We start from the raw sequence: 72,089 nt of genomic DNA, 5'->3' as shown, positions 1-72,089 counted from the left end.
AGCGTTGGGTCCTGGATTTGCAAGTCTGTTTTTGCAAAGCCATCAGTTCACTGACTCATCTCTTTTCAGAGGTGCCTGGTGACTTCCTGAGAGCCATGGACTATTTTTTTCTCAAAGGCTGTCAGATTTCTAACAGGTGCCCCCTGAAAGCGTCTGGCACAACTCTTCACACCTCATGGGCGCTCAGAGCCACGCTGGTGATGCTTACTCTCTGTCTCCTTGGTGACAGCAGACCACAGGGCAGCCTGCCTTTTCCTGCCTCTCTGGACTCTATAGGTGAAGTAAGGAGGAACTTCCCCTCACTCAATGGCCTTCGATCACCACCACTCGGCTTCCTGAAACTGCATCCTTGATGCCCTTACGGCTCTCCCAGCCTCCCTTCCTGTGGAGTCCCATTCTTGCTTCTCTCAAAAGTGAAAGTGAAGTTGCTCAGTCAAGTCCGACTCTTTGCGATCCCATGGACTGTAGCCTACCAGGTTCTTCCATCCATGGGATTTTCCAGGCAAGAATACTGAGTGGGTTGCCACTTTTTTCTCCAGAAGATCTTCCCGACTCAGGGATTGAACTCGGGTCTCCCACATCTTAGGCAGACACTTTACCATCTGAGCCACCATGGAAGTGGCTCTCAAAAGGCAGGTCTTCTCTTAAACCTGTAAATAGCAGCCTTGAGGTTGCCTAGGAACCATTATGGCTCCTTTACTAGGAAGGGAAGGCCTATTGTTAAGTTTGAATTCTATCTATCTATATATTGTATCTTTAAAAATATACTTATATAATACATATTCTATGTATATATTTATAAAATCAATTTTTTTTTGTTTATAATTAATTGCTTTGGGGAGAGAAAGGCAGATGGGTCAAACTGCACCTCTTGGAAAGTGTGAAAGAAATACAGTCTTGCATGTTGAGATACAGCTTCTTGGTTGGATTGAGTGTCCACTTACTTGCTTCTTTGTGTGTGCAAATTATTGAATCTGGAGGTCTTTCCACATATTGCCATATATAGTCACCCATAGTTTTTCTTTAGTGAATTATTTGGTCTCATTTTCCTTACATATCTTCCTTTAAGAGCACTTATAAAAACCCTTGTATGAGTTTTTTTTTTTAATGGTAACACTTAAACCCTATTTTATTGTGTATGTGACAACGTATATTCCAGCTTGCTAGTTCATTTTAAATTTTATTCATGGGTTCTAGTTTGTTTTATGAGAAAGTGATTTTTCAGGGTTATCAAAGTCAATGCCTCTTAGGGATTGGGTGTATCCAGCATGGGCACAGTGGTGTCCATGCCCTAAATAACAGCTGTTTTGACTAATGTCATTCAGCTTCTAGAAAACTTCCTCACCTCTTACCGACATCCTCACAAAAAAAGGGAACAGTGTCTCCCCCTAGGATGGCGTGTGTATCGTGTGAGGCTAAAGCTGGGAAGAGCTGCTGTTCCTGAGTGGGGAGAACTGGGTGACTCAAGGGCTTTGGGCAGAAAAAGGACAGATTGGTCAGACCATGCCTCTTAGAGAGTGTGAGATACATACAGTCTTGCATATTACAATACTCTTGGTTGGATTGAGCGTCCATTTTCTTGTCTCTTTGCAAGTGCAAATTCTTGAATCTGGAGGTCTTTCCATTCACAGTTGCACATGGTAGAGAAAGAACTACTGAGTAGTTCATAGCATCTCTGTCTCTCTATACATGTACACACATCGCACTCTCTCTGTAAAGATTAATAGCGTACACACACACACATATATATTTGTAAACACAATGGGTGTGAAGCCTGATTCTGTTTCTTTCTATTGGCAACAACGACAGTGAATGTTGGACTTGCAAATGTTTGTTTCTTATTAAAATATTAAGTAAGATGTAATAAAAATAAATTTGAAGATAACTGTGATTAAAAATTTCAAAGCCATGAATTAAAATTTAGTCTTTTAATTTTAATTAAAAGCTTGAATATTTTATTTTTCTCATACTGCATGTAATGCAGGATCTTAGTTCCTGGACCAGAGATTGAACCTGTGCTTCGCAGTTGAAAGGCAGGGTCTTAACCACTGGACCACCAGGGACATACCAAAGTCTTGAATATTTTAGAAGAAAGATATTCTTTGAAAACTCATGGAAATAATTATAGAGGTTTTTATCTTCATTCAATGTCTATTTTTGAAGAAAATAATTCAAATTTTGCATATTTGAAATGCAATTAAATTTAACTCTTTAATCCTTTAAATAATTAGTGTCAATGGAGTGCAAATTATGAGGAAAAAATAATATAGTGATTTTTGCTGAAGTGAAAACAAGAAAATAATTTTATTGAATAAATATAACATGCTAATTATGCACACATTTGTTATATGACTTCCCCAATATTGCTGGCCTAGTGACAGAACATCCAGACACAACATAATAATGGTTGACTTTGGTTTTTGATATCTTGCCAACTTCCATTCATATAAATATCATGGCTTTATGAAAAATTGTTTTGCTTTTGTTGTTTGTTGTGATAGCATATTTGTCAAGTTAGAAGGATGCATCAGGTTTACTTTAACAATACGCTAACCTGATTTGTAACTTGTGGATATTTATGCATGTGAGACGTGGGCCAACAAATGTACCCTGTGTTTCAGATCTCATAATTGTCTGGCAGTCCTGGTGGAAGCCATCCAAGACTTGTCTGTCTTGGGTGTTGAGTTTCTAAGTCTCCATTTCACTTTCATGTAATATAAATCTTTCGCCAGTATTTTTCTCTTATTTTTATGGCTTCGGATGAATTTTGGATAAATTTTTAAGGATATAAATCCTTCATCTGAGGATTTATTTTGGTTTAAGATGAAAAGTAAAGGCTTAATCATATCTCCCAAATTTGTAACCAATTGTACAAATGTGATTTTGATCAAAAAATCCTTCATTTCATTACCAATTTGCAATTTTATCTTTGTCCTATTCTACACTTCTTTACAGCATGTATTTTTGTTCTTCTGTGTTGTTTAATTGTTCCTGGGCCACCATCGTACTGTTTTAATTTTCTGTTGTACTTGCTTTGCCTTAAATATTCTTTAGGGTATGTCTTACCTCACCACCCTTATTTTTAAAAAATGTGTTAGATAGTCTTAAGAATTTATTTCCCAGATGAGCTTTACAATATCTGGCACGTGAACTATACTTTTCTTCTCTGTTAAAACAAGAACAAACTATTTATGAAATTTTGGGTATGAAAGAGAAAGAAAATTAGTTCGGTGGCTCTTACAGTGTTGCTTAAAAAAATATTTTCTCTCAGACTTTGGGGACGATGCAAACACATTTTGCACATTGACAAGTTGTGCTTTGCTTTGCTTTTTGCACTTCCTGGGCACGCTGGGAATCTGTGACGGGGTCAAGACCCTTGTCCAGAGAGGGATGCCCCACTGAGTTGGTGAGGCTGGCTTTGCTCAGCGCTGAGAAATCCAGGGAAAAGGTAGCAGGGGGTTTGCTGACAGCTCTAGCAGATGAACAAGAGATTCTGTGCAGAATCCACTTAGAGAAAGGACCTGTGTCTCTAGGTTTCTAGCTGTGTTTCGAGGTGTCTTTAGGTCTGGAAAGAACAGGAGAGAGGGGGTGATCTCACCAGAGGGTCAAGAGGGGCCTTGATTCTGGGAGGGACTTCGGGCAGGAAGTAAGTCAAGATGGATCACAGGCTGTGGCTGAGACTGAGATTTGTCTGCGGGCAGAAGTGAAGGAAGAGGTACTGTGATGAAGGGTGTGCAGGGGACGTGGGTGCTGGGCGGCTGGGGGCCTGAAGTTTACCAAATCTGCAGACCCAGGGGATCTTTAAGAGCTGGAATATCATCCAACAGCCCATCAACATACTATAGAATTCTTTTTTTGTTCAGTCTTCTTTTTTTCAGGCACTGGAGTTTGTAAAAACATATTTTTGCATACTGATGCATTCCAGTCTTACTGGAAACATACCACTTTCAAGACAGGCTGCCTAGGAATGCTTTAAAGAGCCTGATCACAGAGCCTCTCCTGGGCTTCCTTTCATGGAAACCAAGTGGGAAATTCAGCCATATCCCGCTGAAGTCTCAGAGGGATGGTCCTTTCCTGGTGGACCTGCTGTCACAGGGCACAAAGGTGTGCAATTTTCTCAGCATCCAGTGATCAAAGACATACATGATGGTATGGATTTTAGAAAAGGCGCCTTGCCAAACAAAACTAGCTACATAATATGCAGAGCCTAGTGCAGACACGAAGAAGCTCAAGCACATTAAACCCAGCTCAGGCCCCCGGAGCACAGGGCCCATGAAGTGGCTCCTTCCCCAAAAGGACCTTGATGGTGTATGATGTCCCAAAACAACACATTCTAATCACCAAGGGTTTACCCTGTGCAAGGAGAATCATAGTTGTCCTCAGAGAAGATTTTGACTGTACTACAATAGGCAAATATAAGACTTTTAAAATCAGGATATTATACAGGAGATTTTTTCCTTTTTTACTTACTTTTAAAATTAATTTTTACTGAAGTACAGTCACTTTATAATGTTGTGTTAGTTTCTACTATACAGCAGAGAGCATCAGCCTTACGTATACATATACCCCCTCTGTTTTGAATTTCCTTCTCGTTTAGGTCACCACAGAGCACTGAGCGGAGGTCCCTGAGCTATACAGTAGGTTCTCATTAGGTATCAATTTGACCAGTTCAGTTCATTTCAGCTGCTCAGTCGTGTCCGACTTTGCAACTCCATGGACTGCCGCACGCCAGGCTTTCCTGTCCGTCACCAACTCAAACTCGTGTCCATTGAGTCGGTTATGCCACACACACAGTATCAGTAGAGTATGTGTGTAATCCCAACCTCTCTTCACCCCTCTCCCCTCTCGTTCCCCCATGCATTTGTTCTGTACATCTGTGTCTCTATTTCCAACAGAAACCTTGTCTTGGTTTGTTCTTAACCACTAGCACCACTTGCGAAGCTCTCAAACAGAAATCTTTTATGTGAGCAAAGCAAGAAATGAAAGTTAAACGTTTCTGGAAAACAAAACCAGAACAAGACAAACCAATAAAATAATGGGCACCTCTTAGTCCCTAAAGCAGTTTCTTCTGGCTGAGAACCTTGCAGGTGTCCCCAGGACAGCGAGTGCAGAAGTGGTAGCTGACCCAAGGCAAAACACAGAATATCTTCACATCAGGGTCCATCCTCCGAATCCCACCATTCTGAGCAGGAAAAATGGGAGAATTCTTGCTACACCTACCACTTTCTTTTTTCTGACTTGACTAGCGTGTGTGTGTGTGCACGTGTGTACGTGTGTGTCTGTGTGTGTTTGTTCACAGCCTAGAGCAGAGAGAAAGAAGTGTTTTGAAAGAAAAAGTGTGTCTATTGGGAAGACACTTTACAAGTTCTGGTGGAATAGCAAGGATAAGAGAAGGTCAGGAGTTATGGTGGCCAAGTTGCAGAGAAGACGTTTCGAGGGGGTCTTTTGGAGGATACTGACATTTGGGGAAGCCGCTGTCAGCTGTGGAGCAAGAGGAGAATGACAGAGAAAAGGCAAGGACATTAAGGAAAGCCGGATTCTCTGTGTTGTCTGTTTCCCTGGGGCATTTTGGAGAACCCGATGTAAAGATCTGAATTCCTTTCTCCTCTTTGCTTCCTTGGATGTGACTCCATGGATCAAGCATGGTGCTGCATTCATCTTGATTGGAGTTTGCTGGGCGTCATGTATTGAGCACCTACCAAGAGAAGGGGGTGGACAGAATAGTAAGTGTCATGAGCGTGGCCCATTCTCTGGGAAGCTTTTCTCTGGAGAGCAGGCTGGACCACCAGTGCTTCGTGGAGAAAAGCTGAGTCTGCATTCCAGCTTTTCCTAATGCTGCCTAGATGTGACAGACCTCATTCTCATTTTTCATATGGGGACAGTGAACAATGTTATCACGTTATTATAGTGTCACGCATTGAAATATTTAATAAGCATCAGTTCTCTAGTGCCATCCCTGGTGGCTCAAGGGTAAAGAATATGCCTGTAATGCAGGAAATCCAGGTTCAATCCCTGGGTTGGGAAGATCCCCTGGAGAAGGGAATGGCAACTCGCCCCAGTATCCTTACCTGGAGAATTGCATGGACAGAGGAGTCTGGCGGGCTACAGCCCATGGGGTCGCAGAGTCAAACATGACTGACACTTAACACTCACACACTTTGGGGAGCTTTTTGTCAACACTGCAGATGGTCAAGACGAAACAGTAGGTGTCATTACCTGGGGAAGATAAAAGTAAGACATGAGGGAGACAGGTTATTTACAGTAGCTCTGCACTGGAGCATTGAGACCCCTTAGCCACCCCAAGTTTGTCTGGAGTGAATATCAGCTCAATTCTTCCCAGGGCTGCCTTCTCCTATAGCCACTCTCATGGGTTCCACCTGAGTCGTTCCAGCTATAGGGAAACTCCAAGCATTTAGTCTGGGTTAATGAGTGTTTGAGATCTCTTGATCTCAAACTTTCAAATATTAGTGATGAGGCTCCCAGTGTGTTACAAGGACAAATATGGTGCAGGATATAGGATGGATGATCCCTGGGTCCCCAGGGTCTCTGGTGGCTCAAGACCCAGACCTCATGGTGACTTGGAAAGAAGACAGTGGTTTGTATTTATCTCCAAACTCAACAGCCACCCTTCCTTCCCACTGTCTCAATTCCAGGCTCTCCCTGGGTCCTTTCAGGAGGAGAAATAGGAAACACTCTAGGAAGCAGAATGAGTCAGCGCAGAGAGGGTAAGACATTCATTATCACACAAATGGACTAGAATATATTTGAATAAATAATGAGGAAAATACATCCATTTTTGTCCTATATGAATATTTGAAATTCAAGATAACCGATGCTTATACATATTTGCAGCATCTATCACTACACGTCTTTGTTGCCCATTCCGTTATGGAAGACATGTGCTATCTAACAAGAGACGAGCTCAGAGTGATTTGGAGTGGACCTGCCTCCCCTCCCCTCCCATGTCACACCCCCCTGCCCAGAGTGGGGAGTGGCCATCCCAGCCTTCTGATCCTTCTTGCCATGCCCATCTGCCCACAGGAAGCTGAACTCGTACTATTGGCCTGGGAAAGTCCTCAGGCAATTATAATTTGGCCTTGGAAAATCCACCAGGAGGAGAAGACACTCGCAAATGATGTCAGTTAAAGGAGGCCTAGGAATATATGCAACATAGATGTTGGATGGCATCACCGACTCAATGGACATGAGTTTGAGTAAACTCCAGGAGTTGGTGATGGACAGGGAGGCCTGGCGTGCTGTAGTCCATGCGGTCGCGAAGAGTCAGACACGACTGAGTGACTGAACTGAACTGAACTGAACTGAGGAACAAATCTGTTTAGCAATACAGATTATTCTTTCCAATTCCTACTTTTTTGCCCTTAAAGAACAAACTTGTTTCTGCTATGATGGTGCCAACATTTTTCTTTAATAGTTTCTTGTGGCAGCCACTGAAAGAAATTTTATTTCATCTGAGTATACTTGCCCTGGTTGGACAACATATGAAAAGTAAGGTAATTTTTTCCTTCAGTGAATTCATTCAATTTCCTGCAATACCCAGATGTTTTCAACTCGGAGGTGATTTCCAAAGATACTTGATGATTTCCATCTTACTGCACACTGGAGATAAGAAGAGGATATTCAGAAAATATATTTAACATAACATTTCCTCAGCAAATAACTTTAGAGGCTGTGTGCATGACTACCTCCACAGATCAGGGGCTTGTAATGGAGGAACACCATCTTCTCAGCTAAAATCCTGTATGTGTCTTTATTAATACAAGGCCTGATGTGGGTAGCACTAATTTCTGTCTAATTTTTATTGGTTTTTAAAAACAACTTCTCCAAGTAATTTGTCTCTTTGGGATATATTGGTTACATGCTTCTCTTTCCAAGTGGAATATGGAGGCAGTATCCTTGAATGATGGGCTTCCCCAGAGGCTCAGCAGGTAAAAATTCCACCTGCAATGCAGGAGCCACAGGAGACGTGGGTTCAATTCCTGGGTTGGGAAGATCCCCTGGAGGAAGAAATGGCAACCCGCTCCAGTATTCTTGCCTGGAGAATCCCATGGACAGAGGAGCCTGGCGGGCTACAGTCCATGTGGTCACAGAGAGTCAGACACAACTGACTGAACACACACAGCACATCATTGAACGGTAGTGATGCTTTTTATATGAAGTTGGCAAACCACCCACCTCCCACCAAGCTGGGCAATTCTCTCCTTGAAAGTGACTGGTCACTGGTTGATGGTGGACAAAGACACAGATCTCTGTGTTGAGTTCCTCGAAGCTCTATTCTCCCCATGTTCATGCCATGATGCCCAGGGAGACTTTCCTACTCCACTCGATATTTATTCTGGCACCACCAGGCGTGGACCGCTTTAGAGGCGCCTGGACCACGTCAATTAACTCGACCCAGTTCATTCTCTGGAACAGCGCTCTGAATGTTGCCAGGAGACAGAAATCAAAATGCCCTTCTGGTCATTGCTAGCTCTTTTCTGTGCCCCCTCCAGGCCCATGATCTCTCCTCTGCTTCTCTGTCTCGCTGTCAGGGCTGCCTGAGACGACTACACGTGTGTTTGCTGGCAGGCCACCTGGAGAATAACCAAGTGGGACTGCTCCCCACTGTCATATCAGTAACACCTTCAAGGCCTCCCAGAGTCACAGGGAGAAGGAGCAATTTGAAAACTTTGGCAGATCACATCCTTGACCCATGCACTGCTTAAGCACTTTTAGTTCTAAAAGAATTAAAAACATTTCTAAGCAAAAGAAATACAGTTTGAAATGACTTGAGAGAAGCAGCACTGTGTAGGGGTTAAAGTCAAGGGCTCTGGAGAGTCAGATGGGCCAAGGGCAAGGCCTGGCAGTCGAGGGATGTCCAGTGGGTCACGCTTCCAAGCCAAACCTGCTTTTCATCTTGGAAACAAAGATAGTGATGGTAGACATGTCGCATCTTGGCTGATGTGAGGGTGAATGAGATGGTATATCAGACACACAGTAACCACTTGTTCTTGTTTTGACTTTAAGGACATGAAAGTGTGTTTATTCCCTGGATGAGACACAGTCATCTGACCTTCTCCCCCGTCAGTCCACAGTCTGGTGGGGATGGATCTCAGGGAGGTTAAGTATACACACCCTGTAAGAAACATCCCTCCAAACTGGAATGTCACCAGCTCCTTATCATATGGACCTGTTGGCAGCTGGTCCTCCAAGTGCTCAGGGACAAAGCTAAGATGCTTTTATCGGCCAAGTTACGTCCCCGCCCCTCCCAAATTCAGTGTCCAGTATCTCAGAATGTGATTGTATTTAGAGATAAGGTCTTTATCAAGGTGATTAAGTGAAAATGAAGCCCTAATCTTATCTGACCGGTGACTTCATAAGAAGAGGAGGTTAGGACACAAACAGACACCAGGAATAAGTGTAAACAAAGGATAGATTGCATGAAAACATGAAGAGAAGGCTCCCCCAGATGCAAACAGAGAAGAGAATCTCACCAGAAACCCTCTCTGCCCAGACCTTGACCTTGACCTTCCAGCCTCCTGGACTGTGAGGAAGCAGACGCCTGCTGCGTCACATGCCCCATCTCTGGGATTTTGTCACAGTGGCCGAGCGTCCTAAGACAGGTGCCCTCTCACCTGACAAGCACCTCCTAGTGACCTGGCGCCTCCCCACACCTGAGGAGGGAGCCAGCCTCTCCAGGAGAATGGGCTGCAGGCACCGCAGACTCAGGCCAACTACCTTCCTCCAATCGCCTCTTCTTCCTCCTTGTCTGTCTCTGTTCACAACCCTCTCCAGCCACTGTGGCCCCAAACCCCGGTGGTTCTCAGCTCTGGCCATGTCAGGGAGTCACCCACGGAGCTCCTGCAGAAAGAGCAATGACCCTGCATCACTGTTTGATAAGAGATGCTCCTCAGTGACTGCCAAGGGTACCCGGCTGTGACCCTGTCCAGCGCCTGACTCCCTCCTCCCTCTTCCCGTCGGCAGCCAGAATTGGCCTCTGTCCCTCCTCTCCAAGCCCCCGGCCTCTGGTCTTGATCAGACCACTGCAGTGACAGCCAGGCTCACCTGCTCACCTCTGGTCCCTGTGTCTCTGAGCTGTCCTCCAGAGGTTCCTACTAGCATCCTGTTGGTTGTGTTCCCTTTGTCCTCCACGCAGTCATGTCCTTGCTCTGTTCCCATTTCAGTGGTATTTGCTGGCTCCTTCTCAAGTTTAGGATGAGTCTTAACACTCCTGACAGTCCAGATAGGGTCTCCCAGTTATTTCCACCCTTGCTGCTGGCGCCTCCCCTCCATAGACCCCTTTCTGTGATCACACTGTGCTTTTCCCCCATCTCGATCATGGGGAGCCTCCAGGCTTCCCATGTGGTCTCTCTGGGATGTTCTCCCTGGGCTGGACCAGGTTCTTCCTGACTACAAGGTCTCCCCACAAGGAGTCTTCCTCGCCTCCCCACCACACCTTCAGGTCTCCTTGAATCACCCTGTATGTCACGGACAAACACATACACATATATACAAAGCATGAGATGCAAGAGGTGAGGCTTCATTCTCTGGGTTGGGAAGATCCCCTGGAAGAGGGCATGGCAACCCACTCCAGTATTCTTGCCTGTAGAATCCCACGGACAGGGGAGCCTGGTAGGCTACGGTCCACAGGGTTGCAAAGAGTTGGCATGACTGAAGTGACTTAGCACACACGCACAGTCTACATTTATGTATGCAAATTATAAGTGCCATAGGGGTGGGAGTGTTTTGTTACCTTTATTTATTCCTTGTAAAATTTATCTACCTGCAATATATAACAAATATAATAAACTAGTTTTCAAAAGAAGTGTATAAAATATAAAATAAATATTTAAGATAAAAGCAATTTTGCACAACTATAGAAATAGGGTATACATAGATAAATCAATGTATAAGCATATTGACATATAGATACATTTTTATAAGTACATTTTTTTTTTCCAAGTGAAAACCTGAATTTGTCCCCAATCAGGAGGGGGAAGGATTTGAAATGTCATGTCTAAATTAAGCCAGATTTTCATATCAACATGTGCCGATTTCTGAATTCTCTATTTTGTTCTATTAATACATGTCCTTTTTTATGCCAATACCACACTATTTTAATTATAGCTTTGTAATGTGTTTCGATACTTGGTAAGATAATTTCCTTTTCATTCTTTTTCTTTTTAAAATGTCATTGCTATTCTTGCATATTTTCTTTTTTATATGAAGTTGAGAAGCAAGTTCCCATAAATCCTGCAGGAATGTCAATCGGGAGACATTGAATTTACAGATTAATTAGGGTGAAAATTGATGTCATTATGGTAACGAAAATTCCCATCCAGGAATATTCTATTTTTCTATTTGAGGCTTCAGGTTTTTTAGATAGGCATTATGGATTTTTTAAAAAATGTAGATACAGCACATCTCTTGGAAGGTTTAACTTAATGTGTTTGTTCTAAGTGGGATACTTAAAAAAAACTTTCATAGTGGAAAGTTTCAAAAGTGCTTGCAACTGGAGGGAATACAGAATGCTTCTGTACCCCAATCCAAATGGCAACAACGACTAACTCAGGACTTGGTCTCACGTCCGCTCTGCCCTTCCCAACCCCCTCCTCCCTCTACAGGTATTTTGAAGCAAATCCTGTGTTTCACGCCATTTCCGTCCTTGACTCTTTCAGGCTAATTTGTCACTAGTTTTAACAACATGGAGTTAATCTACTTTGCTGTTTTAGGTGGAGACTCTCTTCCTTTTTCTCCCTGCAGTCCTGAACATGAAATAGAACACGAGGTAGGGCTTTAATACTCGGTTCAAAAATAAGCTTGTTCCTAACTCAGGCCCATGATTGCACCTCTCACTTGCTGTGTGGCCCTTGCAGGTCATCTAAACCCTAGAGTCACGTGACACCGATGGGCAGTTCTTCCCAGCACCCTCTGGGCCTAAACTCCCTCTCAGGTTTAGGAGAGTGATGCCAGCCTCCTCTGCTGTTTCCCTTTCCGCCGACAATGCAGGAGAATCACCCTCTGGTTTGCACCAGGCTCTCCCCATCTCCTCCAAGTCCCCAGGTCTCCGTCCTCAGAGGTGAGTGCTTTGGGTTTGTTCTCCAAGAGCCGCAGCAGCAGAAGTGGGACAAGTTTCACCAGAGCACAGAACCCAGTGCAGCCTGGCTAATCTTTTTTGTAGAGTTTCTACTGCTCAGAACCGGAATCCATTATTCAGCCTCAAAGCAGGAATAAATGATGCAAATGCAGCCTGCAGAAGGGCATGCACAGGGGGTTTAGAGAGAGAGAGACTTCATTTCCTCTGCCTGCAAACCTACAGAAAGAGCTGCAAGCCTCGGCCACCGCCTGGACATTCTCTGATACAAGGTGAAACAAGGGCACTGGCCGATTGTCTTTAGACCTGACCTTCAGAACGCCCTCTCCAGTGCCCAGTAGCACAGGAACAAAAGACTTTCCTCCCCCCACCCTGACCCCCACCCTGAGTTCTCGGGCCACACCACCCCATGGTCCCCGCCCCTCCCCCCTGCCCCCCCCACGAGCAAAAGGAGGTAAACTGTGTCCTCTGTTGTCAGTTTCAAATGCAAGGATGTGCCCTTCTCAATCCTATTCTCCCATAAAGTAATGTATTTGGGCTGTCATCTTGAATTTTGTGTTTGACATTTTGGGTTATCACGTTCTGCTGTGTACTAGATAAAGTCAACACGGGTTTTTGACTCTGATATCCACCTTGATTAGGTAATTTGCTGAGGAGGTACACTCGCCTTCTCCACCCCCACCATGATCTTCAGATTCGTCCATGATACATCCCCGAGGGTTCTTCATCTGAGAAGCCAACCCTCATCACAACTCCCATGGCAGCCTTGACACAGGTATCTTCTCTGGCTCCAGTGGAACTTTCTTGGTTGTCTCATCTGAAACGGAAACCAGCTTGGTTGCCTGCCCCAGGAGGGAAGATTCAGTTCAGTTCAGCCACTCAGTCATGTCCGACTCTTTGCGATCCCATGAACTGCAGCACTCCAGGCTTCCCTGTCCATCACCAACTCCTGGAGCTTGCTCAAACTCATGTCCATCGAGTCGGTGATGCCATCTAACCATCTCATCCTCTGTCGTCTCCTTCTCCTGCCCTCAATCTTTCCCAGCATCAGGGTCCAAATGAGTCAGCTCTTCACATCAGGTGGCCAAAGTATTGGAGTTGCGGCTTCAGCATCAGTCCTTCCAATGACTATTCAGGGCTGATTTCCTTTAGGATTGACTGGTTTGATTTCTTGGCTTGTTATTATTTAGTTGATAAGTCGTGTCCAACTCTTTGTCACCCCACGAACTGCAACCCACCAGGCAAGAATACTGGAGAGGGTTGCTGTTTCCTCCTCCAAGGGATCTTCCTCACCCAGGGATCAAACCTGGGTCTCCTGCATTGGAAAGAGGATTTTTTTAACCACTGAGCCACTTGGGATGCCATTTAAAAAGTGTGTGTATGTGTGTTAAGTCACTTCAGTCGTGTCTGACTCTGTGACCCTGTGGACTGTAGCCCACCAGGCTCCTCTGTTCATGGGATTTCCCAGGCAAGAATACTGGAGTGGGTTTGCCATACATTCCTCCAGGGGACCTTCCTGACCCAGGGGTCAAACCCACGTCTCGTATGTCACCTGCACTGGGACACAGGTTCTTTACCACTAGCGCCACTTGGGAAGCCCAATTTAAACAGTAGCGGTTGTTTAATGAAAAGAAGGTTGAACTTCAAATTCTTAAATAGGAGTTTGGGGCCTGCATGCACAACTTTTATTGGGGCTACCCCTGGGAGGGTCATTTATACCTTAGGGCCTTGGTGGTTGGTTACATCTGTGAAACGTTATCCTCAAGTGATATTGTAGAATCAAGGTGATGGGTGGGAAAGCACTTGGTGGGTGTGTTGTTTCTACCAACATCACTGGTATCACATGCAACTGACTGGCATAAGAATGCAGAACCAGTTGTTGAAGTGAAGTAGTTCTGTCCTACTTTGTAAACTGCTGCCCTCCCAAGCCCCCTCCCTCCCTACCCCTAGGGGCTCCTCACAGCTAACCACCCAAGCCCCTGTTTATTCCTTCCTCCCCATCCCACCATCTAGCAACAAGAGAGTTCATGCCTGGCACTATTCAGGAGACATGCAATTTTCTGCCTTTGGCTCCAAGCAAGACACATTTATTTTCAGCCTTTCAGCTTAACCCAGTGTTAAAATCTAGGAAATGCAGAAATTAAAATTGGCCACTTTAGGTAAATTCTCTCTCCCTCTCTCTGAATGTATGAATTACTACTTCTACCTTCTGGATAAGATGAACTGACTATAATAGCCCAACTCTTGTTTGTTCCAATAGAATAGTTCATACTCTAGAGGAAGGCTAAATTATGTGTTTTGAAATTCCCTAAAGCTGCAGTTCAAGAAATGTGTAATTAAGCCCCAGCATTATCAAAGAGTAGAAAATATTTTTCTTCCAACTTTCCTATGGTTTAAAAACTACTCAGGGTTTTGACTTTGATGACAATAGAGTAGATAACACATCAAAATCTCTAAGAAGCACTGTTAAATCATAAATGAAAGTCCACGAATACTTTTACACTGCTCAGATGTTTTTGTTAGTTTCCTAGGACTGCCGTTAACAAATTACCAAAAAACCTCATGGCTTGAAAACAACATAAATTTTTTCCTCTGCAATTCTGGAGGTCAGAGACTCCAAATCAAGATGATGTCAGCAGGACGATGTTTTGTTTCATCCGAAGGCTCTAGGAAGGAATCCTTCCTGTCTCTCCCAGTGTCTGTGGGCTCCAGGTGGTCCTCGGCTTAAGGCCCCATCACTTCAGTCTCTGTGCATCTTCACATGATATTTTCTTTGTGTCTCAAAGACACAAAGGTTGCCTGTCTCTTGAAATGACACCTGTCTTTGGATTTCAGGGTCATTCTAAAGCCAGGATAATCTCATTTTTAGATCTATGATTTGATTACATCTGCAAAGATCCAATTTCCAAATAAAGTCATTCACAGGTACTGGACATTAGGACTTGGACATAATTTAATTGACAGTAAATATATATTTAAAAATCCCAGGAAAAATATCTAAGGGATTGATAACAGTGATTACCTCTTCGAAGGAAGTGATAGAAGTCGAGAGAAAGCCACAGAAGAGAAAGGAAGAATTTTGCCCCTAAATCACTTTCAAATTGCTCAGATCTTTGAGCCCAGTACAGAGCTTACTTATTAAATCCCAAATAACCGAAGTTTATTTAAAATTGATAAAATGAAAGTATTATCAATTATGATGTCAACTGAGCTTGTCAACACAATTAAAGCCTAAAGACAAAATGTAAAACTCCATTAAGATTTTTAATAAAGGGAAGTTGGAGGTTTTAAATTTGATAGTCATGTTTAGGTATCACAAGCTACACAAAGTGTCAGCCCCAAGGTGTAGGAAAATAAAGCTGTATTGACCTGATCTTTGGTATGACTCCAAGGTCACTCATTCGCCACACACGTGTTCATATGTGCCCATTTGCTCACTCGGTATTTGTTGAGCAGCTGCTGTGTGCTGGCCACACCCTCCTCACTTGGATACAAAATGAACACAATGAGCAGTAATCACTGAAGGGAATTAAGCATCTCATCTAATCCTTAGAAGGAAACTGAAAGGGGTCCTTATTAAAAACCTCATCTTATAGATAAGGAAGCAGGTGGACTGAGATTTCTCGCTCAAGGTCAAATGCTAGAAAGCAGTAGACTTTTTGAGGCAAGAGCTGTTTGACTTCAGAAATGCATCCTCTTGATCACCGTATGTCACTTCACCGAAGGTCAGACCGCGATTATATTTTTCTTTTGGCTGTGCTGAGTGGCATGCAGGATCTGTTTCCCGTCTAAGGAACTCATGCCCTTCTGCAGTGGAAACACGGGGTCTTAACCACTAGACCACCAGGGAAGTCCCCAGACCACAATTAAAAGGTTAGTTTCTGAGTGTGGAATTATATTGATGGAAATTTATAGGATTTTTTGAGGAATTTATTCTTTATCAAAGCTTAAAATATATGAAAGAGGAAAAATTTCCAAATGGAAAATAAAATTTAATCCTATAAGCCAGAGATAAATAGCTTACAACTTTCTGGCATTTGTTCTATTCATAAAAAGAAGTAAGTAAATACATATTTGTACTTCCCGAATATAATTAGCAATGTTAAGTACACATATGTATTTTGCTTTTTCAATTGTATTATGATGATCCTGACATGTACACTGCTAAATATTCTTTTAAAAACATACCTTTTTACTGCCTGAAAAAAAAATCTGATATAATCTATTTGGCCAAATCTACATTGTTGGACGTTTAGGGTTTGTGTAATGCTTTGCTCCTTTAACTCAGGAAAAATATCCCAATATGTATTTATTTATATTGGTTCAATAACCTGAGAACGGTCATAGTTTCATCTCCATTTGCCTAAGAAGAGGATTTGCTATTTGAACAGGTAGTATGTCACTTAATGTGCTGAGGACATTGAACCCCAATGGAACGGGGCGCATGTGTGAGCAGAGGAGACACACACAGTATGTGATGCCCCGTGAGCACAGAATTCCCATGGCACTGTGAGGCCTGGTGCTCATCTTGCTGCCTCTATGACTGAGCAAGTGGAGGGAGCCCCAGATGGCTCCCCAAGTCCATACTTTCCTTTAGATCTAGAACTTGTGTTACCAAATGCAAGTTCATGTACCTGATGCACCATAAGGTCAAACAAATCAAAACATTGGAGGTTGGAGCAGAGAAAGTTTTGTTGCAGGACCATGCAAAGAGACAATAGGTGGCTTGTACCCCCAAAGCATTTTTAAAGGCAAGATGAAGGAGTGGGTACAGTTGGTTTTTGCAAACTTCTTGGTATAGGAATCCTGTGTCCTTATAGCTGTCCATGTAGGTCAGGTCACGATTTCCTGTAAACTCCAAGAGGACAAATGTTATTCCGTTCTGCAACTTTTTATCTCTATAGGAATGGAAAAGTCTCATACTCTTAAAGGTCAGAGCCTTGTAACAGGGCTTCCCTGTATATGTCAGGCTATAGGCAACATTCTTAACTCAAAGAAAAAGCAAAGGTTTAAGTAAAAGAAACAGACCTAATGTGGAGTCAGATTTGCTCTTCCCTGTTACATTTGCTCCAATGCAGAAAGATGTTGATGTGACAAACAAAAAGACCAAGGAACCCTATCATACCCTTTCTTACTCATGCTACTTCCCCATATTAGCCAACCTATGCTGGAAATGATGCCACAGAAAGAAAGAACACAAGAAGGGAGCCTTTTCGTCTTAATTTCTATCCTTTCTAACTCATTAGTCAGCCAAAAGCAGAGAGCATTAGTAGAATATAGGATATCAGAAAGTGAGATAGAAACCATTGAACTAATGTTTTGCAGTTTTCTGTGTTTTGGTAAAAAGGAATTGTGCGTGTACAAGCTACAGAATACAATTTTTTAAATAATTTTGACTATTCAGCATCTGCATTAAATGCGCTTACATTTGCATTTCAACAGGAATTGCACAATATAAAGAGAAATGATAAAATTCATGGTAGATTTAAAAAATTTTATTTGTTCCTTTACGTCATTAAAGAGCAAATTAGAAACATCAGGATAAATTGAGAGACATGGAAGAAAGAAAAAAGCTTTATGTTTTGTTACCTTTAATGGCCCTTTCCTCTGCTTTTTGAACAAGGGAATTCATCTTGCAGTGGGGGCGCCTGCAGGGAACGCTATTGCAGGGTCTCTTCAGGTTGTGGACCACGGGTCACAGGACAGAAACACAGCTGCTTCTGGGGTCAACCTTGGCAGTTTTTCTTAGAATGGAAGGCAATTTTTTAATGCCATAATACTTGACCTCTCTCTCACCTCTCTTTATCCGTGGGGGTACTTGTCACTTTGCTATGTTTTAAGACAATATCATGTTTCGGGGGGTATGATGTTGTCTCAGCCTATAAACCTTGAGTGTTATTCTTTGTTTCTGAGAAACTGTTAAAATGGGTGTTCCCTCCATTTTTATTAGCCTAAACTATAAACTATACCTTTCACTTAGAATGCAGTTGATTTTTTTGGGTAAAGGCACACACACACACACACAAGAAATGGTTTGAAGGTATTTAAGCATTTCAGGGAGGTCCTTGGTAGCTCAGAGGTTAAGAACTGCCTGCCAATGCAGAGGAGTCACTGAGCCCGCACCCTAGAGCCCACGAACCACACTTATTGAAGCCCCGTGCTGCAGTTGTTGAAACCCGAGTCCCCTAGAGCTCATGTTCCACAACAATAGAAGCCACTGCAATGAGAAGCCTGTCGCCTCACTGGAGAGTAGCCCCTGCTTGCTGCAACTAAAGAAAGCCCATGTGCAGCATTGACGACCCAGCATGGCCATAAATAAATAAATAAATGATTTTTAAAGAGGCATTTCAAGTGATGCTCAGCACAATTAATTATTCCAACAACAGAATTTCCAGGTAGTCTCTCTGCAGAAAACTGGATCTCAGTGAAACTTTAGGACTTCAGTCCCCGCCTGCCCCCCCACCTACCCCGTTTTGCTTCTGTTATTTGGGTACGCAGATCTGTGATAGCACTCCTCTTCCAGAAGTGGGAGGCTCCAACTCCAGCACTTCCCGAACACAAATCACTAAGGATGTGTAAACCTCCTTCTGGCTGCTTTCCTCATGTTGCTGCACAAATATGCTCCCCTGCCCGGCAGTCATGACCATCCACATTAGGGTACGTGTGTTTGTGCGTTCACCCAGGTGCCCACCTCCACCCACCCGTCCACCTTCACTCGCCCTGCCTCCCACCCAGCCAGAACTTCAATCATGGACTCTTGGTCCAATCTCAAGTGCTAGTAACAGAGTAGAAAGCCCCACACTTGCAGGAGATGTGCAATTTGTCTTTCCATGGAGCTCCTTGGGAATAGATCTTCAGAAAGACTCATCACCCCAGGGGTTACAGAGCTCTCGACAACCCCCCTTCTCTCAAGGGAAAAGTGCAAACCTACACTCAGGTTTTCTCCACCAGGCTCCAGAGAGAATAACTATCAGCAGCTCTGCAAGGCCAGGGGAGATTGGGTGATCTCTCTGGAATCCCACTGTTTGCTTTCCCTGGTCTCATAACTTGTTCTCAGCTCTTTGAACTGTATCCAAGTACCACTTCATGACATCATAATTGCTCACCTGGGACCTGGGCAGAGATCTGGTTTCTGACCGTCAAGTGTGAGCACCTGGGAAATACATAATAGTTCTACTAAGACGCACATTACATCAGCTATGATCCATAGATATGACCTGGTTCTATGCCAGAATCTGATAAGACAAACTGAATACTTCAACTGCTAGAAGATGCTTAACTGGAAAAAAATGAAAAGGATTTTTCCTTTTCCTTTTGACTTTAGTCTTAGCTATATATGTATATGTTCCAAATAATTCATATGACTTTTAAACAATTTAAAAGCCTATGATAAAGGGCCTTTATCATGTTGACCTTGAATGTACTTTAGGGTCATAAGCAAGCTGTGCCAAGTAGTATATGAAATTGGTGAGACAAGCTTTGATGCATATTAGCTGTGTAACCTTAGGCAGATGACTCAGACCCCCTGAGCTGACATTTTCTTTATCTATGAAATAAAGGTTAGTGATGCAAATCTTAAAGAATTGTTGGGAGGAGTAAATTAAATAAATAAAAGCCTCTTGTTCCAAGCCTTACGCACAATATAGGCTCAATACATGACAGTCATTTTCTCCTTTCCATCTGTGGAAAATACTATGTGACACACAGATTGAGTTTCTCTGCGGCCATGCCTGGCCACCTCTTTCACTGGGTCGCAGCCAGGCTTGGTTGGGATTGGCCTCTCCAGAGCCCTAGGGGCGTGTCTTGATTGATTTGAGCCAATTGGAGCTACCTCCTCCTGCCTTGTGATTGGTTTGAGCAACTGCTGGCCAAAGTCAATCAGCAGGTGTCAGTCACCTGGCCACGGATTGGCCCTATTAGCCGGAAGCTCAGGGAAGTGTTTTTATCCCCCTGGATGTGAGCGGAGCTGCTGAAGCCGTGGCTGCTGTGGGACCTGGCTTGTGACCTTGAGACAGAACCAGGGACGGAAAAGGATGGAACAGAGAATCTCCACGAAACAAGAGGGAGCCAGTTTGAACAGAGCCTGCACTGGACCTTGAGTTACGTGTCCGTTCTGCTCACTTTAATGCACGGACGTTCTCTCTGAGCTTGCACAGAAGGGATGGCCACTGGCTCTCTCCTCGGGGTTTTGGTCCAGAACAACCGATAGGCAAGGATGCAGCTGCACCATAGCGCGCCCGTTCCAGCGTTTCCACCGGTTGAGTCTTTGGCATGAGTGAAACTTACACTATAGGCAAAACTCAGTTGTATACACTCGCTTCTATTTTTCCCCTGATGATGGGAACCTCTTGCAGAATGCTGCAAGCCCTCCAGACCACAGGAACTGGCACAGCTTCTAGAGCACGCCGTTTAACCCAGTAATCTAACATCTAGATAACTGCCCTGACACGTAGCCCTAAAGAAGAAAAACAGCTTGTGGTGCAGTTATTGCAGCATTACTTATTTACATGTTTTAATTAAAATTAGAAAAGCATTGCATTTAATTGTAAAATCTCTGATAATAGAAAAGGATAAAGTGAAATTTATTAGCACATTCCTATCACATGATCACATCTTCTCACCCCTGGTCTCACTTCTCAGAGGTAGTCACTGACACCAGTATTATTCTGAACATTTCTGTTTACATAAATGAGTAGATTGAAGAAGTTTCTGTAAAAGCCCTATTTTGTGTTTCAAAAGATTTAAGGGAATATGGAAATAATAAGGAAGTCCATGATATTGTGCTCTGCTTAGTCGCTCAGTCGTGTCCAACTCATTGCGACCCCATGGACTGTAGCCCACCAGGCTCCTCCGTCCTTGGGATTCTCCAGGCAAGAATACTGGAGTGGGTTTCCATGCCCATCTCCAAGGGATCTTACTAACCCAGGAATCGAACCCAGATCTCCTGCATTACAGGTGGGTTCTTTACCGTCTGGGGCACCAGGGAATTCATGATATTAAACTACAAATAAAAACCAACAACCAATGAATTCTGAAGTGAGCTAACCATCATCATGGGACTGGGCAAGTGCATTTGATAATATCTAATGGGATGCTATATAACCATAAAAAAGGCCTCATGTACTGAAATTCAAAGATGTGTAATGTACACCATTAAGTAAAAAAGTTACAAAATAGTGTGTATAGCATTACTTCTTTCTCTATCTTTTCTTTTCTTTTTTTTTTTAGCTATACCACCAGGCATGTGGAACTCCCCTGACCAGGAGTCCAACCTGTGCCCTCTGCAGTGGAAGCATGCAGTCATAACCACTGGACCATCAGGAAAGTCCTACTATCTCTTTATGTCTGTATGCTACTGTTGCTTAACCTTTGTATTTTCCAGGCTTGCCATAATCATTTATTAGTTCCAAGAGTTCTTTGGTCAGTTCTTTCAGATTTTCTACATAGATGATCGAGACATCTACAAAGAAGCACGGTTTCATGTCTTCCTTCCCAATCTGTATTCTTTTTCATTCCTTTTCTTGCCTTATTGCATTAGCATGGACTTCCAGAATGGTGTTGAAAAGGAGTAGTGAGAAGTAACGTCCTTGCCTTGTGCTCAGTCTTACTAGGAAAGTTTCTAGTTTCTCACCATCGATTACGTTATTAGATGTAGGTTTTTTGTAGACTGTCTTTCAAGTTGAGAAAGTTCCTATCTATTCCTAGTTTACTGAGAGTTCCTATAATGAATGGGTGTTCAGTTCAGTTCAGTTCAGTCGCTCAGTCATGTCCAACTTTTTGCAACCCTGTGGACTGCAGCACGCCAGGCCTCCCTGTCCATCACCAACTCCCGGAGTTTACTCAGACTCATGTCCATTGAGTCAGTGATGCCATCCGGTGTTATGGGTGTTAGATTTTGTCAAATACTTTTTCTGCACCATGTTGACATAATATGTGGTTTTTCTTTAGGCTGTTGATGCAGTGGGTATAATGTTGTACTATTTAATTTCTATTCATGAATCAAGATATTTTTTGAAAAGTCACAATACTTTGAGAGCATGAATCTTGGGATTTATGCCCTAGTATTAGTTACTGAGAGTCAGAAGGAACATGGGAAGAGGCCTTCTGTTAATGTAGTGATGGTCCGTGTTGCCACAGTCACTGGTTCAGGCTCCCTCCGTAGTCTCTGCAGCATGCTGAGTATCTGATTTGGCTAACTAAATCCCTGTAAGTAATTTTAAGTTTCATTGAGCCTAAAGAATCTGGAAGGGATGAAATGGGTCAAAATCTGTTGAACCCCAATAATAAACAATTAAGGACTACCACTTATAAGAACTGACAGAGAGAAAAAAATAGATATATAGGAATATTATAGAGATGTTTTCCAGTGACACAGGATCTGTAAGAAAATAGTACAGGTTTTCCATTATGTATCCTTTAAAACCTTCAGGAAGATATTGTACCTGGAGACAGTGAGCAGACAGCCATAGAGAAAGACCAGTGAGATCAGATAAGAATATGTGGAGAGGAAGAACACAGTGGTGGAATTAAAAAACCCTAAATGGAAGCTCTGAGTAACATATTTAATGCCGCAGAAAATCAGATGGATTAAGAAGATGAAATTCTCCTGTACCTAAAAGTGAAAGTCAAGGATATGAGAAAGATGAGGAAGTGAAAATGGGAGGGAAAAAAGGGGACAAAGATGACAGTTCAGACAAATCTTGTGTATATGTCAGAAAGCATAGAGCAAATTGGTGAAGAAGTGCTAAGCAAATAGAAAAAATTTTCGAGCTACGAAAGGAGTTGGATCTTCAGATTGAAAAGGCTCATCATAAACAAGGTGAAAATTAGATCAAAGGGCCTAGCACCTAGGCTTAGAATAGTGATGCTTTCAAATTTCAGCCACAAAGAAAGGACTCATAATAACCAGAGAAAACAACAGCAATAATAACAAATAAGGTAACTCCAAAGAACTGAAAATCATCCTGGCTTCAGACAATGGAGCTATATCCTTAGAATTTTGAGAGAAAATGATTGTGAGGTGAAAGAAACTCTCTAGAGGAAAAGGTCAATGCATTCGAACAGGTTAGGCAATAGAACAGAAATGCAGAGGGGAAGAGCTGTTTAATCTCTTCTTCACACGTGCAAATTTAAAACCACCTTTAGCAAATAAAAATATTAGTCCAAACTCCCATAAATACTAGAAAAGAGAAAAATGTAGCAAAATGGGGAGAAAAATGTTTCTGTGTCAGACAGCAGAAAAAGTCAATAATTTTCCTTTAAAGCAATCCAGGAAAGATCTCAGAAACATGCTTGCCTGTACCCTGAAAGCAACAGCAGATGTTGATCTGCTGAGGTGTTGCACCCTGTCCAGAAGAATCTCAGGAAGAGCCCATGCACCCCTCCTCCCTGCCTTCCAAAGCTCCCAGGGAACATAGGTGTTGCTGGGGCAGCGTCTGCCCTTTCGCTAGGAGGGAAGCTCAGACCTGATGACTCAGCTGATGAAATGCTTAATTGGGGAGGCGCTGTCTCCTTGTCAGAGAGGGCGGAAGAACCCCTTTTGGCTCACCTTGCAGCCGTGCAGATTAAACCACCTGCCCAGCCCGAGGAGGGATGTGATGGCTAAGATGGTGTTTTTAAAGCCTGTCCCAGCCCTGCTCATCTGCCCTTTCTGTGTGCACCTCTCTCCCCCTCTCCAGAGCTGCAGCCTCGTTGTATTTCCACACGCATCCACTCTGTCCTCTCCACTTATGTGCCATGATTCAACCCAAGCTTCAGGTATCCGCTGTGCTTTGTAGCCACGAGGAGAGGAGCCAACGCTGGAAGCAGCATCCTCTGTGGTCTGGTCTTACTCCTTGGAAGGAAAGTTATGACCAACCTAGACAGCATATTAAAAAGCAGAGACATCACTTTGTCCACAAAGGTCCGTCTAGTCAAGGCTATGGTTTTTCCAGTAGTCAGTCATGTATGGATGTGAGAGTTGGACTGTGAAGAAAGCTGAGCACCAGAGAATTGATGCTTTTGAACTGTGGTGTTGGAGAAGACTCTTGAGAGTCCCTTGGACTGCAGGGAGATCCAACCAGTACATCCTAAAGCAGATCAATCCTGAGTGTTCATTGGAAGGACTGATGTTGAAGCTGAAGCTCCAATAGTTTGGCCACCTGATGCGAAGAGTTGACTCATTTGAAAAGACCCTGATGCTGGGAAAGATTGAGGCAGGAGGAGAAAGGGACGACAGAGGATGAGATGGTTGGATGGCATCACTGACTCAACGGACACGGGTTTGGGTGGACTCTGGGAGTTGGTGATGGACAGGGAGACCTGGCGTGCTGCGGTTCATGGGGCTGCAGAGTCAGACACGACTGAGCGACTGAACTGAACTGAACTGGAAACAAAGCCACACCTTTTCTAAAGGGAAAGCCTCAACTCTTATTCTCAGACTCCGAGTTTGCTTTTTGGTTACAGGAAATTTCTTTTCTAATTTCCCACCCAATTGACAACAGGCATCCGGTGACTTCCCACCTTCATCCTGAGGATGCTTGTGTCTCTGTGTCCCCAGAGCTGAGCAGTTGCCATGCTGAAGTGCCACACCTGGGGGTTCTTTTTTTTTTTTTTCTGGGGGTTCTATCCTACTAAGATGCCAATGTGATTGACCAGGCGGATGCCCTGGGGACACAGCCTCACTCATCTTCCCGTCTTAGCCCAGCAGCTAGGCACCTGCCACTCCCACTGGGCCTGTCCAGACCACCTCTGGGCTTTGTCTCTGATTGTCCCAATGCCATTGGCTTTCCCCAGGTCTCAGACTCTTCTCTGACAACCCCTTGTCCTGCTTTCTCTGCACCTTCCCAAAGAGACACCCTGCTGTGTTCTGTCCCTGGATCCAGTGTGATCGTCCCACCTCTGGGGACAGAGTTCAGATCAGCCCACAAATGAGATAGCTCCCTTACTCCAGTGTGACTCTTTTCTGCCCAGGATGTATCTTGAGGGCCCAGTGGTTCCTGATCAGACCTTCCAAGCTGTCTTATCTGTACTACAGGGTCCTCAAGACCCACCAGATGTCCACTGAGGACCACTGTTGGTCACATCTGAAGACAGCCTTTGCCACTGTTTGATGGATGAATCTTTCTCTCTCTGACTACTTAGTTCTCCATTTCTATGCCACATGCTGGGTTATCTAGTAGGAAGCTGACTTATTGTTCAAGGTTATGGATCCTGAGGGACCGTCCTTTATTCCTCACCTGGGGACATGGCAAATTCTGGTTCAAATCTGGATTCTACAGGCCAGAATGACCTTGAACAAGGCATGGAACTTCTCTGAACCTCAGCTTCCTCATCTGCAATTGTTGTTTAGTCTCTGAGCTGGAGACTCTTTGTGACCCTGTGGGCTGTGGCAGGCCAGGTCCCCTGTCCTTCACTATCTCCTGGAGTTTGCTCAGACTCATATCCATTGAGTTGATGATACCATCCAACTATCTCATCATCTGTTGCCCCCATCTCCTCCTGCCCTCAATCTTTTCCAGCATCAGAATCTTTTCCGATAAGTTGGCTCTTCACAATAGGTGGCCAAAGTATCAGAGCTTCAGCTTTAGCATCAGCCCTGCCAGTGAATATTCAGAGTTGATTTCCTTTAGGATTGACAGGTTTGATCTCCTTGCAGCCCAAGGGACTCTCAAGAGTCTTCTCCAGAACCACACTTTGAGAAGATCAGTTCTTCAGTGCTCAGTCTTCTGTATTACAAAAACAATAATACCAAGTTCTGGGGCTGTTGTGAGAATTAAATGGGTTTGAAAGTATAACACTGGAGAGACTCAACAATTGCCACTTCTCTTTTTTTCCCTGCCATGTACCAGGAGCTCACTTTTGGCTATTCAGACAGGGATCCAGAGACATTAGCCTCTATTTTTAAACATAGATCAACTTTAATGAGAAAATGTCATATATTTGTAAAATGTTGCTATTTGTAAGGCAGAAACAATTACCTTAGTGTGCTTGGCAAATATTCTTTTTTTTTTTCTTTGTTTTCTGAGACATACTGTCCTGGGTAACTCAAAGTGGAAAATTACCCAGTGGGGATTTTTATGTAATCAAATTCAGAGGACAAGCAAACCTTGCTCTGGCCTTTTATGCCATTTGAAATATATAAAATATTGTGAGGTTTACCTAGGCAATTGATTCAGAAAACATTTTGTAGTTAAAGAAGATATAGAAATCAGTTATATTTGATATGACAACATATTCGATGGTAATTGAGAGGCAGGTAAAGAATTTGCCTGCAATGCAGGAGACCCGAGTTTGATCCCTAGGTCAGGAAGATGCCTGGAGAAGAGAATGGCAACATACTCCAGTATTCTTGCCTGGGGAGTGTCGTGGACAGAGGAGCCTGGCGGGCTCAAAGAGTTGGACACAACTGAGTGACTAACACTCACTCAAAAGGCAGGGAAGCAGAAAGTTTTTGAAATACAATGGGGATGGAAGTGTGACCATCTAAATTAGAAACAAGAGGGCGGGTGAAGAAGGATTTCTGACTCCCGGCATGCAGCAGAGTCAGAAGATGGTCAATTTAAACTGGAAAGAAAAGGGCAGCTTCAGTCTAGATGCCAGTGGACATTTCTTCACAGCCTCCTATGAGAAAACAGCTTTACACCATGTACTGTGCCCTTGGAGTGAAGTCTGGCCAGCTACTGATCTAACTCCTATGGAGACGTTGCTGGCCCTTGACCGAAAGCCCAGATGGGTTTTGGCACCAGCCGGCCTGCCCTCCCCCATGGTGCCTCAGACTTGCTTTGATTGTTCTTGTTGTTTGTTTCTTAAAGAAGGCAACGTTATGCTTGCAAAGGTAAAGTTATTGACATAAAATGGGGTAAATTCCTGAGAATTTGAGATTAAGAGGGGCATCATTCGCTGAGCATTTGATCCCTAACCCATGCAATTCAGAGAGGCAAGAGTCAGAGTCATTATGTAAAGGCACTTGCTTTATCGGGCCGAGAACACCGTGCTGTCTCCAGGGTCACAGGCCAGGCAGAGACCATTAGCACGACAAACAGTCTTTTGTTGTTCTGGGCACATTCTCCGTAAGATGATAAAACACAGAACAAGAGTGGGTACGAAAGGACAGTGCGTGCGTCAGCCTGTTTCTTAGAATGTCATCCTGAGGGCTGGCATGCCAGGAGCCCTTCCCAGGTGAGTGACTTCATCTGAGCTTCTCAATGAACTGAGAGGGGATGTTGCCTGGTGTCCATTCAGGAGGAGGCCGAGGAGCAGCACAGTTTAGACCCTCTGAACCTGCCAACAGTGGGGAAAGTGCTAATTGGGATTTCCAGCCAAGGCAGCAGGTCCCCAACGGTCACCACGACCAGATCTAATGAGCTAACTCAGGTCCTCCCATAAAGATTTGTTATATCCAAGGCTGTGGAAGAGTTATTATTATTGTTGTTGACATATAGCTGACTTACAATGCTGTGTACAGCAAAGGGATTCAGTTGTACATACATATTTATCTTTTTTTTTTGGATTCTTTTCCCTTATAGGTTATTACAAAATATTGAGTATAGTTCCCTGTGCTATACAGTAGGTCCTTGCTGGTTATCCATTTTATGTACAGTAGTGTGTGTATGTTAATCCCAAACTCCTAATTTATTCCTCCCCACCCCCTTTCCCCCTTGGTCACCACAAGCTTGCTTTCTTATTTAAAAAAAAAATTATTGAAGTATAGTTGATTTACAATGTTGTATAAATTTCTGCTATATAGCAAAGTGACTCAGATATTAAATATAGTTTCCTGTGCTATATATTAATAGTAGGACCTTGTTGTTTATTGATCTTACATATAATAGTTTGCATCTGCTAATCCCAAATTCCCAATCTATCCCTCCTCACACCCTCCCTCTTAGCAACCATAAGTTCTCTATGTGCCTGAGTCTGTTTCATAGATACATTCGTTCGTGTCATGTTTTAGATTCCATGTATAAGTGATATCATATGGTTTTCATCTTTCTCTTTCTGATTTACTTTTCTTAGCGTGATACTCCCTAGGTCCATCCACGTGGCTGCATATGGCATGATTTCATTCTTTTTCATGGCTGAGTAACACTCCATTGCATATATGTATATATCTCTCACAACTTCTTTATCCATTCATCTATCAATGGATTTTTAGGTTGTTTCCCATGTCATAAGGCCATGAAAAGTTTAAAGAAAGATTAGAATTTCATAATCTTGAAAAGTATTTCTTTCCAAGTAATTTCTTGGAAATGAATTTCCAGAGTAATTTCTTGGAAATTTTGTTTTCCTTTGACTTGTATAAAATGGCCAGTGTCTTCTCTCTTTAACCAGATATCACATGTCAAATCAGACTTAGAAAGGTAAGTCTTAGGTTTATTATAACACAGAATACTGTGATTTTAATGGATCAGCAATACATTGGGAGGATGTGAACAGGAAAAACTTTCTTTTCTGATACAGGAGAAATAAGGAGAAATAGGAGGAAGTCACTGAAAAGAGATTTTGACTCTACTGATCTCAGCAGTTGAATCAGGAGTGCAATAGCATGCTGGGTCAGTTATGCAATGGTTTACATAAGGAGGAAAATGAGCCGTGCATACCTGGTGTATATGAACAACCTAAGGACGGCGGCAGGCCAGGACAGGGCAGCTGCAGCGTGACCTGGGTGCCGGGTCACACAGGAGAGTCTATGACCCCTGGCCGTTTCTGTATTAGAAAACCTAGTGAGAAAATTTTCACTTAGGTGGGCACAACACCTAGAGGAAAGCTGCCCTGCTGACCCAGGAGTATCTATTTTAACCTTCCTGAGTCCTCAGATAACCCCTTTGAGGATGTGATGAATGCTACAATCAATTTTTAGTGAGAAAAAAAACAAAAACGCACACACACAAACACAAAACATGCCGCCAACAATTTCAAGGGATTTACGTGTGTCCTCGAGCGCTTCCAAGACTCCGCATCAGGGAGACTAACAGAACCCCGGTAACTGTGTCACTTCCACTTTTGAAGAAGTAATTATTTTTGGCGATGCTGGGTCTTCATTGCTGCATGATGGCTTTCTCTAGAGGTTGCAGCTTGTGCGGGCTCCTCTCTAGCTGTGGTGTGTGGGCTTCTCATCACAATGGCTTCTCTTGCTGCGAAGCATGGGGCCTAGGTGCATGGACTCAGCAGCTCTAGCACCCGGCCTCAGTAGCTGTGGCTTGTGGACTCTGGGCACTGGCTCAGTAGTGGTGGTCGCCAACATATGGGATCTTCCCAGGCCCCGGACTGAACTTGTGTGCCCTGCATCCATTGGCAGGCGGATTCTTATCCACTGAGTCACCAGGCAAGTCCCATTATTTCCATGTTAAAACATAACAAAAGGATTAGGGGTATACCTATACGAAAAGAATGAACTGATAAAATCTGTGAAATAATTTAAACTATTACTTTACTGTATGTAACACAAACTGAACTGAATCTTTCCTGACACAGATGGACTTGGTTTTGGGAGATTATGTCTAAGAATGGGACATGTGAACTATTACTGCCTTGATATATTGGGTAGGATCTGTTGTGTAGTGAATGGGGTGAAATTAAAATATAAAGATAATCTCCTTGAAAGTAATATAGCACAATAATTTTTAAAAATGCACCAATGAATTCCAGATTAGGAAATGAATCAGGTGTAATAAATTCAAATAAACTATAGCAAGAGTAACTTTCATAACGTTTCATCCCATTTATCAGGCAGGCGTTAATCATGGTGGACACATCATTAATTTTGACAAAAGTGAACTGCTTCGGTGGCTAGATCTCTCAGATTTGCAGGGGTTTGTGAACCAATTCAAGTCTGTTCAATGTGTCTTTATAGAAAAGAGTTCAAATTGTGCTTCCTGGAAGCCATTTGTATCATAACTGGAAAGACACAATTCACGGCAACCAAACCAGACTAATCAATACTCTGCAGCTCACATTTATTATGAATGTCACAGCAGATGAGGTGCATCTGTGTGCCTTGGTAGCCTGGCTTACGTCTTTGCCCCCATGCAAATATTGAGTGTCCCTTTTAGTTCTAGAAAGTGTCTCAGGTGGGCGAGAAATGATTTGGTCCTTTTGTTAATTAAGTAGGAAAGACTGTTTCTAAAGGTAGGATGCAGATTTGTGTAAATAAAAGGGAATGATTCGGTGATGGACTTATGTTCTAAATATTTAAAACCTGAAAGTTTCATAAGGGACCAATACAGAATAATAGCATCCAAAAATTGCCCCCTTTAATGAATTTTGACCCAACGAAAATATAAATTCCGTTTTTTTTTGTATCAGATTCCTCGTACTCTAAACATAGTACAATTAGAAGCATTTGAAAAAAAGACATATTTTATGTGGAATTATGGTCCCTTTTTTGGTAAACATTTCCTGGTAAACATGCCACAGAATTCTATGAATATACAGTAGCACAATTAATTACTTACAAATGTCACTTAAGCATACAGAAAGACAAAAATAAGGTTCAGTTATGTCTCAACATCAGAAGTGAAATGTATTTTGCTTAGAAACGGGACTTGCCTGGTGGCTCAGACTGTAAAAAATCAGCCTGCAATGCAGGAGATTTTGTTTAGTTGCTAACTCATGTCCAACTCTTTTGCAACCCCGTGGACTGAGGCCTGCCAGGCGCCTCTGTCCATAGGATTTCCCAGGCAAGAATACTGTAGTGGTTTGCTGTTTCCTCCTCCAGGGAATCTTCCTGACCCAGGGATTGAACCCAAGTCTCCTGCATTGGCAGGCAGATTCTTTACCACTGTGCTACCTGGGAAGGCCCTGAAATACAGGAGATGCGGGTTCAATCCCTGGGTCAGGAATATCCCCTGGAAAAGGGAATGTCAACCTACTCCAATATTCTTGCCTGGAGAATTCCATGGACAGATGAACCTGGTGGGCTATAGTCCTTTGGACATGACTGAGTGACTAACACTTTCACTTTACTTAGAAACAGAAATTGAAGCTAACATTATTTACTGTGCATCTGATAGTTATGTTAGTTTCCCCTCTAGCAGGCTTCTCCTGTCTGCATTTCCCAGGTTGATGTTTTAAATGAGCAGGAAGACACTTCTCTATGGAACACCCTATTGTGCTTCTTATCCTACTTAGAAGACACCTACTGTTTGCAATTTGGAATTTCAAAAATTTTAATTATTAAGTAATACTTTTGATTTAATTAAAAATTAAATGAGCAGTGCATTTGCAAACATTAATGCTCAGAAACCGAAGTGGTTCATGATAAAAATTACCTCCAATCCACCACCTCCATTGGACTGCATTCCAATGTTGCTTTCAAATCTCATGGGTCTTTTTAGAGACCCTACCAGCAAGTATAAATACAGAAGTCTTCCATCCTCTGTTTTTTTTTTACCATAGTGGTGGTGCATGATGCATGTTGTTCTTGCTTTTTTTCACTTAGCAATTTATCTTGGAGACAGTTCCATGTCACACCTAGAGAGTTTTATCATGCTTTTTTCTTACAGCTATGTAGTATTTCACAGAGTGGCAAAATGGATGTATCATTATATGACCAGCCCCCTATTGATAGATGTTTGGGTTGTTTCCAGTATTTTGCTATCACAAACAAAGCTGCAGTGTATCCTTTCATTTTCTCTGTGGACAGCTCTGACGAATTCCCCAGTAGAATGGATGGACAAAGGGAATTGATTTATGATTTCGACAGATGTTGACAAATTGCTCTCCCAAGGGGCTGTGCACACTTCACTCCAGTCAGCTGCATATGAAATCGAGACCCTTGCCAGCAGTTTATTACACCTTTGAAATCCAGTGTAGTTTTGATTTGCTTTCCTTATTATGAGTGATGTTCAGTGTAATTCTCACTGTATCAACAATCCTTCATGTTTTCATTTCATGAAGTATCTATTCACATCCTTCATGCCTTTTGCTTTGTTTTTAAGTTGTATTAATTTCTAGGAGTTCATATATATTAGGGAGGTTGGACCTTGGCCTGTGATTTGGGTTGTAAGTATCTGTTATCTGTTTGATGTTTGAATGTTTCCAGTGCCTTTGGTTGTAAAACTTGGAATGATTGAAGAGACTGGATGAAGTCAATGCAGAAATTGGGCACTGAGACTGACAGAAAAACTCCACGTTAACCTCAAAGCTTGCGTTAATTCCCTTGTTCCATGCTGCCTCAAAAATCCTCTCACATCAGTGACTCTTTTACTGAAGTAAAATTGAGTGCTTATTTAAAAGTGTTGGAAGACAAGAAAAGTGTAGTCACTCAGTTGAATCCAATTCTTTGAAGAAGAATACCTGCTCTAATGTCTGCACTGCTTCCCTGGTGGTTCAGTGGTAAAGAACCCACCTATCAATGCAGGAGACATGGGTTCGATCCCTGGGTTGGGAAGATCCTCTGGAGGAGGGGCATGGCAACCCACTCTGGTATTCTTGCCTGGCAAATCCTATGGACAGAGGAGCCTGAAGGGCTACAGTCCATGGGGTCACAAAGAGCTGGACATGACAGAGCACACATGCAGGGTGACTACACTAGGGTTACTTGTCCATAGTACAATGGACTTCTGGATTCATATGTTTAAGGCAGGATTGAACAAATATATATATTTAAACATGCTCTGCAGCTATTTGTTTCTGAGTAAGCCAACCCTCCATAATATTGTGGTTCAGATGTGAATTCCTGGCACATGACTGGGACCAGACTATGTCCCAATTGGGTTTGAAGAACTCTCGGTGTTTTTGAAGTCCTGCATTACAGGATTCTCTGGCTCCCTTGCCATTCTCCTAATCTCCCATCTATCTTTCCCTTGAAGATGTAGCTGGGCTGAGTGTGGGGCTAGCTGCCTGAGTCTCCCGAGGTAGGAGATGAAAGCAAGCTTTCTGAGTAATTACTTCTACATCTGTGGGCGTTTGGTTGAAACATCTTTTGTTGTAGTTGTTTCCTATCAAATAATAGCAACTGCTTTGTTTTGTTCTTTTTTTCCCCCAGCCGTCCAGATTGTGTTTTCCAAAGACGACCTTCACAGCATCATCCTCACAAGATGTAAAGTCCAAACCTCCCCTACTTGAATCTGGGCTCCCTCACAACCAACAGAATGTGGCGGAAGTGACTCTGTATGACTGCCAAAGCTAGGTCAGGAGAGGCCATGCGGCTTCCTTCTCAATCTCTTGGGACTTGCCCTTAGCCATGCAGTCACCACATAATTAGTCCAACCATGTCCGGCCGCCATGTTGGGGAGGCCGCCATCTTGACGCCTGGGTGGATAAGGCCCAGCAGGGTGTAGCCCTCCAGCCATTTCCAGGAGAACACTGGAAAGAGTCCATTCTCGTTTTTCACAGAATATAAATTTGTGCATTATTCTATTCACTAGAATGTCTTTGTAACCTCCAAATCCACACTTGAGGCACCTTTGTGGTCATTCAAGGGATGTGACCGGAGCACCAGCACAGGTGCACATCCTGGCCGAATTGATCTCATACCGGAAATAGATGTCCTTTTTGCGGTCCATCTAGTGCTTCGTTTTCAGCACCTTTGTGCTTATTGTTGGAGATCGTGTCATTTAAAGTAGCTCCCAAGCCTAGCATTGATGTACTGTCCTGTGTCCTAAACACGGGAAGGCTGGAATACGCCTGATGGAGAAAATACCTATTAGGTGAGCTTCCTCTAAAGTGGTTGGCCGTGAGTTCAGTGTTAATGAGGCAACAATATGTTACAGCTCCGCAGAGGAAGAGGACCATTTGCCAAGCTGTCTGGGGGTCGCTCCGGAAACTGCTAAAGTAGCATGTTACAGTAGGTATGAGATGATGGGAAAGTGGCCAGATTTGTGCACTCGTAAAACAATGACTGATAAACACAGTGTAGTGGACGCTGGTGGTGAGGCTGGCAGCCAAAGGATATTCAGGTCACGTTACCCAGCGTGGGAAGATGCTGAATTTGGCCCAACTAGTGTTTCAGTGCAAAATAAAGTGTGCATATGCATGCTCAGTCGCTCAGTCGTGTCTGACTCTTTGCGACCCCATGGACTGTAGCCTGCCAGGTTCCTCTGTCCTTGGGATTTTCCAGGCAAGAATACTGGAGTGGGTTGCCATTTTCTCTCCCAGGGGATCTTCCTGACTCAGGGATGGAACCTGCATCTCCTGCATTTGCAGATAGATTCTTTACCACAAGCCACTTAGAAAGCCCCTTAGAATAAAGACATGCTAAATTATCATGATAATTAATCTAATTATTTTGAAGAAATACAGATCAAATAAAGTGACTTTAGACAGAAGCACTTAAGAAGCAAGGTTACCTATTGCTCATGAGATAGAAATGTTGGGACCAAACTCTGAATAGCCCCCAGCAGCATTGCCTTGGTCTCCTCTCAGTTTTATAAAACATAAAACTGTGAAGAGTGACCTTGGCTCTTTCTCAGTGAGGCTGCCCTGCATCCTCCAGGTGGTCACCAATAGCTGAGTATGAGACCCCTGCCTTCACCTGACAGCAGGAGGCGCAGGGGAATCTCCTGGCCCAGCCGGACTCAAATTCCTGACTCACAGGATCTGCGAGCTCTAAGAAGATGGCTGCTGTTATATCTGCTATGTTTTGGGGGAGTTGGAGGTGCAACACTGGGTAAATCAGAACAGAATATGGTGCGAGATGTGATAACTTTGGTAGGTGTGTCCTCTCTCTTTTCTTCTAATACTGCATGTTGGGTGAAAGTGAAAGTCGCTCAGTCTTGTCCAACTCTTTGCGAGTCCCATGGACTATACAGTCCGTGGAATTCTCTAGGCCAGAATACTGGAGTGGGTGGCCTTTCCCTTCTCTAGGGGATCTTCCCAACCCCAGTATTGAACCCAGGTCTCCCATATTGCAGGCAGATTCTTTACCAGTTGAGCCACAAGGGAAGCCCACACGTTGGGTTATTCCCAGGAAACTTACAGATGAAGAAAGTGAGGTTTGGAGAGCCCAACCAGCTCAAGGTCACCCAGGTCTAAAGGGACAGCACAGTGACTTAAACCCAGCAACAACTTAGTCCAGACTCAGGGCCACACTGTCTGCTGAAATAATTAAAGTCAGCCATTTAAGGTGATCGTGAGCAACCCTCTTCTTTCTTTTTATGTCCATCAGATTGTGTTTTGATGATAATTAAGAACACTGAAGAGTTTGTTTCTACAGCCCTTCAGTGGAGGGTTTTAGCAGAACCTTTAATTTGTATGGAGTCTACACAGACTAACACGGTGACTGGTGCATATATTAAGCAGAAAAGCCACCTGGAAATAAGGTGTGCTGTTAGGAATGTTTAGGCTTCAAAGAACAAGGGTGGCTTGAGGAAAGGGTCCTGAGGACTGTGGGAATGGCCATGGTGAGGAAAGACTCAGAGAGTGTGAGAGCTGGGAATTATTGTACAAGCTGGCTGTCTTGCACGCACATGGGGCTTCCTGTGTCTCTTCTGTGTCAAAGAAGAGGCTGGCCATGCCCTTGGCTCCTGAGGGTGAGGCTGTGTTACTCCAAGGGCATGTGCGGGATGTATCTGCCCCGGGAGGGATCCTGGGGCTTGGCTCCCAGATGTTGGAGGGGAAGTCGTGGATGTGCAGTTCCATGTATTGAGTAGGGACCCTAGTGTTATCACTGTTGGTGTGTCAGGCAGAACATGAAATAGGGTTTTTGGGCATAGAGTGTATTTATCGTTGTATTCCAGGTGGACAAAAGCAAAAGGGAGGTTGGCTGAACCATGGCAGATGGTTACTTTCTCTAAGACTGGCAGGCTGGGTGGACAAAGTTGAATGGGAACCTCTACTGGGATGAGGACTAGGCAAGGTTGTGGGAGTCTTCTGTCTTCTTGTGTTCCTGTGCCCCTGTATATCCAGTTTCCAGAGAAATCCACTCAGCACATGGCAAGCACTGCACTGCCAGTCCTCAGGTCAGCCTCACCCCACACCTTGGACAGGCTCGCAGTCAGCAGAAAAACGATCCCCTGGAGATGTCTGTGTCCCCATGCCCGGAACTTGTGATCATGTGGCCTTACAAGGCAAAGGGGATTAAGACAGCTAATCTGTTCATCCTAAAATAGGGAGTGTGTCTTAGATTATCCATTTGGGCCCAGTGGAAACCCTAGGATCCTTATAGATAGAAGCAGCAAGTGGTCAAGTCTTTAATACCCTGTGAGAAAGACCAGACCAGTCACTGCTGGCTTTGAAGGTAGAGGAAGAAGCCATCAGGCTAGGAATGTGGGCAACTTCTGGAAGCTGGCAAAGGCCAGAACATGCATTTTCTCCCAGAGCCTGTAGAAAAGAATAAAACTCTGCTAACACCTAGACTTCAGCCCAGTGAGACCTCCCGAACTGGGAGAAAGTAAGTCTGGGTTGTCTGAATCCACCACGTTTGTGATCAATATTACAGTGGAAATAGGAAACTGAACCAGGTTTTAATTCCTTCACGTTACATTTGTTGAACAGAGACTTGGACAAAGCAAGTATTAATAACTTATCTAAATTAGCAGCATTTATGGGCAAAAACGACAGAGCTGAGATTTGGTCCATGTGACTCCAGAGTGAGCACCGGCTGGTTCTCCATCAGGATTCAGGCTATTTCTTCCTCTTGGAATTAGATTTGGCAAATGTTAGCGATGCCGGTGTGAGTAGGAGTGAGAGGGTCACTTCAGTGCTGGGGACGTATCCTGACATTGCCACCAAACCATGTCAGGAGTAACTCAATAGAAATGTAAACATTGAGGTTTGCGTGGGAAGGCTAAAATAATAATAGAATTAAGCTCAATGTCTTCTAAAACTGCAAGGGCTACATGTGAATTCAGCCTGGCTCCTTGTCCCAGGAAGTGTCGAGGCAGAGCTCAAATTCAGGAATATTGAGAAACTGCTGAGCAAACTGCCATTAATATTAATGAGCTGTCAGCACCCGCCCGTGGATCTGACACACTGGCCGGCAGAGGGGGGTGCCCGGTGTTGGAGGCTCTGCCCTCTGTCACTGCCTGAGACGATGTCCCGACATTACCTGCTCCATCCATCCATGTACTCAGCCATCTCTAAGCCTTTCCCAAGGTGGCCTCCTCTCATATCACTGAGTTTCTGTAAACGTCACCTGAGGGAAAGGTCACATCATCCTCTTTGTCAGCATCCCGTTTGCCTGATAGAACTGAGGTGGTGAAACTATGGGCAACATAGTCAACCCCAAAATATCAATATCGCTTTATGCCAGGCACTCTTGTAGCCTCTGGAGACAGTGCCCTAAACAAAGGAGACAGGAATGCCTGCTCTTGGAGAACTGCAACCTCAGCAACGTGAGACAGTCACGCTGGGGCTTCACTGCGTGTCCCTGGGATATTCCTGCATTCTGAGCTTTCTTGGCCCCGAGACTGAAGTTAAAATGGGTGTACTTCTCACACTTAGACACGTATGTCTTCTCCCTGCCTGCTACTTAATGCTTTCTTCCCCTCCACCCAGTCCTTCTGGGGGGTCTCTGGGAGATGTCTTATTTGTACTTAACACCTTGGTGCCCAGCTGCTTCCCCAGCCTCCCCCCTCTACCATCCCCTCTGCTGGTCCCATGACCCCTTCCCAGGGGGCTGCCCCTGAAGAGCAAAGCCCCTGTCCTCCTCTGTTCCCCAAGTCTGACTGATCATGAGGAGGACCCCTCTTTCTGTCTTGTCTCCACCTCTGCTCCCCAGGATTTTGGCCAGATGTCTACGGGCTGGGTCAAGGTCACCTGGGTTGGGCACAGAGTCTGAGAACTCTGATGACTAAGGCTTTGTTCGGGGCTGAGCTTGCCTCTTGGCTCTCTTTGGGGAAAATTCTCTTCCAAGAGGCTCTCTTGACAATCCCTCCTCAGAATGGGCTTTGGTCAAGCTGTTCCTCCAGATTTCAAGACAGTTCTGACCGGGCCCCATGCCAGCTGCTAATTTAGCTTTTTCTGACACGGTGCCCCCTCTCCATACCAGTTTTCTGTTCTTTAATAAATTGGGGGCTCCCTTTGTTCCCAGATAAAAGGCCAGCTGTCCTGTCCACCCTCGGCCTCACTGATTCTGAAGGACACTATCATTTATAAGACATTCACCTCTGGGAACCATGGGCAAGTCCCCGAGGCTTAAATCATGCAGAAAATGTCCGTAGACTTGCAGACTTTGGGAGAAAACATCCTTGCTTTGAACTCTCAGAACCAAAAGCATTTCTCTACAGGAAGCAGACTAATTCTCAGCCCATCCTCACTGGCCAAGGCTCAGCAATCCTTACTAAGTTCAAACACACAGTGTAGTGGCCAAAAGTCATTCCAGATTTACCTGAGCTTCCTGAAAACTGGTGAAGCCAAACTCATTCTAATTTCTGACAACAATTTGCAAAGCCCTTGGTTTTCTCAATTTGAGGATCCTAGCCCTCCAAAGACTCCCCCCTCCACCCCCACCCCATTGTTTTGGGCCTCAGCCAGCAGAACCCTCCTTCTTGGACTAGAAGGATGGGGAGGGGGTCGGGCTGGAAGGTCAGTAGCGCTCACATGTTAGTACATTTTGTTTCTATAACTTTTTTTTTTTTTTTGATGTGGACCATTTTTGAAGTCTTTATTGAATCTGATGCAATATTATTTCTGTTTTACCTTTTTTATTGTTTTTTCTTTTGGCTGTGAGCCACATGGGATCTTAACTCCCCAGGCAGGGATCGAACCCTCTCCCCCTGCACTGGAAGGTGAAGTCTTAACCACTGGACCAGCAGGGAGGTCCCTACACTTTGCTTCTTTATTCTTGAGGGTGGAGCTGCTCCAAATCCCTACAGCCCCTCACTCTGCCTTCCTTCTCCCAGGCACTAGGTTTTCTCTGCCTCTCCTGCTCTGAAAGTTTGAGAACGAAGGTATCTAGGACCCCAAAGGTCGAGCTGGTGTCTCCTGGCTGCAGGCTGACCTCTTGCCCTCCCATGGTCCCTGCCTTGCTCAGGGTGAAGGTGGGGGCTTGTAGAAACAGGAAGATGTTGTTGGCACATGTGGGGGTCTTAAATATTTCAATTACACTTAAAACAGTGCATTTCACTGCAAGGTCCTGGCTCCTGGATTGTCTTGAGAAGTTGGATAATTCAGAATGTCAGGGGCCCGGAGGAGCCAGCAGCTGGGGCTGGCTCTCTTGGAGGTCACATAGTCCACTGGGCTCACTGCACCCCTTTCCTGTCCCACCCCTGTAGGCTCATGGGTTCTCAAGACCTGCCTTTGTTGTGATGGTTTTAGCAATAGATTGAGTTGACTTCAGAGCTTTTGTTCATTTCCTTGGGGCCACCCACATTTTGACCCAAGTGAGAGCTATGTTCCCAGGTGAAGAAGAGGAAGAGGATCCACTTAGTCTTGGTGAAAAGAAGGAAAGGGCGAATAAAGGTCACTGATTGCCTCCCTCATCTTCTCATGCCCACTGTTGGTTCAAGTCAGGGAGCAAGACTCCAGATGGCTCTCTTTCCTCAGGACAGACACGGCTGTTGATGGAGCTGGCAGAGTGATCCTCTGGGACCAAGTGATGGCTGCCTGCTGACGCTGTGTCTGTTGCTTGAGTCATGAGCTCATGCTGGGTCTTGAACACCATCAGACAATGGCAACTCCCCCCATCACCCCCAAATCAGGTGTGGCCTTCATGACCTTCTCTGCTCTCCTCCATCTAAGTGGGAATTTCCCCAGATCCCAGCCCCAGGACTGACAATGAGAGGTAATCATTGACGCCCTCATGAGAGTTACTTACTTCTAAATCCAGACAGAAGCAGACAATGACTTTTGGCTCAACTGTTCTTTCTTTTATTCAGAGTGACATGTTTTGTACAGTAGAAATCAAAACTCTTCCATGATTCTACTTCCCTGGTGGCTCAGTGATAAAGAATGCACCTGCAGTGCAGGAGACATGAGTTTGATCCCTGGGTTGGGAAGGTTCCCTGGAGAAGGAAATGGCAACCTTGCCTGGGAAATTTCATGGATGGAGGAGCCTGCTGGGCTGCAGACCATGGGATCACAAAAGACTCAGACAACAAGGATTTCAGCCCTCATGAGGATTACTCGCTTCTAAATCCAGATGGAAGCAGACAATTTTGGCTCAACTGCTGTCTCTTATTCAGAGAGATGTGTTTTGTACAGTAGAAATCAAAACACTTCATAAGTCGTGCAGAATGGTATAAAATCCTCTCTTATGAATTAAATGTTTTAAAGCAAGATATAATCGCTATCTATACCATGAACTCTTCAATATGACCTTTTTAACTTTTTAGTTTGAAAATAATTATATATTCATAGGAAATGGCAAAAATAGTACTGAAAGGTCCCCTGTACCCCTCACCCAGTTCCCCCAATGGTGACATCTTATAATTCAATAGCAAAACCAGAAAATTGACACAAGTGCAATCTACAGACCTTATTCAGATTTTATCAGAATCACATGCACACCTGTGTGTGTGTGTGTGTGTGTGTGTGTGTTGCAGGGTGTGGGGGAGTAGGTCTGTATAACTCTATCACTTGTGTAGATGTGTAATCACCACCGTCAAGATATAGAACTGTTCCAACATCCCAAAGATATGCCTTTTCATAGGCACACCTGTTCTCCCCTGCCAACTCCATGCAGTCATGAGTCGGTAAATAGAATCCTGTCCTATGTACCTGTTTAGTCCTTTAGGGATGCTATAACGAAGTACCATAAACCGGGTGGCTAACAAAAACTAAACAGTCCTAGAAGCTGGGGAGCCCAGGATCAAGGCTCTGGCAGATCCGGTGTCTACTGAGGACCCTCTCCTGGTTCATGGATAGTTGCTCCTCACTGTGTCCTCACATGGTGGAGGGGTGAGGGAGCCCCAGGGTCTCTCTTGTAAGGACGCGAGTCCTTTTCATCAGAGCTCTGTCCCCATTACCTGATCACTGTCCAGACGCCCCACCTCCTGATATTGCTGTGGAAGTTGGAGTTTCAGCATGTGAATTTTGGGGGAAACACAAGCGTTCCACCTGTAGCAATATCCTTTTAGAGATGGGCTTTCTGTCTTCGGTGTAATTGCCTCGAGATCCATCCAAGCTGTGTGTGTATCAGTAGCTCATTCCTTTTCTTTGCTGAGTTTATTCCCCTGGATGGACATGCTACCATATGTTTACTCACTCACCCAGTGAACGACATCTGGGTTGTTTCAATTTTTGGCTATTATGAATACAGCTGCTATAAACATTTAGGTCCAGGTTTCTGTGTAAACATGCCAATATGACTTTTTGCTTCTGTTTTTCTGAAGAGGAAAATCAATTTTTTTTTAAGGGAAATTCCCATGAAATTCCCATTCTGATTTACTTTTTACTATCCAGTCCTTCCTCCCTTCCCTAGTTACCTCCATTCCCTCAAAATCCTTCTAATGAGCATTTATTATAGGTAAGATTCTCTATGTAGGAGTCTGCCACAGACCCTTCTTCATGAAGCTTACGTTCTAAACACAAACAACTGTGCTGGAGAAAATTAAGCTGCATGCTGAGTTAGAGAGCTGTAGGATGGAGGTTCACAAACAGAACTTCCAGTAGATCCTGCTTCTAAAACTAGGGCGTCCGCACTCCTAGTTCCTGAAGTAGGAAATGGCAACCCACTCCAGTATCCTTGCCTGGAGAATCCCATGGACAGAGGAGCCTGGTGGGCTACAGTCCATAGGGGCACAGAGAGTCGGATATGGCTGAAGTGACTTAGCAGGCAAGCATGCATACTCCTTGGAGCTTGAGGCAGACGACTTTTCTCAAATTTTGCGAATGAGTCACTCCAGGATCTGGTTAAAATGCAGATTGTGGTTCTTGGCTTCGGGGCGGGGCAAGCATCTGCATTTCTTGTGTTCCCAAGGGGTGCTGAGGCTGCCAGATGGAAGCCCACACTCAGAGTGCTAGGTGCCACACTAAATATAAGATGAAGCCTCAGCACATTAATTGCTTGATGGTAATTTTTTGGATATTATTGAATAGATATGGAATATATGTGGAATTGGATAAGGTGTTCCCAAGAATTTTAAATATAAATAAAGAGATCGACATTAGGCCAACTCTTTAGGGCTGTTGCTCTAGGCTTGCCCTGTATATCCTCTGCCCTGTCTTTGGGAGGCTTGGGTGGAAAATTTGAGAGACACCGCATCTGGGCCTTTACTTGCGTGCTTACTGGGGAAACCCAGCCCTGGCTGCTGGCCATGTGGTTCTCACGGTCTGTCTCCTGTGCACTTTGCCCCTTCTGCTGAGGTTTCCGATGTTCCAGCTCTGGCCGGAGCTCTGCGTGCCTGTGGCAGCAGCTTGCCTTTGGAGCTTGGGACCCATTTACATCTGTGGGGAAAATCCGAATTTTTGAGGCCCCTAGTGAACTTTAAAGAGAGACTTGACTTCTAAAGCCTTTCTCCTTAGTAGGGAATCTTAGGATCCCTCAGTAAGGTTAAAACAATTAAAAAAAAAAAAGTCACTTAGTTGTGTCTGACTTTTTGTGACCCTGTGGATTGTAGCCTGCCAGGCTCCTCTGTCCATAGAATTCTCCAGTATTCTTGCCGGGAGAATTGCCCTTTCCTTCTCCAGGGGATCTTCTCAACCCAGGATCGAACCTGTGTCTGCTGCATTGCAGGCAAATTCTTTACCGTCTGAGCCACCTTTAATCTGATGACCAGTCTCTGCCTGAGTTTGTTATGGGTTCGGTATTAATTCATCCACACCCCCCATTTTCTCTTCCACCTCTTTCCTTGGGGTTTCACTTCGGTGACGTCCATGTGCTTGGGAGACCGTGCACATTTCATGGTCTCTGTGGGAGAGATGAGAGCCCAGGTGGATAAGGAGGGCTGGGGCTGGGGGCATGTGCAAGATTTCTTATTTCCCTGAAGTGACCCAGAGCACTCTCCAATGAGAAAAGCTTGGTTCTCAATCATCCAGCTTCTTCTTTGTTCTTGATATGTGGTCCAGATCCACCCCCTGCTTTCCAGAAAAGAAAGGTATTGGAAACTAGATCGGTAAATTCAAGGCCACCTTTGCAGCAGCAGAACCCTGGCTGTGTCCTGGGAACGGCCAGAAGAAAGCTGGCAGGGTCCAGGCTGCCCAGAGCACCAGACCCAGAAATAGACGCGGTCTGCCTTGTAGGCTGTGGGTTCCATCCAGTGTTCGTCTGGGAGGTGTTTCGTTTTTATTTATTTATTTGGCTGCACCAGGTCTTAGTTGTAGCATGTGGGATCTTTGATCTTTAATTGTGGCTCATGAACTCTTAGCTGTGAAATATGGGGTCTATTAATAGTTCCCTGAGCACAGATCAAACCTGGGCCTCTGTGCTGGTAGTGCAGTCTTAGCCACTGGGCTGCCAGGAAGATCTCCCAGCTGGGAGGTGTGGATCCACGGTGCTGGGCTCCTAGCTCCCAGCTTCCCTCTCCCAAGCACAGGCCTCTGCAGTCTCAGTGGATGTGAGGGAGGGGCCAGTCTGCAAGTGGATGTTTAGGTCCCAGACAGGATGCCCAGGAAGACTAGGTTCACTTCCTTCCTGGGTATCCTGCCCTTAAAGGTAGCAGGAGCAACACCGTTGAGATGGGACTGATGGGATGCGGGTAGAAAGGTCAAACCCCACTTGCAGGCCTGGCCCACAGAATCTTCCCTGCAGGATCCTCACCCTTCATGACCCTTCACCTATATCCCCGCATCCAAAGCTGTAAATAAACCTTTGCTGTATTAAGCTTATAAAGTTCAGTGCTGCTCCTTATACAGTCTGACTTCCCTTCAACCGCAGACAACGGCCCTCAGTTTGCTCAGACTCATGCCCATTGAGATGGTGATGCCGTCCACTCTCATCCTCTGTCGTCCCACTTCTCTGTGTGCCTTTGGACCTGAGGGGGAGCCCCCTGACCCTGGGCTTCCGTCTCCCCGTGAACTTGATGGCCCATCACTGTGGCACAGCCCCTGGTGTGCCATAAGGACAATGCTGACCGGGGTCTTCAGTGTGATTTCAGACTTATCTTCCTTCACATGCCTCCCTGTTCTTCACTTTAGAAAACTATAATTGCTAGCTGAATATAAAAGCAATCCACACTTGGTGTAGAAAATGTAGGCCATACATAGAATACTTGGCATCTTTCAGTTGCTAAGTCATGTCCAATTCTTTGTGACCCCATGGACTGCAGCACGCCAGGCTTCCTTGTCCTTCACCATCTCCCAGAGCTTGCTCAAACTCATGTCCATTGAGTCAGTGATGCCATCCAACCATCTCATCCTCTGTTGTCCACTTCTTCTTCTGCCTTCAATCTTTTCCAGCATCAGGGTCTTTTCCAGTGAGTTGACTCTTTGTGTCAGGGGGCCAAATCATAAAGAATCATAAAGATGAGAGAAAAAAAATCCCCCATTACTTGCTTATTCATAGATAAACACTGGCAACAGTTGGTTGTATTTTTTCAGTCATTGTACGTGTGTATGCTGGATTATATACATATGTATCTACATATTATCTTAATACATTGTGGGCATTTTCTCATGTCATTGAAAAACATGAGAGGGTAGTTTTACCAGGTGAATAACATTCATTCATGTCTCTATTCTAATTTACTTAAGTCTTCTTCTGTTGCGGGGTATCTAGGTTGCTTACAATCTACCAAAATCAAACTGTGTTGCCATCTTTGTATAAAGATCTTTATTCCAACCTCTCCTGCAATCCTGGGATGCACCTCAGTTCAGTTCAGTTCAGTTCAGTCGCTCAGTCATATCCGACTCTTTGAGACCCCATGAATCGCAGCACACCAGACCTCTCTGTCCATCACCAACTCCCAGAGTTTACCCACGCTGAAACCATAATCACAGACAACTAGCCAATCTGATCATAGGACCACAGCCTTGTCTAATTCAATGAAACTAAGCCATGCCGTGTGGGGCCACCCAAGATGGACGGGTCATGGTGGAGAGGTCTGACAGAATGTGGTCCACTGGAGAAGGGAATGCAAACCACTTCAGTATTCTTGCTTTGAGAACCCCATGAACAGTATGAAAAGGCAAAATGATAGGATACTGAAAGAGGAACTCCCCAGGTCGGTAGGTGCCCAATATGCTCCTGGAGATCAGAGGAGAAATAACTCCAGAAAGGATGAAGGGATGCAGCTAAGGCAACTTAAATCTAGTTCTCCTGAGTGGAATTACTGGGTGGCAGAATCCAATAGTTCTAAGCATTTTCAAACGTATGTCTAAACTACTTCCTGGCAAGATGGTCTGAGTTACTCTCTTGGGCAGGAGGGGAGCTAGCTTCACTCTCCTTAGAACTGACAATACTTTTTACTTGACTTCCTCCTTGTCATCTTATTGAGGGGTATGATAAGAGTCGAGATCTCATTCTGAACCACTGGTTCTTAACTTGGGGCAGGGTGGTGGCTATATGTCCATTTAAGGCCCTGGAGGAAAGGATGGAGCCTCAGTCTCCCATCACCCTCCCGTCCCCAACAGTGCACAATTCAGTGTTTAGAATGGATCCATAGGCATGGGTTGTGGGTGGGAACAGAGAGACCGATGAGGACACCGGTGAGGGATGATGGAGCTGGGAGCCAGTGAGGGCAGTCAGGGTGGAGGGGAGGGGACATGCAGAGTCCACAGGGCCTGGGGACCACCTGGACCAGGGGAGGGGAGAGGGATGGTTACTCTCTGGGATTTGGAGCTTTTAAAATTATTGTGGTATTTGTTAACCCTGAGCCCAAACCCTCACTGCCCTCCTGGTTCTGTCTCCAGAATAATTTTCTCCCTCTCTTTCCATCTTCCAATGTTTATTCAGCATCTGTGAGCCAGGCTGTGCATTAAGTGACGTAAACACTACTATGAACACAACCATTGGCTCCTCCCTCTGGAGGAAGAGAAGATAAACAACAAACTAATTAAAAATGAACTAAAACATTGGCTCATGATGAAAGTGTGATGAGGAAAGAAATAGCGTGCTGTGGTGGAGAACACTGAGAGATGTATTAGCTCTCTATTATGCTCAGTTGTGTCTCCTCTTTACAGACCCATGGATTGTATAGCCTGCCAAGCTCCTCTGTCCATGGGATTTCCCAGGCAAGAACACTGGGGAATACTGAAGATCCCCGTTAGGGGATATTCCTGACCTAAGGATGAAACCTGGGTCTCCTGTATTGCAGGCAGATTCTTTACCGTCTGAGCCACCAGGAAATCTCTCTCTCACCGTGTCACAAATTACCCACAACTTCAAAGCCTGAAACAATAAGCGTCTGTTATCTCAGATCCTGTGGATTAGGATGCAAGAACAGCTTAGCGGAGTGGTCCTGGCTCAAGGGCTGTCATGGAGCTTTAGTCAAGCCCTGGGCTGTGACCTCATCTTACGGTTCAGCTGGGGCTGAAGGACCTGGTTCTAGGCTGTCTCCCGCAGTTGCTGTCAAGTCTCAGATCTGCATGAGTTGTTGGGCTGAGGGCCAGATATTGGCTGAAGGTCACCCCCAACCCACAGTTACTCAGCTTTGATCTTCTCCCTAGGGCAGCTCATAGCAGAGCAGCTGCCTTCCTCCAGAGCAAATGGTCCAAGAGGAAGAGGGTGAGAGGGTGTGCATCCAAGACGGAAGGCAGTCTTTTCATAACCTAACCTGAGAAGTGAGACATCATCGCTTCTGCTGTATTCTAGTCATGAGAAAGGAGTCTCTTATTCCAAATTTTGGGGGAGGAGAGTTAAACTCCACGGGTTGAAAGGAGGAATAGCAAGGAATTTGTGGACATATTTTTAAAAAAACTACCATGAGGAGGTATGATGGGTATTGCCATTACATTGTTGCTGTTGTTCAATTGCTAAGTCATGTCTGGCTTTGCACGTTAGGCGTCCCTGTCTCTCACTGTCTCCTGGAATTTGCTCAGATTCATGTCCATTGAGTTGGTGATGCTATCTAACCATCTCATCCTCTGCCATCCCCTTCTCTTTTTGCCTTCAATTTTTCCCAGCATCAGGATCTTTTCAAATGAGTCAGTTCTTCATATCACGTGGCCAAAGTATTGGAGTTTCAGCTTCAGCATCAGTCCTTCCAATGAATATTCAGGGTTGATTTCCTTTAGGATTAACTGTCTTGATCTCCTTGCTGTCCAAGGGACTCTCAAAAATCTTCTCCAGTGTGTGCATGTGTATATGAGTGTGTGCTCAGTCACTTAGTCATGTTGAACTCTTTGCAAGCCTGTGGACTATAGCCTGCCGGACTTCTCTGTTCCATGGGATTTTCCAGGCAAGAATACTGGAGTGGGTTGCCATTTCCTCCTCCAGGGGCTTTACCTGACCCAGGGATCAGACCATGTCTCTTGCATTGACAGGTAGGTTCTTTACCACTGAGCCATCTGGGAAGATCATTACTTTATATAGGATGATTGTATAGATTTTAAAGGATATATTTTAAATATTATTGAGTCATATTGCAATGGCTGTATAGTGGTCCAAATTCTTAGCCAAAAATCTTAAAAGCAAATGTGTTTCTGATTTCAGGATTTTTGAGCTTTTAACACAGTAACACCCTCTATGTGTCATATGTTATATAAAACCCCCTGGTGAGGTCTGGGGCTGCAGCCTGCAATTAAGCACATTAATATTTCTACAGTGAAACCTCTGAATATTCATACCACGTAGGATAAATATAGACTGTGAATAGTCTCATGTCAGTTAAGGTCAGATTTGTGGACAAATAAATTTGTGCCAAATATAGAAAAGACCTTCTGGTTTTCAGAGCTTTTTGGAATTTGCAATTGTGCGTAGGGAGCTGTGGACCCATAATAAGCCTTCAAGAATATATTCATCTAAAATGAAGAGTAATTACTTACTCCTCAAACTATTTCTTCGTTGAATACCATGAAAAATTAATAAAATGATTTTTCAAAATTCTGAAAGCCCTCAGGAGATTGTATCCCATTGTGGAAGGGGTTTGTTATTTACGAGATTGGGACTTTCCGGTGTAGGAGGAGAGTGAGGCTGCAGCCATGCTGTCAAGGTCTTTCAATGGCAGCCTGAGATCCCTGGCCTGAATCCTGGATGTTATGGGGACCCATTCAAAAGTTTTCATCCCTGAGTACAGAAGAACTCTGTCTGAGTGAGAGTTGGATAAGTAACCTTACAACCTGTTGTTCAGTTGCCAAGTTGTGTCCATCTCTTTGTGACCCAAGATCTGTAGCATGCCAGGCTCCACTGTCCTCCACTGTCTCCTGGAGTTTGCTCAAATTCATGCCCATTGAGTCGGTGATGCTGTCTAACTATCTCATCCTCTTCCACTCCCTTCTCCTTTTGCCTTCATTCTTTGCCAGCATCAGGGTCTTTCCCAATGAGTCAGTTCTTAACATCAGGTGGCCAAAGTAGTGGAGCTTCAGGTTACAACTGGATTTTGACAAATGCACTTTTCATGTCTTCCATGTAAATCCATTGCCAGCACTGTAGATGTGTAGCAAAGCAGGCTGCTTACTAGTTTCTTTCTCCCCAGCCTGCTCAGTGATGGAGGCGTCCGTGCAGCAGAGGACACCTCCTGCAAGTTTCCTCACGTGGGCTCCTTTACATCTCAAAGCCAAGCAGGGAGTGTTTTTCCCAGACTGTCTGCTCCCGGCTACCCTGTTTTAGCAGGAACACTGAGCAGCCGTTAAAATGACAGAATATCAGGCAGCAGATGCCAAGGCCCTTAGGACTGATGGAGATGAGCACAGCTCTCCACCACGCCCTTTGCTATGTGGCCTCTGAGCTCCCGCTGTCAGGAAAGGAAGAGTCTGTTTCCCGCATCCCTGGGACCTGAACTAGCCTTGTCAATTGCTCTGGTCACTACAGTAAGAATGAGTTTGCTGAGGGCTAGGTCTTCAGAGGCAGTGGGAACTTCTACACTGGAAACCCCTGATGCTAGGAGATAAGGCCAGCCTAATCGATCAGGGGGTGAGACACCATGGGGAGGAGAGCTGACAGGTTCCAGCCAAGGCCATCGGACGCCAGGTGGCCCAGAGCTGACCACAGATGCTTGAGCAGGCAGAGCTGACAGACTTGTGAGGAACAATACAGGATATGGTCTTAAATCACTAAGTTTCAGGGTGGTTTGTTATGTAATGACAGTTAACTGATAAATCTCATGTAACTGGGAAGTCCTGAATTCTCCAAGATTATAAAAAATAAAACCAATCAGATCCTCATCAGACCTCAAAGCAACTTGCTTTTTCATTATTAAAAAATATATATGCTTTTGGAAGAGAACAGCTAATGTAGAATCCTATACATTAGACTGGAATTATCTTTGTACATGCATGCATGCTAAGTCACTTTAGTTGTGTCCAACTCTTTGCAATGCTATGGACTGAGCCTGGCAGGCACCTCTGTTCATGGGATTTTCCAGGAAAGAATACTGGAGGGAGTTGCCATTCCCTTCTCCAGGGGATCGTCCCAACTCAAGGATCGAACCCGCGTGTCTTACGTCTCCTGCATTGGAAGGTGGATTCTTCACCACTAGCGCCACTGCAAATGGTGACTGCTGCCATGAAATTAAAAGATGCTTGCTCCTTGGTAGAAGTTATGGCCAACCTAGACAGCATATTAAAAAGCAGAGACATTACTTTGCCAACAAACATCTGTCTAGTCAAACAGTAGTCATGTATGGATGTGAGAGTTGGATTCTAAAGAAAGCTGAGTGCTGAAGAATTGATGCTTTTGAACTGTAATGTTGGAGAAGACTCTTGAGAGTCCCTTGGACTGCAAGGAGATCCAACCAGTCCATCCTAAAGGAAATCAACCCTGAATATTCATTGGAAGGACTGATGTTGAAGCTGAAACTCCAATACTTTGGCCATGTGATGCGAAGAACTGACTCACTAGAAAAGACCCTGATGCTGGGAAAGATTGCAGGTGGGAGGAGAAGGGGATGTATATATATATATATATATATATATATATATATACACACACACACACACACACACACACATAGTCCATGGGATTCTCCAGGCCAGAATACTGGAGTGGGTAGCTTTCCCTTCTCCAGGAGATCTTCCCAACCCAGGGATCAAACCCACATCTCCCATATTGCAGGTGGATTCTTTATCAGCTGAGCCACAGGGAAGCACAAGAATACTGGAGCAGGTAGCCTATCCCTTCCCCAGCCGATCTTTCTGACCCAGGAATCAAATCAGGGTCTCCTGCATTGCAGGTGGATTCTTCACCAGCTGAGGGAAGCCCTGGGAAGCCCAAGGAAATCTTTTATTTCTCTTCCTTTTCTTTCTTTCCTCCCCTTTCTTCTTTCCTCCTTCCCCCCTTCCTTTACATTATCATAATTGTCAGCCAAAGACAAATCCCCCAAATTAAGTTTATTGACTCAGCCATGTTTTCTTTCCCTAAAAATAAAATAGTAAAAGAAAAATACATGTTTTTAGGAATCTAGAAAGTCTTCCTGGCTCTCTGTATAGCTCTCCCCAGGATGACATCCTACTTTACTAATGTCACCTCTGGGATTCAGATTCATTGAACAGGGGTCTCCTGCATTGCAGGCAGATTCTTTACCAACTGAGCTATCAGGGTAGCCCCCCAGATTCAGTAGATGTGACAACTGATGAACGCTTAAAGCTTCACCAGTTTCGTTTTCCAGATTGGGGTTGATCTACGATTCCTTTACAGAATTAGAGCCTCAACATATTTATCCCAAAGAGAGCTTAAATCAGGTGCTTCATCATCTGAGTTCTCAGGGAGGCGCATAGCCAACCGACACCCCTCAGATTTATGCTTTTCTGGCATCTGGTGCGACTGGCAGGCAGAACTTCTAAATTAACACCCAAGATGTGCTCAGGCAAAGGAGCTTGGATTTGCTTTCTTTCCTCTTTTTGTTTTTTTTGCAAGAACAAGGCTGAGATGCCAGTTTGGGGTCCGTGTCACGGAATCAGCTACATGGCTCACAGTTTGTTCCCAACACGGTTATTTTTAGTTTTTCAATCACCAGCAGAGACAAGAAATATAAATGTCTTCTGGGGTCTTTGTTAAATCAAATTAAACTCTGAACCTTCTGGTAAAGGAGCAGGTTAATATATCTGAGAAAAATATGAAAATGCAAGCCATGCACTGGAGTTTTCATAGTAGGATTAGAACACTGAAGAGAATACTATGGACATTCTTTAAAATTTTAAAAAATTTCTGTTTTATCTAGAAACTGAGCTTTAAGGGGGATAAGCCAGAGTGCACAGAGACACAATGAAAAGAAAAAACTATAATCTCTGGTTCCTTGCAGTAAGCTTTGGAATTCAGGGCTCATGTCTTCTGTAAGACAGAAAATGAGAAAAGACGTTTTGGCCTGAAATGCTTGCTGGGGAAGAGAGAGAGGAAACTCATGTTTACTGAATATTACCACCTGGCAGGATACATTTCTGGGTTGCAGATATTTTTCATCAGAATGTCAGGAGCTAAATGATGTTGACCACTGGGTCCAAAGAGGATATTATGCATTTTAAAATGAGAGCACAGTTGAAATGCCAGCAGTGTCAGTTTTAACGTCTGGATCTCAATGGAAAAGAGAAGTGTCAGGTTGTATTTAAAAGCCAGAGGCAACTCACCAGCATCAGGAGGAATAGTATTTGATTAAAACAGTAAGATGAAATCGGAAGATCCAAATAGCGAGTAGTTTGGAGGTTCCCAAAGAGTACAAATTAAAATTTCTGGTCCATCACTTTGATCAGAATGGCCCTCATCAAAAAGTCAACAAATAGCAAATGCTGGAGAGAGGGTACAGAAGAGGGAACCGTCCTACACTGTTGGTGGGAATGTATAATGGTGCAGCCACTATGAAGAACAGTCTGGACGTTACTTACAAAGTTAAAAATAGACTAACCACATGATCCTGCATTCCCACTCCTGGGCATATATCTGGAGAAACTCCAATTTGAAAAGATGCTTGCATCACTATGTTCAATAACCAAGACATGGAAGCAACGTCAGTGTCCACTGACAGAGGAATGGATCTGTGTGTGTGTATATATATACTACTCAGTCATAAAAATGAATGAAAGCATGCCATTGACACATTTGCAGCAACATGTATGGACCTAGAGATAGTCAGACTGAGAGGAGTAAGCCAGAGAAAGACAAATATCACATCATATCACTTATATGATGGGGTCTTCCCAGGTGGCGCTGGCGGTAAAGAACCCACCTGCTAATGCAGGGACATAAGAGATGGGGGTTTGATCCCTGGGTCAGGAAGATCCCCTGGAGAAGGAAGTGGCAACCCATTCCAGGATTCTTGCCCGGACAATCCCATGGACAGAGGAGCCTGGCGGGCTACAGTCCATGAAGTCACAAAAAGTCACACATGACTGAGCCACTAAACAGTAACTTCCCCTGGCCCCATTCACCCTCATCTATGGTTCATGATCCCACTGGCAATCACTGTCTCCTGTTTCTTGCATCACTTCCTAGAGATGGTTCAAATATAAAAAAATATATTCCAAGCGTGGTTATCGTCACCCCTCTTTGTGCACCTACAACCCCGCATGCTTTCTGGACAGCTTTCTCCTCTGACACTTAAGCCTGCCTCTTAGAGCTCATTTCACATCAGTACCCAGCAATCAGCTTCTCTTTTCTTTAAAAGTCTGCATGGATTTTATTTTTATGTGCCTGCTCTTATTTAAATATTGCTTCTTCAAGGAGATTGATTTATTTTTTCCAATTTTTCTTTCTTTTTTATAATGTGGACCATTTTTAAAGTTTTCATTGAATTTGTTACAATATCGCCTCTGTTTTATGTTTTGGTTTCTTGGCCCTGATGCATGTGGATTCCTAGCTCCCTGTCCAACTAGACATTGAACTTTCACCCCCCTACACTGGAAAGTGAAGCCTTAACCTCTGGGCTGCCAGGGAAATCCCTCCAATTTCTCTTAATACAAATAATGCTACAATGAATGTGCCTGGACCATTATGGTTTCAACACATGGGTGTGTGTTCTATAAATTCCTGTAAGTGAAATTGCCAAAGAATGTAAGATTTTTAAATGTTGGCAATGGTTACAAGACTTCCCTGGTGTCTCAGATGGTAAAGAATCTGTCTGCAATGTGGGAGACCCAGGTTTGATCCCCTCAGGTTTGACCTCTAGTTTGGGGGTGAGCTGTTGGGAGGACACCAGAGCCAGCTTTCTAGAACTATCTATGCTATTTTTAACTTGTTGGGTATAAAAGAGAATTTGTAGATATGTGCAACCAACACAGATGCTTTGGGCAAGTTCCTAAGATCAACCATTGAAAATTTTGTTTAAGAAATCAACAAGATTGTAAATCCACTATGCATAAATAAAAAAGGAAATTAACAAGGAATGCCAAGTCTTTAGAACTCAATCCTGAGGCCCATTCTTATTCAAAAGTCAAGTCTGCATTAGCTGTATTCTGGGTTAAATGAAAGTTTGCTCTCACTCCGAATACACAGCCACCTCAGGAAACAAGATACATCTGCAGCTTTGTGAAAGAATAATAGCATCCCTTCCCCTCCCAGTCTGGGAGAGCGCGCCCTGTCAGTCCCCGTGTCCCCCAGAAGGATGCCAGATGCAAGGGAGTTTCCTCTCCTTGGCTGGACTTGCAAGTAAAGCGAAGAATTCCTGGAGCCTGAGTCATCCGTCCTGACAGCCCAGCCAGGACCTCCTGGTGATGAGGAGGAATGAGGAGTGGCCGGCCCTGAGGCTCTGTGGCTCTGAGCAGGGCTCCCAGTGGTGTTCGTCTTCTCAGACCCCGGCCTGCTGCTTTTCACAGGGCAGCTGTCATTTTTCAAAGTGAGGCTCAGGGCCACGGGACCCCCACACAGAATCAGGAACACAGAACCGTGCGCCGCGGGTGACCCAGGAGAGGAGGAGAGCATCTCTTCTCTCCCGCCGCTTGCTTCGCCCACAACTTGAGCTGTGTGGAGGACCCGCCCCTGACTCCTCCGCAGACCCCAGGCTGATGCCGAGGCTCCAGGAGACCCAGTTTCTCGAGAGGAGTGAAGAAAGTCTGAAGGCAAAGAGTCGCTATTGACAAAATGGGCCCCTTTCCAGGACAAAACTCCCGTCATTTCAAGGAAGAAGCAAATGATACTCCTTGTGGCCAGCAGGCAACAGCTGGGCCAGTTCGTTTTAGAGCAAACATGTAATTTAGGAGGTGAAAACCTGTGTTCCCAAAGGAGTATTCACTTTGTCAAGGGAGTCTTTACATAGAATTGCATAGTTTTTTCTTTTTGATTAATGTATAGGTAATTTGGCTTTCCTAGTGGCTCAGTGGTAAAGAATCCGCCTGCAATGAAGGAGACATTGGTTTGATCCCTGGGTTGGGAAGATCCCCTGGAGAAGGGAATGGCAACCCACTCCAGTATCCTTGCCTAGAGAATTCCATGGACAGAGGAGCCTGGCGGGCTAGAGTCCCTGGGGTCTCAAAGAGTCGGACACAACTGAGTGACTTAAACAACAAGAGCAATATAGGTAATTGAAAATGTTGTGTTCGTTTCAGGTGTACAGCAAAGCTATTCCATTATTATATATTTACATATATTCTTAAACAGTTTTTTTTTTTCCATTATAGTTCATTGCAACATATTGACTATAGTTTCCTGTGTAGGGTTTTTGAGTATTTGCTTCAGGTTTATTAATGCTTTGAACGGCCAGAAAAGCCTTCAGTGTCAAAGCCTCTGTCAGCGGAGGTCAATTGGAGGGAAAGGCGAGGACCCTGAACTGGCCATATCAGTCTTCCATCTGAGGTGACCTTGCGACCCGAGAGCCTTAGGACACGAGCGTGGGCTTCTTTGTCGCGTAAGACTGGAAATGGTCGACTCTTCACTGTAAACCTTCTCAGACCTTTGCATATGAGCTCTGGCTTTGTGAGTGATCCGAAGAGGATCGGGTTTCAGTTCCCGTGATCGTATTTGACTATATAATCCTATGGATTTGTCTCTCTTCTTCCTTACCCGGTACTGAAGACTGGAGAATGAGGGACTATCTCATATCTCAGCCACGCTCCACAAGCCCAGCCAGTGTTCCATGCAGGACATGTTCCCTGCAAAGCATACTTGTTTTTTTTAGGCAGATTATTGAAATGGTGAATAACTCTCATGTGGTACTTCTCTGGCTGTCCAGTGGCTAAGACTCTGTGCTCCCAATGCAGGGAGCCCGGATTTAAACCCTGGTCAGGGAACTAGAGCCTGGATGCCACACCTAAAAAGATCTTGTGTGCCAAAACCAAGACTTGGCGCAGTCGAATTAATTAATTAATTAAAGAGGAACACTCTCGTGTCTGTTCAAGGCTTCCAAAGACTCTGCCTGTGGGCCTGGTGGTCCCAGCGTGGGGGACATTTGCTCTTTGGTGCTATTTCTCCTGGGGGTCCTGCTCCCCTGAGGAGCTGGCCAGGACTTGGGGGGACTGGCATCTGCCCAGGGGACAATTCACTGCAACATTATCCACCCTCTGTTGAAGAAGAAACTACCTAACTTTCCTCAAAGCCAAATGCTGTGTTGGCCTGGATTCTGCCAAACAAACAGTGGCAGCCTTTTGGCTTTGCTATAAAAATAAACACGGGGTTGCATATGTGGTTCTGGTGTGAAGGGCTGGCATTTGTTTAGGGAGAAATTTCAGCCAATCATCAAGGAGCAAGTGTCTTGAGCTGATCAGTTTAGGAGAAGCAGGGCTTTGCTGTTCTTCCCCCACAGACATCTGCCCCCTTACCTGGGGTCCTGCATCTTCCAGGTCCTAATGCTCAGGTCCTGGGCTTTTCTCACCAGAGACTGCTGAGCGTAACAGGAAATTTGATGGCCAACTGTGCTGTGTTTGTTTCTAAAACAACCATCCAGGTTAAGATTGTTGAACATAAAATATGCTTCAGAAAGGCTGTACAATGCGCTTTCCTTTGGCAGTCTCTGGGAAGTCATTTTCTGGAGGTGATTTTGACGAGCATCACTCTAAAATGAATGAAAACACACTTCACCAAGTAGCCGCTCGGGTCAGAATCCACTCACATTTGCAATCTTAATGGATTATCAGAAACAAACATGAAGCCAAATGCTAGAAAACATTGTTTTAATAGTTTTTTTTTTTTTTTTTGAGCTCTTCGGAAACGCAATGTTTACTGGCAGAATTCTTAATTCCTTCTTTCTTCCACCGATATTCAGAGTGAAAATATGTGTCTGCGTGTGTCTGTGTGTGTTGATCACAGAATAGCACAAAGAATAGCATCTTAGGGGGACATGTCTTAAGGGTTTACATTTAATTATTGGACTTAAATATAAGTTCCTTTGCTGAATACTTGGGCAATTATACACTCTGCATTCTTTATTCTATATTGCAACTGAAAGAGAAATCTCTCTTGATAAAAGGTTTGTCTAACAGTATGACAGTCAGTATAATATTGGATACACAGTACCCCACTTGCTGATGCTGGAGGCACTTAGCGCTGCTGGCAAGGATGATGATAGGACAGTGGGGTGTTGGGGGTGGAGGCCCGGGCCCTCTGGTTGCGGCTCTTTGTCACCTCTCTCCAGGTCCCTGTCTGTGACATAATCGTGCACCTGGCACTGTCCTCAGCTGGGGGAAATAGGACAGTGTACAGGCCACTGAGAATATTCAGTAGGTATTGGCCTTCAGTTCCCAAATTAGTGAACAGAGGGAAGAGGTGCTCTTGCCTTGTATTGCAGGCAGATTCGTTACCATCTGAGCCAACAGGGAAGCCCCTTTTGCCTTGTAAATATCCACTCCCCGCCCCACCGGGGCTTTCTTCTGCTGCTGTAACTGGTCTTATAAACACATCCAGTGCAAAGAGGGGGAAAGCTGCAGATGCCCCCCAGTAAGTGATCCCCTGATGAAGTACTCGAAGACTCCATCCTGTGTGAGTGAGGAGCAGGTAGGAGCTTCTATATGAGATGGACATATCCAGACCTGCTGAGCGTCTCGCTTGCTGGGGCTCCAAGGCTGCAGGCTAACACTGGTCCTGTGGCAACTCCTTCCTGCCTGGGACCCACTCTGTGGCCTGAGATCTACGGTGACCTTGGGTCCCCAAGAGAGGTGCAAGGCCTAGGATTTGTGCTGGTTGGGAGATGCAAGAGCATGCCTCTAGACTTGCTCTGATATCAAAACTGTTGTCCTTCAGTTGCTAAGTCATGTCCAACCCTTTGCAACTCCATAGACTACAGCACGCAGGACTCCTCTGTCCTCCACTATCTCCCAGAGTTTGCTCAAACTCATGTCCACTGAGTCAGTGATACCATCCAACCATCTCATCCTCTGTTGCCCCCCTCTCCTCCTGCCCTCAATCCCTCCCAGCATCAGGGTCTTTTCCAATGAGTCAGCTCTTGGCATCAGGTGGCCAAAGTACTGGAGCTTCAGCTTCAGCATCAGTCTTTCCAGTGGTATTAAAGCCCCTGAATGTCCCACCACACCATAATGAGTTTTGGGAAATGCCTGTAGAGAGCACATATGTATCATTATGTGTGTGTGGTGTGTGTGTGTGTGCGTATGCACGTGTGTGTGTGTGTGTGTGTGTGTGTGTGTGCGCACGAACTGTGTTACTAAGAATCGAGGATGTGGGAGTCTGGCCAAGGGTGGGAGCAAAGAGAGAGTCCCAGAGGCTAGGACCAACGGAAGCAATGCCCATGGTAGGGGACTAGGATGACATTTTGCATCAGGGAGGCTGGTACTGAATGTGAAGTTGTTTGCTGCCTCGTGGTGGGTCACTATTGGCCATGCACTGGGGTGCTTCAGGGCACAAGTGAGGGGAGCCTGCGGCAGAGCAAGCAGCAAGAGCGAGAAGGCTGGTGGGGGCAGTGTAGCCAATTGCCTTCTTTTGGAGCAGCAGATGGACAGGTGGCAGTGGGGTTGGATCAACAGGATATGAGACTCCTCCTTCCCCAACACGTGTCAGAGGAGAGCAACCCTGGAGAGGAGACATCCCTGGTCAAAGAGGAAACACACTCCCTTGGGCAGCTTTCCTTGTCTCTGTGCTCACAGGTAGTGTATAATTTGATTACATGGGAAAAGCTATAGACATGAAAATGCCCCTCAAGTCGTCCTTTATGACGGCCCCAAATGAGAAGCTCTGGATGGCTAACGATATCAGAATGATTAATTAAATGTCAGCATTAATAGTCATGGTCTATTATGTGGTCATTAAAGTCGATAGTTAAGAGACTATGGAGCAACACAGGCAAAGCTCATGGTGGAATTTCAATGCAAAGCAGGGTGTAAATCTTCTAGGTGGTGTGATGACCACCAAAAATGACCAGTAATGGCTTACTGAGCAGCTACCAGGAGCCCATTCTCTGGTTTCTAACACAGAAGTGGTTACTCATTGAGAACAGATGAGAACAGAATCCCCTGGGGGGTCCAGTTCAGTTAAGTTCAGTCTCTCAGTCGTGTCCAACTCTTTGCAACACCATGGACTGCAGCACACCAGGCCTCCCTGTCCCTCACCAGCTCACAGAGCTTACTCAGACTCATGTCCATTGAGGCGGTGATACCCCACTGGGGGCAATGGAGCAAATGAATGCAAAGTGAGAAATAATGGAAAATTCTAAGTAGCCCCAAACCTAAATATGCAATGACAAGTTACGAGTGTTCATTGTTGTAAAACATTCCTGCAGGTCACTATTAAGTAAAGGTTTGGGGAATCATTGAAGTATTAAATATAATAAAGTATTGTATTATAGTAAGACAGGATAAATAACCTCAGATATGCAGATGACACCACCCTAATGGCAGAAAGTGAAGAGGAACTAAAGAGCGTCTTGATGAAGGTGAAAGAGGGGAATGAAAAAGCTGGCTTAGAACTCTACATTCAAAAAAGGAAGATCATGGCGTCTGGTCCCATCACTTCATGGAAAATCAGTTTAGTTCAGTCCCTCAGTCATGTCTGACTCTTTGCAACCCCATGGACTGCAGCATGCCAGGCTTCCCTGTCCATCACAAACTCCCACAGCTTGCTCAAACTCATGTCCATTGAGTCGGTGATGCCATCCAACCATCTCATCCTCTGTCGTCCCCTTCTCCTCCCACCTTCAATCTTTCCCAGAATCAGGGTCTTTTCCAATGAGTCAGTTCTTCACGTCAGGTGGTCAAACTATTGGAATTTCAGCTTCAGCATCAGTCCTTCCAATGAATATTCAGGACTGACTTCCTTTTGGTTGGAACTCCTTGCAATTCAAAGGACTCTCAGGAGTCTTCTCCAACACCACAGTTCAAAAGCATTAATTCTTCAGCAGTCAGCTTTCTTTATAGTCCAACTCTCACAACCATACATGACTACTTGAAAAACCATAGTTTTGGCTAGATGGACCTTTGTTGGCAAAGTAATGTCTCTGCTTTTTAATATGCTGTCTAGGTTGGTCATAACTTTCCTTCTAAGGAGCAAGCATCTTTTAATTTCATGGCTGCAGTCACCATCTGCAGTGATTTTGGAGCCCACCCCCAAAATAAAGTCTCTCACTGTTTCCATTGCTTCCCCATCTATTTGCCATGAAGTGATGGGACTGTATGCCATGATCTTAGTTTTCTGAATGTTGAGTTTTAAGCCAAATTTTTCAGTCTTCTCTTTCACTTTCATTAAGAGGCTCTAGTTCTTCCTCACTTTCTGCCATAAGGATGGAGTCATCTGCATATCTGAGGTTATTGATATTTCATGGACAATAGATGGGGGAAAATAAAAACAGTGACAGACTTTATTTTCTTGGGCTCCAAAATCTCTGTGGACATTGACTGAAGACATTGACTGAAATTAAAAGATGCTTGCTCCTTGGAAGAAAAGCTATGACAAACCTAGACAGCATATTAAAAAGCAGAGACATCACTTTGCCAACAAAGGTCCACAGAGTTAAAGCTATGGTCTCTCCAGTTGTCATGTAAGGATGTGAGAGTTGGACCACAAAGAAGGTTGAGTGCTGAAGAGTTGATGATTTCAAACTGTGATGCTGGAGAAGACTCTTGAGAGTCCCTTGGACTGCAAGGAGATCAAACCAGTCAATTTTAAAGGAAATCAACCCTTAATGTTCATCGGAACGACTGATGCTGAGGCTCCAATACTTTCGCCACCTCATGTGAAGAGCCAACTCATTGGAAAAAAGCCTGATTCTGGGAAAGATTGAAGACAGGAGCAGAAGGGGATAACAGAAGATGAGATGGTTGGATGGCATCACCAATTCAATGGACATGAGTTTGAGCAAACACTGGGAGATGGTGAAGGGCAGGGAAGCTGGCATGCTACAGGCCATGGGGTTGCAAAGAATTGGACACAACTGAATGACTGAACAACATTGACAAAGACAAGATCGTTCTAAATTTTAGATAGTTGTGCCAGTTGTTTTTTAAGGACTAAACTGGCATTTTGTTAAAATCCTGATATATCTTCATGACTGCAATAGATAGAAATCATGAATCCTAACTGATGATTGAAATAGAGATATCTTCACAGATATGCAAGAAAAGAATAGGTAAGCCTTCCCTAAAAGGTCATGAATTGCATGTACATCTACCTTTACTAAATAATTAGCAACCTGTTGTGTAAACCATATAAAACCCAATTCTCAGTTCTTTACATCAGAAAAACAAGATGGCTGCCCTTGGATGTAAGATGGCTGCCCTCAGATATAAGATGGCTGTCTGCAACAGTCTATTCTATGCCTTTTCACTCACATCCAAAGGGAGAGGAAGAGCCTGCCCTCCAGTACACGTGTGCATGTGCGCGCGCGCACACACACACACACACACACACAGACACTCACACTCACCCACTCACCCAGCAGAAGCCTGAGCTCTGCACTGATGAAGTCCCCAGACCTGTCCTGCCTAGAACACTGCCCGACCTGCAGGAAGCACCCCAGAGGTTTTACTTATGTGAAGAGCAAGAGCTTCAGAGATGGTTGCAACCGCTATTGAATGACTCCATGTTTACTGCCTCAGTTAATTCTCATGACAGCCCTGATACTCTTTTATCCTTATTTTACAGCTGTGGAAACTGAGGTTCAGAGAAGCGAATTAACTTTCTGAAAGTCCCCATAGTAAGAAAAGGAGCCAGGAACTCAGTCAGTCTGGCTCCAGATTGCTCTATGTCACCCGCTGTGGGACACAAGCAGCATTTTAGCATCATCTGAGCACAGTGGCCATGAGGAATGGCTGGCAGACCTCCAAGAACAGGGCAGACCCAGGCTGCACTCCGAATCCGTCAGGGAGTTTGTGGGAGGTCACTCTTCCCAAGAGCTACTTTTCCCCAATGACTGGGTTCAGCAGCCAGGATGCTTTCACCCATGACCCTCTCCACAATGCCAGAATGAAACAGCCCTCCTCTTGCTCCCCACTCAGCCAAAGCTCTTGTAAATATTCTTGTTTGCATGGTTACGTGAATCTATTCCTTTCTAACATTTCTCTGTGACAGCGATGTGTGCATGCATGCTCAGTCGCTTCAGCTGTGTCCAACTCTTTGCAACTCTGTGAACTGTAGCTTGCTTCTGTCCGTGGGATTCTCCAGGCAGGAATACTGGAGTGGGTTGCCATTTCCTTCTTCAGGGAATCTTCCCAACCCAGGGATCGAACCCTCATCTCTTATGTCTCTCACATTGGCAGGTGGGTTCTTTGCCCCTAGCATCACCTGGGAAGCCCATAACAATGATGATTTCAACTCTAACGCTTCATCACTGGGATTGTTGTGATTGTATCTTGAGTTTCCACAAGCTTCATGTTCATGGTGATAAAACCTGCCCTTGTCTTGTTATCTCCATCTGCATAGCTGGGACTGCAACCCACCCACAGGCCCCTCCCAGGATTTCTGGTGGGTGACTCACACATTCCTCTTTGTGAGTCTGTTCTGGGTGGCTCTGCTGCTCCTTGATCTCATCCTCTCATTGCTGGCCATCCTTCTCCCCTGGCAGGTAAAGCTGTGGCCAGAGATGGCTTCCCTGTGAAGCTAATGAAACAGTTTCATTTGCACAGAGACCCTTTGAAGATACTGTAGGTGTCCTAGCTTTGTATTCACATGGTCATATGTATTTGAAAATCTGCTAAACTAAGATGTTTTGAGAACAACTAGTTAAGATTGCTGCCTGTCTCTACTTCAACTTCTCCTGTGTCTCTGGTCATACTTCCCTAACATCAGGTGATGCTGGAGTCTGTGGGTACCTTAGCGATCCTCTAAAGAGAAGGTGAGTTGGGCATACATTTAATTTGCATTTAGTGAAATATATATATATATATATATAGTTTGTGACAAGCTTATTAATGTGTCAATTCAAAAAATATTTATCATAATTTAATAGATTAAATATGCTGAAATACTCCAAAATATTTCTTAAAACTCATATTTAATGTTTTATAGAACTATCCCCAAATTTGGTAACACTTCTGAAAATTTATATGACATTATCAATTAAGATTTGAGAAGCTGAAGCTTTCCTAAACTATTGATATTAAAAAAAAAACAACAACTAACTTTGTGCAACTAGGTTACAGCAGAAAGTAACTCATTTTTTTTTCTTTCTGTAGAAAATGCTATTAAAAGGTTGTTAACAGATTGAAAAAGCAATGAGAATTCTTTGAGACCCTTTGCAGCTGCCAGGCTCCTCAGTCCATGAAATTCACCAGGCAAGAATACTGGAGTGGGTAGCCATCTCCTTCTCCAGGGGATCTTCCTAACTCAGGAATCCAGCCTGGGTCTCCTGCATTACAGGCAAATTCTTTACCATCTGAGTCACCAGGGAAGCCAGTTATAAAGCTGTTGACAGATTGAAAAAGCAACAAGAGTGTACAACTGAAAAAAAATTGAGAAAAGAAAATCATAGAAACACATCAGACAGTTATTAAAGTATTGCTATTCTGGATTTTGTGATGTTTGCTGGTTATTTAACAACTGCCATTTACTGCAACTTCTCATTTCTTTCAAAATAGGTATTCACTTTTGTATTCTACCCTATTGTAATTTTGTATTTGTTTGAATGTATAAGCATCAGCCCCCATGTTAGGGGAAGCACACAGACTGAAACCGCCCACCCTGGCCAGGCACCATAGCAACCATTTGCATGAGTTGTTTTACGACAAGAGGTCCTGGTAAGGAACACGTAACTAATAAGCCACAACCAACTGGAAGAGTTTGGGAAAGGTCAAAAAAGAGGCACATGTCTGACCACCTCCCGGAATCCTTTGCTCTGGCATCCATCTTGGCTGAACAAGGCGTGCACCACTAGGAAGGACTCTGAGTCAGAATGATTGACTAAGGACAACCCGGAAACCAATCCCATCACCATGAAACCCAAGACTGTGAGCCGCATGTCAGAGCTGTTCTCCTGGGTTCTCTCACCCTCCTGCTGTCCACCTGAGCGCCCTTTCCCAATAAAGTCTCTTGCTTTGTCAGCACATGTGTCTCCTTGGACAACTCATTTCCGAGTGTTAGACAAGAGCCCATTTTCAGGCCCTGGAAGGGATCCCCCTTCCTTGCAACACCCACACAACCTGGAGTCTCCTCTCCACAGTGGCTGGTGATCAGTTCCAAGAGGAAAGTGAGGTCTCCTTCCTAATCACATTTCACCCAGTTCCTCAGATCCTTGCAAAGTCCCTCCCAGAAGAAGTTCTTCTGCCATCTGCTTGCAGTCCTGTGTCCTGTTCTCAGGGTTGGGCTGGAGAAGAAAGATCTTGCTGCCCTCCTCTCTGGTTCACGTTTCCATCTCCAGGGGCTCAAGCACAATCTCCCATGTCTCTCACAAAAGCCAGCAACTCGTGCCCTGAAGCTCAGGGGTTCCCTGGCGCACAAGCCTAGTGGTACCTGGGTCAGCTGACCATGCAGACCCATCCCGTTCTGATGCATCCCCCATCGTTTTGGTCCATCTGTTATCTACTTTTCTCTGCAGCCAGATTCATCGTCCTAAAACACTACTGTTCACACATCATGCCTGGCCCCAACATCTCCAATGGTTCCACAATCCTTCGCTTGGTATTCAAGGTCATTCACAGTCAGTTCTCTTCCTACTTTTGACTCAGAATCTCAGTTCCTTTGACTGACTCCTCTGTATTTATCTAACCAAATAGTCTTAGTCAACTGGCCCCAAGAAAAGACTCTTTTCTAAGTCTTCACTCACAGCTAATCTCCTGCTTGGTGCCTTCTCCAGAGATCCCTGGTGGTGTGCTTCCCTCAGAATGGCATGGAATCGAATGTCACTCCCTTCTCTAGGAAATTTAAGATCTTTAATTACACTTCCCTGATGGCTCAGTGGATAAGGAATGTGCCTGCAAAGCAGGAGGCACAGGAGAGGTGGGTTCGATCCCTCAGGGGGGAAGATCCCCTGGAGGAGGAAATGGCAACCTATTCCAGTATTCTTGCTTAAAAAATTCCATGGACAGAGGAGTCTTGTGGGTTACAGTCCATGGGGTCACAGAGTCAGACATGACTGAGCACGTTATCATCAGGAATAACTACATGACACATCTTTTTTAGCTTCATGACTGTTGTGGCCTTAAATGGTGTGTTTAAATAAATCTTGTAGTCTTTAAGAAAATCCATTTTGTATGTAAAGAGAAAAGAGTTTTCATTGATCTATAAGGATATCCATGTTTGTTCAAGATCATTAAATGAGAGGGTTTACTGATCTGAGTTCTCAAACATTCATTGCAAACATTTAGCATTTATTTCCATTCCTTCAAAAATGCATCTGTGTATCATCACATTGTTCCTATTGAAACAAGCAGATGTATGTTAATATACTGAAAAATCTTGGAAGAAAAGATAAAAATTATAAGAGACTCTTGAGGTACATATTTTGCTTCTATTTACACTTATGCTGAATTAGATAGCTCTGCCAAGCATGCTTTCAGCTAATAAATGTCATTGCCTATTAACTATACACTGGGTGGAGAAAACATACATTTTAGCAGTCATCACATTGTTACAGCCTCAAGAACCTTAGTGGTGCATGGTCATGGCTGATGTCCTTCTCTCTGGAAGAACTGAACAGTAGAGCTTTTCCTCTTCAGAGGAAATGAACAGGCTAGTGTTTACATCACAATACTGTGAATTCAGAACCCCATGTGTGAAGCCAGATATTCTAATGATCCCTCAGGGAAGGCCTAGGTGATCACAGATATAGCCTGGTCTGGGACTTATTGAGTTGAGGAAGAAAAAGAATGCTGATGATGGTGAAAATACAGGAAACAGAAGAAAAGAAAATGAAAGAGTCAAGAAAGACAGAGCATAAAAAGTACTGAAAGGGGGCTTCCCTGGAGGCTCAGTGGTAAAGAATTTGCCTGTCAATGCAGGAAAAATGGATTTGATCCCTGATCCAAGAAGGTCCCACGTGCCTCAGAGCAATGCAGCCCATGCACCACAACTATTGAACCTGTGCTCTAGAGCCTGGGAACGGCAACTACTGAAGCCCAAGCACCTAGAGTCTGTGGTCTGCAACAAGAGAAGGCACTGCAATGAGAAGGCTGTGTAACACAGCCAAAGAAGAGCCTGAGTAGCAGTGAAGACCCAGCACAGCAAAAAAATTGATTAATTAATGAAAGAAATACTGAATGAATAAGATCTTGACCTCAATTTGCTTATTGCTCTAGGTTCTCTTTAGTTGCAACCTAAACCGACAAAAATACAACTCAGATTGCCTCAAGCAAAGCAAAACAAAACTCCCATCCCCAACATAATTGTCTCATTATGTGAGAGTCAGGGATACCACATTTCAGACACAGTTGGCACATCATGGGACACAGTCTCTACCCCCATCTTTTGACCCCGCTCATCTCAGCAGTGACTTTATTCTCCAGAAGAACATGGTGGCAAGGAAGACCACTGGCAGATGCTGGCTCACAGGTTCTCATGAAGATAAGCTTTAAGCTTGAGAACGTTGTAGGAGGAGAGACAACCCCACCTCTAGTGGGTGCACGTGTCAGGCTTCATGCAGGATTCTGGTTGATTCTGTGCTCAGTGCCCCCTGGATAGAGGCATATAATCAATAGGGATTGGCCAGGCCAGGTCACATGATAATCCTTCAAGCCAGGAATGGGTGAGATTCCAAATGACACTAAAACCAAGTATGTATAGAACAGACTTTTGGACTCTATGGGAGAAGACGAGGGTGGGATGATCTGAGAGAACAGCATCGAAACGTGTATATTATCAAGTGTGAAACAGATCTCCAGCCCAGGTTGGATGCATGAGACAAGTGCTCTGGGCTGGTGCACTGGGAAGACCCAGAGGGATGGGGTGGAGAGGGAGGTGGGAGGGGGGATCGGGATGGGGAACACATGTAAATCCATGGCTGATTCATGTCAATGTATGGCAAAAACCACTACAATATTGTAAAGTAATTAGCCTCCAACTAATAAAAATAATTGGGAAAAAAATTAAAACCAAGTACAGTATTGTTTCTGATTTTGTTTTGTTTTTTAAATGTTTCAACATTTTGGCTGCAAGGCATGTGGAGTCAGTGCTCCAACCAGGGATGGAACCCACACCCCCCTGCATTGGAAGGTGGATTCTTAATCATGGACTGCCAGGGAAGTCCCATCCAAGTTCAGTCAGTTCAGTCGCTCATTCGTGTCTGACTCTTTGCGACCCCATGAACTGCAGCACACCAGGCCTCCCTGTCTGTCACCAACTCCAGGAGTTTACCCAAACTCTTGTCCATTGAGTTGGGGATGCCACCCAACCATCTCGCCCTCTGTCGTCCCCTTCTCCTCCTGCCCTCAATCTTTCCCAGCATCAGGGTCTTTTCAAATGAGTCAGCTCTTCGCATCAGGTGGCCAAACTATTGGAGTTTCAGCTACAACATCAGTCCTTCCAATGAACATCCATGACTGATTTCCTTTAAGATGGACTGGTTGGATCTCCTTGCAGTCCAAGGGACTCTCAAGAGTCTTCTCCAACACCACAGTTCAAAAGCATCAATTCTTCGGTGGTCAGCTTTCTTTATAGTCCAACTCTCACATCCATACAATGATATATGGGACCTACATATAGTCCCATCCAAAACCACATAGAATGGAAGAGATATTTTTTTCACAAAAGGAAGCAATTTGTGGAGATAGCCTGTCATGCTCTACTCTTCTGGTATAAATTATATGTGGGTAGTTTCTATGGAACTGGAGCTGACCATTGGAATAAACTGCAATTCCTTAAGTGCGGTCAGGAGATGGGTGATATATTTCTTCAATGGCCCAGCAAGAAAAACATACTTTTAAGGAACTATCCAAGGACCGATCTTATCTCTTGAATTTTTATCAAAGGTAAAAGTTAGATGTTTGTGCTGCTGACCATGCTCTGTTCCTATGACCTCAAAACAAAGTTTGCTCAATGAAATAGGATTAAATTTGGGATTTTAAATTTTAACAAAGTGAAAATTGCTAAGTATGCCTAATTTGTTAGCTGAAAAAGTATTATTATGAAGATGTTAACAAAGGAATAGAAATCATTAATTGATCACATACATTCATGTTGCTTGTCCAGTATCTGATTTGTTACCTTCTGGGTTTCTGGGATCAGAGACACTCTGGGCACAGCATTTAAGGAGGCACTTACTCTCAGGTCCTTGCAGTGCAGGGTCTACATCTAAGGGTGAGTATCTCTTTAAATTTTTCTAACTTGAGTGCCTCTCACCCTCTCTCTTAAAGAGAAACTGACTCAGGGGCTGACTGCACTTGCACTCCTGAGAGTGGCTGCCTCCTTAAATGTTGTGCCCTGAGCACCTGTGTGACTTTGCCCTAGGCTGGCCCTAGGCAGGGCAAGGATACAACATAGTGATGACAGGAATGCAGTGTTTCCCTTAGGCAAAGTCGCTGTTTACGCTGGCTTGCTCAAGGCTCTTGAATGGCCCCGAAAGGAAATCAAATCTAAATATTCATGAATTCCAGGGCTGTGCATTTCAGTCCAAAAGTAATTGCCAAGCGTAGAGTGAGGTCCAATAATAAAATAAGTTGTAGCAGAAGCTGAGTCTAAAAGATGAACAGGTACGTATAGAAGCAAGAAGACACACTGGAAAGGCAAGAGCCAAGACAAACCAAAACACAGGTTTATGGGCATGGGGGTCAATAGGATCTTCACAGTCTCACATTTTATTTGTTATGTGATATTTCATCGTAAGAATAGAATGTAATTGTTCTGGGTCACAGCCTTATTGAAATATAATTCACAAAGCATATGATTCATCCATTTAAAGTGTACAACTCAGTGGTGTTTAGTATAGTCACAGAGCTGTGCAACCATCACAAAAATCTTAGAGCATTTCCATCACTCCAAAGAGAAACCTCATGCTCTTTACCTATCACTTCCAACCCTCTTCCTCACTCCCAGTGCTAGGCAACCACTAGTGTAATGCTGAAGCTTCAGTAGTTTGGCCACGAGATGCAAAGAGCTGACTCACTGGAGAAGACCCTGATGCTGGGAAAGATTGAAGGCAGAAGGAGAAGGGGACAACAGAAGATGAGATGGTTGGATGGCATCATCGACTCAATGGACACGAATTTGAGCAAACTCTAGGAGATAGTGAAGGACAAAAGAGCCTGGCATGCTGCAGTCCACAGGGTCACAAAGAGCTGGACAGGATTTAGCAACTGAAACATGACAACAAAGTATGATTTATTTTCAGATGTTTGCAATATTGATCACTTGAGTTGTTTTCAATATTTCGCAATTGTAAGAAATGCTCCAAGGGACACGTGTAAATGAGGAACAGGCACTGTTGCTTTCAGGTGGATCCTGTATACGGAAGAACCTTGCATTTTGCTGGGCACCTTGCTGACACGGGTGCACAGAGAAGGATCAGAATTCGACTGTAGAAGTGGAGTGAGTCCCGGAGCAATGGGGAAAATATTTTCAGACTGGGAGGAGGTGCAACACTAGAGGTGGGGTTGAGGAAGTCAGATGGGAACGGACAAAAACACAACAGGACTGAGCAGACATTCCTCAAGAGCGTGGCAGTTGGCCATAGGTATTTTCAAAGCAGGGATGACTGCTTGTCAACTCAAAGTTGGCTCTGTGACTGTGGCACAGACTCTCCCCACATCGGCCCCTCCCCACCCATGTCAGTCTTCTGTAACTGCCGTTGTATGTACTCGCTGATGTATGCTTGGAAGCCGTGTGCATATGTCTGTACACGTGTGCCCATGCATGTGTCAGTGAGGAAGATGCTGAGGCTCCTTTTAGAGTGGATGTGATGTTAGTAAGGACAGTGTGTACAGAAGCAAGAACCTGAGGGCTGCTGTGAGTGCGAGAAGCTAAGTGGCCTTAAAATTCACCAAATCTTGGCAGCTCTGTGCTGGAATTAAGAATTCAACCAATGGTTGTGTTACCCAATCAGGGCTCATGCGCCCGCCAAGCAGAAAGCCAAAATCTGACAGCAGACATTTGCAGCAAAGTAAGGGTTGATTTGCAGCGCGCCAAACACGGAGAACGGGCAGCTCATGCTCAAAAGACCTGAACTCCCAGATGGCTTTCAAGCAGGAGTTTTTGGAAACGGTGTTAGGGAACAGCTGTGTGAAACAGATGCTTAAAAAGCTCAAGGGCTTTCTTCTGATTGGTTGGTGGTGAGGTTATTCCTTTAACAGGATGATGTTAAAGGAATCTCAGTTTTCTGGTTCCAACCAGGCTGAGGTCTAAGTGCTTGTGGTCAGCATGGAGTCACCATCCTCCGCTTAGGTGGGGGCTCTCAGTTTCTGCAGAACAATCCAAAGATATGTGTTAGATCGTTATGTACATCCCTTTAGTAGGGCCTAGGATTCCTATGAGTCTATTATCGTCATCAGAGAAAGCAATGGCAACCCATTCCAGTATTCTTGCCTGCAAAATCCCATGGACAGAGGAGCCTGGTAGGCTGCAGTCCATGGGATTGTGAAGAATCAGACATGACTGAGTGACTTCACTTTCACTTTTCACTCTCATGCATTGGAGAAGGAAATGGCAACCCACTCCAGTGTTCTTGTCTGGAGAATCCCAGGGATGGGGGAACCTGGAGGGCTGCCGTCTATGGGTTCACACAGATTCAGACACGACTGAAGCAACTTAGCAGCAGCAGCATTGTCCTCATCACTGACTAATTGAGCTTGCTCTCTGGAACTTGGAGGAAGGCCCAGGAGACTAAAGCCATGCTTTCTGCAAGCAAGAAATGAGAGAGGGGGCTTTTGTACCCAGAAGGGCCCTACTGGGTCCTGCTTGGGTTCAACTCCCTCTTTTCTTTGATATTCCTCAGTCTTGAGGGGAATAGGAACCAGGCAGGGAAAGGAATAAAATTTTAGAAAGAACAATTCCTCATAAACTCAGCAAGGGGACTCGATTTTAAGGGGACTTGGTTTCAATTAGATGTTCACAAGCTATGACTTCCTGGATGACAGCTGGGGTGGGCATCTTCATGAATGCACCACTTCCCTTCCCTTTCAAGATGATGTTTCCAAAGGAACTATTCCCAGGCCTGAAATGGCTGATCTGGAATGAATTAGGACTTCTGTGACTTGTGAAATGTGATGGTTTTCCCAGAGCCTTGCTCCAGCCTCCAGAGAGACTGGTAATGAACTGTGTGCCTCAGCTTGAACACATCAACTGCAGACACGCACCAGTTTAGTGGTGAAAAATCATTCCTGGTTCTTGTCTTACCTGATGCCCCAGTGATAGACCCCAGGATGTCATTCTAAGGTGGGAAATCTCTTCTCTAAGGAATTACCCTCATTACAAGGTCTCAGCAGAGTAAGTAGCATAATTAAGATGACAAATCTGGATTTTAGACTCCTGACTATTTGTGAGTTCTTTCAGCTCTATTTCTTAGATATGATTAAGCCCAGAATGTCTGAAGAGAAATGTTTGGGAGGCGGGAAACAGTTTGGAAGGGATTGCACTCCAACAGGTGAGAAGAGACACAAAATTCCAAGGGCATCAGGGTTGGTGGTGTTCTTAAAATTGTCTCTCATCAAAGCAAATGATGTCATTTTTAGACAAAAGGACGTAAGTGTGTCCACACATCTATAGTTAATATTACAAACTAGGAAAGTGAAGAATGTCAAAGATGTCTCCTCGTGTGACTTCATAGGGTAGCTTTGCTTAATGAGATTTTGAGAGAGAAACTTGGTCTTAATCACACATTATAGTTTATTCTTTTTTTAACAAGTAGCTTAAATTTTTTTTAAAAAAATCAATTTTATTTATTTATTTTTTGGCTAAGCTGGGTCTTTGCTGCTTTGTGAGGGCTTTCTCTAGTTGCGGCAAGTAGGGGCTACTGTTCATTGTGATGCACGGGCATTTCATGGTGGCGGTTTCTCTTGTTGTGGAGCACACGCTCAGTAGTTGTGGCATGTGGGCTTAGTTGCTCTGCTGCATGAGAAATCTTCCCGGGCCAGGGATCGAATCCGTTTCACCCACTTTGGCAACTGGATTCTTACCCACTGCATCAGCAAGGAAGTCCTAGTTCAATCTTTGCAGGAAGTTCTTTTAGAATGTAACAAATGCTGAAAGAAGAATTATACTATTGATAACATGGTGCTTGGCACACAGTAGGTGCTCAAGAAATAATTAGTGAAGGAGTAAATGAAGAGAGGACTGATATAACCAAAAATCAAAATTAGATTCATTTCTCAAGGATGAACTTTCAATTAAGTGACTTTGGTTACAATTTCTTTGGTTCTTCATGGAGATTTCTGTCTGTATATAGTGTTTTCCCCGCATTTAGAAGGTTGGGCTCTTTCTGCAACCCAGTCTGATGGTCTTGATTTAAATAATGCCATTGGACATGAGTTTGAGCAACTCTGGGAGGTAGTGAAGGACAGGAAAGTCTGGCATGCTGCAGTTCACGGGGTTACAAAGAGTTGGACATGACTAACTGAACAACAGCAAAAAATTACAAGCATTTTCGAGAAAGTCAGTTGATAACACACAATATTTATACGTATGCAATGAGATCTCAATATTAAGAAAGCCCTGTGTATAAATGCTACACAAACACGTCTAATTTATTCTGCCCTTGGCAGTGGATCACATGCTATGATGCCGTCTTACAGCTCCATGCCCTGGGTGTGTGGGTGCTTTAGTATAATGCTCATGTAGGTATCTTGGGACTGTTATAATTTGTATGCAGAGACTAATGTCAACACATTTGCGTTTAAGTCTTCAAGTGTCCCACTGAATTATTTCCTTCTCTTTCAGGCATAT

The sequence above is a fragment of the Cervus elaphus genome, chromosome 20 (assembly GCF_910594005.1).
Source record: "Cervus elaphus chromosome 20, mCerEla1.1, whole genome shotgun sequence".
Taxonomy (NCBI): domain Eukaryota; kingdom Metazoa; phylum Chordata; class Mammalia; order Artiodactyla; family Cervidae; genus Cervus; species Cervus elaphus.
Note: the sequence above shows the minus strand (reverse complement) of the source record.